This window comes from Sphaerodactylus townsendi, linkage group LG04 (assembly GCF_021028975.2).
Source record: "Sphaerodactylus townsendi isolate TG3544 linkage group LG04, MPM_Stown_v2.3, whole genome shotgun sequence".
Taxonomy (NCBI): domain Eukaryota; kingdom Metazoa; phylum Chordata; class Lepidosauria; order Squamata; family Sphaerodactylidae; genus Sphaerodactylus; species Sphaerodactylus townsendi.
Window position 1 is genome coordinate 100,302,328 of NC_059428.1, and position 72,089 is coordinate 100,374,416.

A 72,089-nucleotide genomic window follows, 5' to 3' on the forward strand; every position below is an offset into this window, starting at 1 on the left:
TGCAGGTGAAACATTAGGAACAAGATCTACCAGACCACAGTCACGCAGCCTGGAAAACACACAACAACCAACATTGAAGGTGATGCTGTTTGTGGGGTGGGTGGGGAATCTACCCTGAAACAGCATCATTTTCAATGTTGTTTAAACTAGGGAGCCCAGATTCTCCCATTAAAGTGAATTTAAAAGGAGAATCTGGGTTCTCTAGTCTAAACAACATTAAAAGTGATGCTGTTTCAGGGTGGATTCCTCCACCACCACCACCACCACCACCCCAACCAGCATCACTTTCAATGTTGCTTCAACTAGGGAGCCCAGATTTGTGAGTTGGGGCATGTGTTCAGATTTGGGAGTTGGGGCATGTTCTATAATGGGCCACTCCCCACTCACCATAAGCCGCGGGGTCACCTCTTTAAAAGACACGGGGATCCTGGACGTTCCCCACGTCACCAGCGCCCACTGTGCAGCTGCCCGGAATTTGCCGCTCTCCCACCTCCTTGCCGTGTGGCAAATTAGGTCCTCAAGAAAGAGCAGCATTTTCAAAAAACCCCAGCAAGTACCACCGGGCGTTGCTGGAGCTGAAGGGGCTGCTGCTGCTGCTGGCCCAGGAGGAGCGCCGCGCCGCCACGGCCAGACTCAGCAACGAGCAGAGGCCGACTGCTACAACAGCCTGGCAGGTCGGTGGGGGCCGCGGTGGGCGCGCGAACAAGAGGGCGGGTGAGGGCCGGGCTGGGGGCACGTGCGCTCGGCCGCAAGAGCAGGTCTGGGGGAGCGCTTCTCCCTCGGCGCCCCTCTCGCCTAAGCCAGGGAGCCTGAACAGTGTGGGAAACAAATGTCTCCGTGGTCAAAAACCATGGAGGCTTTTCTACGCGGGGTCGCTGCGGGGTTGCAATCAGAAGAGGTAAGTGGGGAGTGGCCCAATGTGCTCGTGACTTTGAGATGACATGATGCAAAAATTGTTCTTTGGTCATAGTGGGGGAGGGCAGCCTTTGGCTTTTGTAAAATAAACAAATCTAGTTATAAACAGAGGTTATTCTTTGCTGTGGGTTTTTTTTACTCCACCTCGCCTCCCCAGCTCTTCTTCCACCCTCCCTAATGATCAGGAGGGCTTTGTAAAAGCTTCAAGGATTTGTACCAAATTCAGCTTCAAGCATTTGTACCAAATTCAAGCATTTGTACCAAATTCAGCTTCAAGCATTCAGCTTCAAGCATTTGTACCAAATTAGATTTATTGAAATAATGATAGATCTAATACAGGAATATTGAAATGTCAAGGAATATTGAAATAACAAGCCTATCTCTCCTCCTGCTGCAGCAGCGGCGGCAGAAAGTGTGGGTGGCACGGCAAGGGAGAGAATATCAATTCCAGGACATGGTCCCCTTCTTCAGCAGAGTGTGGTTCAGGGAATTGCTTTGCATCATTCATTTTGGGGGGATTTTTGGGGGAATGAGGCTACAATATTGAGATAACTGCATTAACACCAGTATTAATATAACATCATTTTAAAGGGCTTGCGACTGCTGGGTGTAATGAGATCTGTGCCTTTAAGAATGAGTTGATGGGTGAAGTTAAGAGAACCAGGAAAAGCAGAGACCTGGGAGAGTGCAGCAGGAAGGCTTGCAGCAGGCAGTGGGGTGCCTCCTTGTGTGTAAATGGAGAAATGCAAATAGTCTGAATAGCCCTGTATGTGCTATCCTATTGCCTATCCCGTGGTAGCGAACCTATGGCACTCCAGATGTTCATGGACTACATCATGGACCTGAGCGGCAGCATGTGCAAGTTTGGGGGCATTCGGTCCAGGCGTTTCGGCGTTAGACCGTGAGGAACAAACACACGGTTAGCTTTTTATATAGATAGATATTATGTAATATGTCGTTGAATAAATAAATAATGCTCACCTCTCTTTAAGAGACATGAAATGCATTATTTGATGTGGTAAGGTTGAAGAAGCGAATTGTGGCATATGAGTGATATAAGCCATTCCTTTACATCAGGCCAAATTTCCACCATAAGGTTAAAAATTATCTTGTTTGCTACATTTTTTAAAAAAATTAAGTTGCTGTGAAAACACATTCCTTTGAGGGCCAAACAGAGAGTGTAAAAAATAATTTTCCCCATCTTTGCCCCTTTTTTTAAATGTTGGTCAGCCCAACACTCCCAATGTCACTAACAGTATACAAAAATATACTGCGCAACATTCTTAAACAGCAGATTTGTTTTTGTCACAGAACTCTAGATAAGAATAGATGCCTTTTTAGCAAAGAAAGTGCAACTTATTCTGCCCCCCACCTCCAATTTACTTCCTGTCTTCTACAGTAATAACACTTTGATGTTTGCTGAATCCCAATTCCTTTCAGGCAATATATTTAAAGTCACCTTAATGATATTCATTCTCATTTAAATAGAGTTCAGAGAGGGTAGAAGGTGATAAATGTGAACCCATGTCAAATGGGTCTGGGATGTGTGAATTCCCACAAAATGTTCATCATTAATAACAGCCTCTAGCATTCTAACAGTGCCCTTGAGTCTGATGAGCCATTGTGGTAAAGAGGTTTCAGTTAGCTTCATTTCGTCTTCCTGGAAACATTCCCATTGAATTTAACTCACTGAAAAATCACTCTAATTCCCCCCCCACACACACACATGCACAAAAGATTGATTTAAATCCATTCATGATCTCTTTCTCTCTCCCCACGCTCTTCCTTTTTAAAAAATTTAATTTTGCAGAAGCAAGAAAAATATTCTTAGGACTGTATTTCTCACCTCAAATTGATCCTTTGGGACATTTATTTATTTGAGGTATTTCTCCAGTGTCGAAGTAATGTTGCTCAGAGGTAGATTATGTACTTTGACTGTAGAAAGTTTCAAGTTCAGTGTCCAGTTTAAAGGATAAGGCAGCAGGTGCTGTGAAAGGCCTCTACCTGAGAACTTGGAGAGTCTTATTTTTACCTTATTTATAGTCTACCTTTCTCACAGGGATTCAAGGTGGATTACACATAATGAGTTAGTGTAATTACCAAAATGGGACATTCAATAACCAATACATTATGATTTTAGAAGTGTGGAACTACCAGAAAGAACTGAAGCATAGCATAAGTATTAACATGACACATTGAACAGTAAAAAAATTACATAATAGGATCCCACTTACAATAAACAGTGTTTAGACAATAGTCTCAATCATTTATCCAAGAACATTTGTGAACCAGTTTATAAAGTGCAACCTATTACCTGTGCAGAAAAGTCATATTGAATAATTTTGCACAGATTGTGGAAAGCCAGAGGATTGGGAGCTTTCCTGACCTTCACTGGCATAGTCAGGGGTAGCTTGAGGGGGCTGGACCCCTGGGTGCCCCCCCTGCAGAACCCCAGCCCCATTCCAAGCTGAGGGCACTTAGCCAGTTACTCCCAAATGCCACATGTAGCTTGGGAGGCAGCCAGACCCACCCCACCCTGATCTCCACCTGGAGTTCAAAGCAGCCATTTGCTACTGGCCTCAGCTGGCTGGGAACAGCTTCAAACTTCAGGCTTCCACCCTGTAGTTTCAAGCCTTGTTGAGACCAGCTGCAAACTGAGCACAGCTGTCTTCCTGTACTTTTGTATTGTTGGCTCCAACCCCAAGCTCCACATCCAATTAGGTTGAGCTTGGGGGGCAGAGCCAACAGTATAAATGTAGAGGAGGACCAACTGTGTGCTCAGTTTGAGCCTAGCCCCAGTCAGGCTTGGATCTAGCATTAAGCTACAGGCGTAGCGCTGGATCCAAGCTTGGCTAATGCCAGTCTCGAACAAGCCCTTGCTGCTTTGAACTTTGTATGAAGATTGGGCATGGTTGGCCTCACCCCTGATCTCGACATGAAGGTTTGGGGTGCAGCGAACCCTGCTGTGCTCCCCAATGGTGTAGCACAGTTGTGGGATATCTCCAAGAATTACAAACAACAGATATCTGTTCCCCTGGAGAAAATGGTTGCTTTGGAGGGTTCTATGGCAGTGATGGCGAACCTTTTCGAGACCGAGTGCCCAAATTGCAACCCCAAACCCACTTATTTATCGCAAAGTGCCAACACAGCAATTTAACCTGAATACTGAGGTTTTTGTTTAGAAAAAACAGTTGGCTCAGAGGCGTGCGTTACTCAGGAGTAAGCTTGGTGGTAGTCAGTGGCTTTGCTTTGAAGCAACTGTGCAACTCTTCCAATGGGTGAATCACGACCCTAGGAGGGTTTACTCAGAAGCAAGCCCATTGCCAGCAACCGAGCTTACTCCCAGGTAAAGGATCGCAGTTTAGTTCTTCACATGAAAATCAGTGGGGTTTAACAGCACTTAACAGGGTTACCTACACTGCTTCCCCAAAACTAGGTCTTTAATGCTAGGTCTTTAATGCTAATAATCGAGCCCAGCGGCCCAGGTCAGCCTCGATGTGTGTGGGGGGGAGCGACTCTGTTTGCGTGTGCCCACCCGTGCCATAGGTTCGCCACCACTGCTCTATGGCATTCCGTTCAGTTGAGGCCTCTCTCTCTTCCCCAAACCCTCCTAGATTCTGCCACAAAATCTCCAGGAATTTCCCAACCCGGAGCTGGCAACCCTAGTTATGTCTGACTCCAATGAGTCCTCTTTCATAAGCCTCCCCTGCCTTTTACTGACAGAATCAAGCCTTGGAGCTCCGTGGTTGCCTAGCAACAGTCACTGAGGAAATCAATTGCTTAAAGCCACAAGAGGTCCTTTTACCATTGTTGGCTTTTTAAACACCCCAGTGTGTTTTTTAAATTTTACTTTTTTTCCCCCTATAAACCTGGGACCCTTTGGAGGTTTGTAAAAAATCTGCCTTGGCTGTTTAGAGCTCCAGTCACTGAATCAAAGTATCCAAAGATTCAGTCGAAATACAAAAGAAGCCTGGACAGCCACTGCTTCATTTCTGTAATTTCACAAAATGACCATATCATTTGGTGCCGACTTCATAGTTTATGGTGCAATCACATTTGACAGGGCTATGGTGGTGGTTTCTTCAGTAAATAAGCTGTATCTTGAAAGAATAACAAGAATTCCTTATTGTAGTGGGTGCTCTGCTTTCCCCTTCTCCTGTACTCTAATGACACAAGCTCAGCAATAAAAGCTAACAGAGAAAAACAGGGACTTCTGTGGAATGTCTTAAAAAGAGGTGGCTGATGGTTTGGTTCTGGACAGCAAAGGGATCAGGGGGAAAAGAGACTGTTTACTACCTGCCCATTTTGCTCTCTGGTCAGTTTCACCCTCCTTTTGAGCCTGACACTCTGTGTTGCTGAAGGGACTCTCCCTGCCTCCATTTGCTGAAGGTTGCCCCAGGACATTTGCTCTGCAGGCTCCAATCCTGGGTATCTTTTCAGCACGAAAAGTACATAATTGTATTCATTTTGCCAATTCCAGCAATATATAGTTTTCCTCTCTTTTTATTTTCAAGGAGCTGTCTTCGAAGGTACACAGACATACATAAGAGAACCTTAGTCACTTGGAGGACTGCTTTACCTCACATTGAGAAGCATTGGGTAGCCCTGTCCCCTGTGGACCAACTTGGTAATTTTTTTTTTTTTTACTGCACAGAAAAAATGAAATTGATCTGCGGAGGGCAGGCCTACTCAATCCTTCTCAATGGGATGTAAAGTAGTCCTCTGAGCAGTTAAGATTCTCTCATGCATGTCTGCATATCTTCAAAGATAACTCCTCCATTTAAAAAAAAACCCTATATATTGCGAGAATGAGCAGGACAAGCTGAGTACAACTATTTACTTTTCAAGCTGAAAGGGGGCCCAGGATTGGAGCCTGCAGAGCAAAGTCCTGGGGCAATTTTCAGCAAATGGAGGCAGGAAGAATCCCTTCAGCTGCACATCAAATGTTGGACACAAACTGAGGGTGAAACTGATCAGAGAATGAAACAATTGGGAAAGAAAAATAAGATGCCTCCTGAGCTCTGCATTCCCCACAGCCAGGCAGGTGACATCTTACAGCCAGGCAGGTGACATCTTACAGGCGGCTTAGGGGGAAAGGGTGTATTTTAAAATGTTCTCCAAAAAAAAAGATGCCTTGAGCAGAAATAAGGCATTCTGAGGACATCCTGGGAACAAAGCTGTACAAAAAAACCTTCCCAAGATGCCTTTTTTAGGTCCTCAGGGTGTCTTTTTTGTGCTATTCAGAACAGAACAGTGTTTCAGGCCACTTGTCCTCTTTGTATTCTGTTCTATTTTCACTGCATGGTTATCCAATTATACGGTACTTATTATTTTTAATGCTTTCCCCTCTCTTTTACACTTTACTTTACCTCTAACAAAGGAGGGAGAAAGCCCAGCATACATATTGCTCAGCTTTAAATAAGGAGGAGGTAGCTTTGTGACTGACAAAAGGCTGTGCAGTCAGCAATCTACAAAGGCAGGTTTCTCTTAAACCAGAAAATCAGCTCCCCCAACCACCTCAAAACTGATCCTGCACAGAATTCACATCTACAGCGGAGGATTAACACCTCACATGTTTAGCACCTGAAGCATTGTGGCAAACCCAATTACCACAGAAAGTGTGAAGTGGGCCTCAGTGAGGAAGCTAGCCCATCCTAGCTCCTTAAGAAATAGGTCTGTATGAAACCCATGTTTAGGAGTGTGCAGTTGGATATTGCTGACTTTAAAAATCATCAGATTTACCCAGCATTTGATCTGGTAGGCTATATTGGAGCCATCCCAGAACAACTGTTAGTATATGAGTTCATTGCGGGGAGTTTAATGGAACCTGCCTGCTTTGCCTCTCACTCTTAGGGAAACAGTATTTCTCCCAACCAGTCTTAGCTCCTGAATCCATCAGGAGAGCTGCCTTGGCCAATCACACAGTCTTTCTTGGAGGGAGGGAAATTTGATATGGCAGCTGTACCTGTTGCCTACCACCTCAGAACACCTTTGAATGGTGGTCAAGCCCCTTGGGAATCCTCCCTGGGTTTACCAGTCACTGGATGTCAGTGTTGTCTCCATACTTCCCCACACTGGTCTCCTCACACTTCGGGGATCGGGCGGTATATAAATTGAATAAATAAATAAATAAATAAATAAATAAATAAATAAATAAATAAATAAATATGCATATCAGTGTGGTCACTCCTGGTTAGGGTTGCCATTGAATAGATGAGGTATGAAGATCTCCCAGAACAATAACTGATTCCAGACTACAGGAATCACTATCAAAGGGGGCAAATGCATTGGCACTGCCCTCCACCGCTCCCTGTGAGCATTCAGCCCTCCCCCCCACCGCACCCATCTGGATTGGGCTGCCCAAGTCATTAGTGCTACAAGGCCTGGTTTCTTCACACAGTCTACCTAATGCACAGTCATTTGATTCCTATAAGTCAAATGCTTCTGTTATGCATTCCAGAGATGGCCTTTCCAAGTGACTGTCCTTTTCTCCTTATGGAAAAGCAGCCACAAGTGATAGCAACAACTGCTGAATTACGCAGTGCCCAACAAAAGCTAAATCTTCCAGCGTGTGCATCCTTTCTTCTTTCCCAACCCCACTAGAATCTATGAAGCAGACAATGACAGAGCCTGAATATAGCCCCCAAGATTGTCATACTGAACTGCCCAGTCTCTAAAAGGCAGAAGAGGAGAGAAAGTTTTATCACCTCTTCAACTTTAGCCCCTTGGTATAACCAAGAAGCTGTAGCCCTGTCACAAAGTGGAAATTAGCTACTGCCACAGAGGTGGATGGTTATTGTAAGTGCACCAGTTCTCCATGGCCTCTCCCTGGGTCTTTACCTAATTCTGAACAGGATTTACTCATGTGGGATATAATTTCCACAAAGCCTTCTTACCAGCTTCATGCATTAAATTAATACCTTTTCAAAGTATCACAAGTCTGTGTATTATCTCTGCTGGCAGACAAACTGCTTAATTTTCTATTAGAAATGTGTTTTACTTTAGTAAAGGCTTAGTTCATTTTCATGTTCTGATAATGCATACTCAGTCTTAGTCCCTTTAATTCTTCTGTCACCTTTCGGTAGCTGTATTTTTTTTACCCAGAGGCACTAAAATGAGCACCACTGACACTCACAGAGCCACCCTATACAGAGTTACTCCAATACTTGTCTAGTTAGGGGATTTCACTGAGTTTAGACTAGAACAGTGGTTCTCAACCTGGGGGTCGGGACCCCTTTGGGGGTTGAACGACCCTTTCACAGGGGTCACCTAAGACTCTCTGTATCAGTGTTCTCCATCTGTAAAATGGGGAACTGTACATGAATTGTACATGAGGAACTGTATTAAAGGGTCTTGGCATTAGGAAGGTTGAGAACCACTGGACTAGAGTAACTGCATAGGACTGTACTGTCAGAGAATGTAACTGTGTGATATTCACCCCTTGAAATGCTGAATCCATGAATGAATCTTGCATCCACTGGATTAAGTAGAAAATGTTCCTTATGTGCATTGCTAGCCTTAGGATGCACGTTTGCAAAATACAACTTAGAAGAAATATTTTCAAGTCAAACATTTCCTTTCAATGTATTCACTTCTTCAGAGCTATCAGTACCTTCTTCCATGTATGCAAGCCCTTAAATCAGACCTAGCAGTGATGAATTTCCAGGTTACGGTTCTGGTTTGGATGTTGCGAAGCTGTACATGCATGGAAAATCCAGACTGACCAAAATCACAAGGTGACCACCACATTTATCAGGTGCATTGTGGGGATCACATGTACAGTTGGAGGGCTCCCCTTTCACATAAACATAACTTTTAAAGAGGTCCATGGTGCCAATTCAGTTGTTTGCCATTTTTTCCCTTCATCACATCACCTCTGAACAGTATACCATCTAAAGCAAGGTATACTGTAAACCATAAGGTATAAGGAATTGCAGTAAAAGGAAACTGATACATATAATAAACATTGCAAGAGATTACGATCCTTATAGAAACATCCTCCTGAGTTGTTTCTTTACATAGCAGCAGTAAACCCTTTATAAAAATACTCTGCCGAATATTTCTATTTCACACAGTCTGGAAAATAATAGTGTGAAAGCTTTCCTGATCTCCCCAGGCACCCCATTCCACAGAATGGGAGTCATACAACTGTGAATGCATATGAACAGGCAGCAGCTGATCTTACCCATTTGCAGGTTGGCATCTTTTGAGGCTTTGCTCTGATGAGCAGGAAATAACCAGAACCTTGTAGTTAATGCAGTAACTGCTTGATAATCAATGGAGGGGCTGCTAAGTGGTGTCACGGGTCTGATTCACACACGGGAGCAATGGTTTTGGGGGTGGTGTTGTGAAATCCAAAGCCATCTCACAGGTGTATGTGCTTTTTGATGTCATATTCACAAGGGTGCCAACCTGTCCACAAAATAAATGGTCCCAGACATAGACAGAATATGTAGCAGAAACAGTTTAAACTCATTCAGTTAGCGTACCTGCTCCAGTTAGTGCATTTGCTTGTTCATGGGAATAATAACCGCATATAATGACTATTAGGCATTAATGACACACTTTCCAACTCTGCATTTTAACTGTTGAAGTCTTCCAAGAATGGCAACTGTGATTATACCATAATCTCAATAAATCCCTTGATGTTTTTACTCCTGTAGCTCAATTAATGCAATGAATAGTTAGACTGAATGTAGTCTGCCAAGGGTGAAAAGCAGAAATCCAGGAGCCCAGCCTTTTGGCTAAAACCACACATACAATTTCCAGCACATATGGGGTTAACATATTCATTGATTTACAGAAGAAGGGAGAGCTGTTTCTTCCCTGCAGTGAGTTAATTGGCATTGCAAAAATACATTGCCTTTTTAGCCATTGGCAAAATTTCTGCTATTCAGCCGCTGGCTGCTATACTCTGTTCAGGATAAAGATGGCACAAGTTTTGTAAATTCATCCACCATTGCCTGAACTGTCTTTGTTCTAGAATGCTCCGCTTGGGTCCTACTGCCTACCTAGGTCTGTCTCCAAGGCACTAGGACCCAAGTGGAGCATTCTAGAACAAAGATAGTTCAGGCAATGGTGGATGAATTCACAAATCTCCTGTTAGCTTTATTCTGAACAAGGTATAAAAGCAGTCACCTTGTGAAGAAGGGCACAGTGCTAAATCCAAGGGTGAACATAGACCCTCCAGAGTCAAGAAACAGAAGGAGGATTGAAAAACTGATCATTTTGGCCCAAATGAGTCAGCTGGAAGCTTGCCCCAAATGTTGTTGGTTTCTTGAATTACTAAAAATGAGCAAGTAAAGGAAGATACAGCCATAGGTTCTACAAAAGCTTGAGCCTTTGGAATGGGAGTACTTTACATGTTCCTTGCATTCATACATTAAAACCATTTGTATGTAAAACTTTAACCAAGTAATGAATTCAACTGAGCCAAAGTTTATTTGGAGTTCTGCTTTTCTGCTTTTTTCTGTGTTTTGAATGTTATCTCTGTAATCAGTGCCAATGTTGTATTAACAGTCCAATCCAGAATGCTGCTGAGGCCAAGACTGCTTTGCTGCTGCATTGCCTACAGAGAGGTCTCAAGGTGGTGCAGGGAGGCAGCAAAAAAGCGGGGGACCCAGCCACCTGGAAAGCTCTCTATAGCCCAAGAGTTATGCCACCCTTTCAGGTAAGTCTGAAGGCTATACTGGGGGTTCTGGTGGGTTTTCCGGGCTGTGTGGCCGTGGTCTGGTGGATCTTGTTTCTAACGTTTCGCCTGCATTTGTGGTTGGCATCTTCAGAGGTGTATCACAGAGGGAAGTCTGTTACATACTGTGTCCAGGACACAGTGTGTAACAGACTTCCTTCTGTGATACACCTCTGAAGATGCCAGCCACAGATGCAGGCGAAAAGTTGGTGTATAACAGACTTCCCTCTATGATACACCTCTGAAGATGCCAGCCACAGATGCAGGCGAAACGTCAGGAACAAGATCCACCAGACCACGGCCACACAACCCAGAAAACCCACCAGAACCAGTTGAATCCCGCCGTGAAAGCCTTTGACAATATGCTGGGGGTGTTCCCAGACTAATGTCAGTTCCACTCCTGGGAATGTCCCCCAGCTGCACCAGTAGCCAGGTTTAAGCCAGCACAGCTCTTCAGGGAGTAGGCATTTCTGGGTTGGGCACCGCCGAACTGTGCAGTGCCCACCTGCCTCCCAGTTTGCCCACCCCACCAGTGTAAGTGCCACTAATGCTGGCAGGATGGGCAAATGTGCCAGTGCAGCCTCATGCTGGCCCATATGCTGATCCTCCCCACCCACCATCTTTGGATTGGACTACCCATCTTATTTAATCAGAACACCAATTGCTATCAGTATCAAAGAATACAAATAAATGAAAACTAGTTGAAAAGCAGAATTTCATATCTGCCTTGTAACAGATCTCTCCCAGCAGGAGTTATCTAATGATCAACTTCTTCAGGACCATTTCATCTCTTCAGCAGGCATCTATAATCACCCTTTCTTCTCTGGCTATTTGTAATTAGCCCCCAATAGGACAAGGATTGAGAGAGAAAGTTGTAGATCAGAATTCTCCAGGTACCTTACCCACATCCTGTTTTCAACTGAAATTCATGAAAGTAAATTGCTCCAATGGCTGCCCCTGAGTCTTTTCGATAGAAACAATGTGATCAAAAGTGGGTTACTGCTGACTGTCTGCTAAGTGAGGTAGAGGATTATCACTTAAAGTGGTAGGTTGTGAGGGAAGGCACTGGGTCCAGTGATAGGATTCAGCAGATTCGCACCACTTCTGCAGAACCGGTTGTTCAAATGGTGCTTGTAAACAACCAGTTGTTAAATTATTTGAATCCCATCACTGACTGGGCCCCTTCTCAACCTGCCAACTTCCACATTCACCAAGATATATTTCCTCCAGTGGAATTCATTTTCAGTCCTGGGACCCAGCAAGAAGGTCTGAGATAACCTGATGGTGGGAAAAATTTACCCTATTTTTCACCTACATATTTTCACCTACTGTTTTTCCACCTGTTGCAGCTTTACAGATGTACAGTGGCAATTTGCTTTCAAAGACACCAGCTGGCTATGCTCATGTGCAGTTATGGTCCGAAGCCTTCCCAGACACTTCATAATATTATTAGAATTGAAATGACATTAACTACAGCTGGCTTACTTGATTTGCTTTGTTTCAGTGTAGAATCTTATTTCTTAGAAATCAACCCAATCTTGATCAATTTTGCAAACCAATGCAAACCAATATACTAAAAAATGTCCCACTGATCAACTGCAAAATATACATGCTTTAGATTGCAGCCAAAGCACAGCTACAGCCTCCCAGGCCCTGTAAGTCATTTTAAAAGTATACTTCTGGGTTTTCATCAAATGTCCATCAGATGCAATTGTGTTTGTCAATCAGATGCATTTAGCCCCTTTTAGCAGTTGCTGTATATGCCTCTGCCATATAAAATATTGATAAAATATAATGTAGGTAGATTAATATTGCACAGATTTCCTTTGAAGGTACCAAAGACAGTATAAGCAGGTTTTTTGTTTTGTTTTGTGTGTATGCTTGGAACATAATGAGAATAGAGTTGCATTCCATAGAGGTATGTAGAATTTAATCCAAATTTGTATGCAGAGTATTCCCATGCCTGATTTACCATAGGATTAGACAAGTCAGAAAATAAGTGGCCAGTTTAGCAGCAGTATCCCAACATTATGTGCATTCATGATGCTTTCATTGGGGAGGTGAGTTGTCAAATATGTTCAGTCCAGCAAGGGTAATCTATTCAGAAAAGTAGGGTTCTACAAAAACAATGCCCCTTCTGGTCTGGGTTTGCAGATACAGAAGGCATAAGAATATAAGAAAGAGCCTGATGGATCAGACCAGAGTTCATCTAGTCCAGCACTCTGCTACTCACAGTGGCCCACCAGATGCCTTTGGGAGCTCACATGCAGCTGCTGCTCCCCAGCACCTGGTCTGCTAAGGCAGATCAAGGAGCATCAAGATTGGTAGCCAAATTGGTAGCTTCCATAAATTGGTAACCTCCATAAATCTGTCCAAGCTCCTTTTAAAGCTATCCAGGTTAGTGGCCATCACCACCTCCTGTGGCAGCATATTCCAAACACCAATCATGTGTTGCATGAAGAAATGTTTCCTTTTATTAGTCCTAATTCTTCCCCCCAGCATTTTCAGTGTATGCCCCCTGGTTCTAGTATTGTGAGAAAAAGAGAAAAAATTCTCTGTCGACATTTTCTACCCCATGCATAATTTTATAGACTTCAATCATATCCCCCCTCAGACGTCTCCTCTCCAAACTAACGAGTCTCAAACACTGCAGCCTCTCCTCATAAGGAAGGTACTCCAGTCCCTCAATCAACCTCGATGCCCTTCTCTGCACTTTTTCTATCTCTTCGATATTCATTTTGAGATGTGGTGACCAGAACTGAACACAGTACTTCAAGTGCAGTCACATCACTGCTCTGTATAAGAGTATGACGGTTTCATTATCAATTCCTTTTCTAATTATCCCCAGCATAGAGTTTGCCTTTTTCACAGCTGCCATGCATTGAGTTGACATTCCCATGGAATTATCAATTAAGATGCCCAAATCCCTTTTTGGGTCTGTGACTGATAGCACTGACTCCTGTAGCGTGTATGTGAAGTTTGGATTTTTTTGCCCCTATGTGCATCACTTTACATTTTGCTACATTGAACTGCATTTGCCATTTCTTAGCCCACTCACCTAATTTATAAAGGTCAGCTTGGGGCTCTTCGCAATCCTTTGTGGTTCTCACCACCCTATGTAATTTGGTGCCATCCACAAACTTGGCCACCATGCTACCCACCCCTACTTCCAGGTCATTTATGAATAGGCTAAACAGAACTGATCCCAAAACAGATCCTTGGGAGGCACCACTCCCTATATCTCTCCATTATGAGAACTTCCCATTTACATTGTGAGAACTTCCCATTTACATTGTGAGAACTTCCCACCCTTTGTTTCCTGTTTCTCAACCAGTTTTTAATCCATAGGAGGACTACCTCTCTTATTCCTTGATTGCTGAGTTTTCTCAATAGTCTCTGGTGAGGAACTTTGTCAAAAGCCTTTTGGAAATCCAAGTAGACAATGCCCACTGGTTCCCTCTTGTCCACATGCCTGTTTTACACCCTCAAAGAACTCTAGTAAGTTTGTGAGGCAGGACTTGCCTCTGCAAAAGCCGTGCTGACTCTTTCTCAGCAGTTCTTGCTGTTCTACATGTTTTATAATTTTATCTTTAATGATAGATTCTACTAATTTACCAGGGACAGATGTCAAACTGACCGGCCTGTAATTTCCTGGGTCCTCCCTAGATCCTTTCTTAAAGATTGATGTGGCATTGGCCATCTTCCAGGCATCAGGGATGGAGGCTGATTTTAGGGATCAGTTGCATATTAAAGGCATTTCATATATGGTTCTAGCTAATGGATTCCACACTCAGATTCCAAGCTATCTATACAGTTCCTCTTGCTAGAACTGAGGCTCTATGATGAGCAGAAATGTGTGAATGGATTTGACAAGAATGGTCACTCGTTTGATCATCCATATGGTGAGGCTGAATCTGTTATGATTGGGAACTCTGAAACCATGACAACTGTTTATTTCTCAAGAGCGAAGATTCCAGGAAAATAGGAATTTGGTTTCAGCAGGAAAATCAGCTGTTTGGACTACCTGCCAAAGGAACTAGTGAAAGAGCATCATAAAATAAAACCGAATCAGGGGACAGAACCCTGGGCATGTGCCAAAGGATCTTATTGGGAGAGTTCAAGTATCTTCCACAAGGAGCAGGATTCTTAACTCTAGATTTTGGGGGGTGGGTACTGAAGCAGGCAGAAGTTTTATAAGGTCATTTTTGGCCTGCAGAGGGCGCAGTGTTTAGGCTAGCAGCACCAGAATTTCAGGGATGTTATGGGAGACTCTCCTGATGCTATCACCCAGGTTTGGTGAGGTTTGGTTCAGGGGGTCCAAAGTTATGGACTCCCAAAGGGGGTGCCCCCATCCTCCATTGTTTCCAATGGGAGCTAATAGAAGATGGGGCTACATCTTTGAGGGTCCATAACTTTGGACCCTCTGAACCAAACTTCACCAAACCTGGGTGGTATCATCAGGAGAGTCTCTTATTGATACCAACCAGGTTTTGTGAAGTTTGGTCCAGGGGGTCCAAAGCTATGAACTCCCAAAGGGGTTGCCCCATCCCCCATTGTTTCCAATGGGAGCTAACAGAAGATGGGGCTACACCTTTGAGGGTCCATAACTTTGGACCCCCTGAACCAAACTTCACCAAACCTGGGTGGTATCATTAGGGGAGTCTCTTAAAGATACCCTGAAAGTTTGGTGCTGCTAGCTTAACAATTGCACCCCTGCCAGCAGGCACCTCCCAAATTTCCCCAGATTTTCCTTTTAAATCCCCCCACTGATATGCCACTGGGCATAGCTACAAGGGGGGGGTGCGTGTTGCATTGGGCACGCGCCTGGGGGGGGCATCAAACTCAGGTTTTGCCCAGGGCTCCAGTTTGCCTAGTTACGCCACTGGGGTATCAAGAGGGTCGTTATTGTATTGTTTCTGCAATTAGGGGTATGTTCTTTGTTAAGTAATGGACTGTGTTGATGCTAGTTTTTTCATCAGCCCTCGTTATTTTATTTGTTCTCTTGTAGGCCAAGGACAAGGGCATGTATTTATTATTGTGGGAACAGCATGTCTGCCAAATTTATGGAGGCCATTATTTGAACTAAAGTTTAGTATGCGCCACTGCATTTTAACTGATGGGGGTGGGGGGGTGGGATTATTACAATGGCAGCTCAGAAACAATGCAAGCACCTTTTCATGGTCTGTGTTGATCTTGATTTGGTCAGAATTAGGAAGTAGATCTAAGACTTGTTAACTGTTTAAAAGATAAAGTTTATCAAAAATAAAATTATAGAGGATTCGTGGAATTCAGCAACAAAAGTCCAAGGAAAGGCTACAACCAGGAAAAAAAAATATGAAGAGGTGTTTGGAAACTGGATTGTTTTCAACCATCCTTGCAATCAGCAATGGATAGGAGACTGATAGGAAGGAATTTGCCATTTGCACTAAGGGCCAATGAAGTACACTGAACAAAACATCGTGTTTCAATATGCGAGATGCAGATTTGCAATTTACAGAGGGAGATATGCAGACTGCGCAGAACAAATGAGAAACTAGCATCTTTTTTTTGTAATAAAATCAGCCATGTGATGTACCCATTAATCCAGGACAGCTTTTAGATATGGACAAATAAGCATATTCAACCTTACCCTATAACTAATGACTTCAATAAAGGGAACATGGGCTCTCCCCCCCTCCCCACTGCTAATCTAATGGCCCAACACAAGAGCAGACTTTATGACACCATATTTCAGAGCCTGAGCATTGGTAAAGCCCCAGATCTGGCACAAACATAAACCCAGACTATAAATTAGAAACAAATAGGGCACTGTGCAGTTCAAGATCCCAGGCTCTTTTTTAAATTTACTGGCTGTTTGTGTAGATTTTGAGACTAATGGCGGTATAAAATATTCCAGCCAACTAGTAAAGCAAAGGTTTGGAGTGATTGAGAAGTATAGATCCACTGCTCCTGATTAACGATGGGTAAATTATGGTTAATGCATGCAGTAAATGTCAAGGGTAGTAATTCACCTAGCAGTCTCTGGAGCACCAAAGAGGCTGCTCATTTCAAAGTTGAGTAAGGATCAATGGCTAACAGCAGCCAGGGAAGTGTCAAACTTTGTGTTGCATTTTAAGAAGAAGATTTCTGGAGCCGGGAATGTCCTGAAATGTCAATTAATGTCCCTGGGAAAAGCCTGTTAATTGCAGTAGAATAATGCAGGCTATAGCTTGAATATGCTTCTCTAAATCTCATGATGCCAACGTACGTTTGATGCTGGGGGATCTGAGCAGCCTGTCCATATGATAGCATCCACTGCATCCCTTCTATATTTTTCTATCTGAAATTGTTTTCATTGCATTTATTTTGAGTTTATGAATCACATCAAGAGTGTTTGCTTGCTGAACAGCGCAGGGCAGGGAAAAAAGGATCAATTCTCCTGGTTTTTGTCCTACTAGAAAGGCAATATCTACAGGTCCAGCTGCCATGACCACCAGCCACTTAGTAAAGGCTAAAGATGGCTTTTTACTCATGATTTCAGATCTACTGGGACTGCTTTCATATCTCATTCACTTCCACACCATGACCCTTCTGTAGTGCTAAAGTATACTTTTGTCCACTATCAGCTGCAAATAGAATGGTAATGTTGTTTTCACACAATGTTTAATAAAACTGTGAATTCCTGATAAAATCTGGAAATGGCCATAGCAAGATCTTATGTGAGAAATATCTGTAGTACTTTGTCAACATTTGACAGTCTGGTGCTGTTTTTAAAAAAATAGCCCAAAATCAGATCTAAAAAAGATGGGAGGAAAAACGGGAAAACACTATAATACTTTGGGTTGTCAATGACATCATCTACTGTTTCATTTAAAAATAAGTGATATTGCAATTCCAGACTAAATGGCTAATGTCGGACTGACCTGGGTTGCTGCTTTTAGAATCAAGGTTCCTGTAATTTCTCAATGAGAGGAGACAAACTTTCTTTTCCAGGAAATACATGTAATAGAAGAACAGGCTGTTAAAGTATAAGACCTTTAGCATGGGTCCTCTCTACAGCCAATTTTTCACAGTAAGAATGCCCCGTTGTTAGCATGGAGAATAGTCTGGGGCAGCCAGGAGTTCTTCATGGCTCCCGGTGCTGCAGCACGTCTGCCACATTGTTGCCCTAGTGCCACCCTGTGGCATTCGTTTTGCTTTGTGAATTTCCAAAACTGTCAAAGTTGAGGCTCTTTTGAAATGCCCCTTTATTGCTCTGGTAGCTTCCACTGCCATGCAAAACTCCTCAGCCACAGAACTGGGGCAATTTTTCCCATCTCGCAGCTCTGGCCCGCCCCACCAATAAACAGATGCTGAGAATTGGCACTCTCCCGCAGAGGGAGAAACCTTGGTTGTTAGAAATAAAAACAGTGTGTGCAGGTGCTGCAAACGGGAGGGTGGCGGTTGTCTCACACATGCAAGGATTTTAGATTCAGATTTTAGACAGGGGGTATAGGACAGCGATCCCTTGCACACACAAGGATTTTAGATAGGGGGGTGAGGGCGCTGATTCTCAGTGCCTGTTTTGTGTTCAGAGTCATTTAAAACTAAAATAGTGAAAGTGAGTTGGGGGAACTGGGGGAGATTCAGCCAATCAGAACACAGGAAATGGAGGTTGTCTGCGCATGCAAGGAAGACATTGGCCGTTTCTGCACGGCCCTTTGCTAGCAAACCTAGGGGACTGGGATAAGCGCCGTTCCCAAGGAGCCGACATTAAGCACAGAAGCGGCGCTGCTTCTGCAGCAGCGGCGACCTAACTTCACTCCCCCTCCCCCAGAGGCGGCGTCCAGACGTACAAAAACAACCAACCCTTTAAAGGACGCTAACAACGTGTTCTTGGCGAAGCGGTGCGAGCGGTGCAGCTGGGAACACGCTACCCTCCTTTCCTTCCGCACTCACGAGTCGCCGGTATCGGCCTTCTGGCTTCCGAATTTACTCCCTCACTGTCCTCCGACCCCTGGAGGTCGTCCGCCGGCCTCTCCTGCAGCCGCTCGCACGCTTGCGTGCGAACGGCCTAGCCCGCTGGCCGGCAGGGTTCTTGCCGGCGTGGGAAGGCAAACCTGGGGATCTTGCGGAAAGCGACCATTGTGGAAGAACTCATGGGTGCAAATGGTGAAGCACTTGCCGAAGCGTACTTGCAGAAACAGTTGGGGCATAGCACTTTCTTTCATGCACGAAGCGCGGCCTGGTACTGTGCGGTGCTCATTGATGTGTGCCCACGCATTTTGAAGTGGGGAATAGAAAGGCACACCTCCCGCTGCACATCTGAGTTGGCTGGTCAGCAGTCCTTTACACTGGAATTAAGTTTGGTTGGTGGCAGTAGGTTGGCAAGCTTCTGGGGAAATTTTCCCTCGGAGCGCCACGCACCCATTCAAAGTATGTCATGGTTGCTGCGCGAGCATACAGAGTAATCAGGTGCCTGGTTTTCTTAACTGTAACTGCGGTATTCCGGGAATCCTACTGGGGTGCCCTGGCCCCCTCCCTCCCTGTCCCCGCCGCCTGTAGCCCCTCACGGTCTTCCCTCCCTCGCTTCTCTGCCTTTGCATGCCACCCCTCCCCCCTCCCTCCAGCACTCCAGCTGGGGTGGATGGGTCGCCAGCATGAGATGCTGGGCCCCCTGCCTCCCCTCCCTTGCATGCCACCCCTCACTGTCTCCCCCTCTCACTTCTCTTCCCTTGCATGCCTCCCCCTCCATCCCTTTCCTCTCCCTCCCTCTCTTCCCTTGCATACCACCCCTCCCTTTCCCTCGTGTGTATGTGTGTGTATGTGTTTCACTTCCACTCAAGTTACTGCCTATGTACTGTTTCCACTGCTCATATCTGGCCATCTGAGTGAACATTCTAAGGAGCACGAACATTCTAAGGTGACAGTTACACACAGGCAGCTGCATGTCCTTCACTATGGAGCGCCAGGGAAAAGGTGTTTTACCTGGGCCAGGTGTGAAATTTCAGGTATGTGAACATCTAAAAACACTCTCGCCTGGCTGACTATAGTTGCTGGGAATTCTCAGAGGAATTGGCCCAGCAGTTACTGAGTTATACTATCATCAACAAAAACACTGCTAGCTTTTTATATATATAGACTAGCGGGCCTGGCCACGCGTTGCTTTGGCAATTGTCCGTCTCATCACAGTCCGCAGCCCACACAGATGTCCATGCAGGGCCAATGATCCCCAGCATAGCCTTTTGGGGTGGTCAAATGAATCCCTCTTTCCCTTTTCAATGCACATCGTTATATGGTGGTGTCTTTTTTTTAGTATAAAGTAACCCTTTCCATTTCACAATGGAACTGTCCAGAGTGCGAATCCCGCTGTCCATGAGGCTGGTTGACACCCATAGTCCTAACTTGGGTAAGGCAGAACTGGGGCAAGCAGGCTATGTCAGTCAGGGAGGAGAGGCAGGGTGGTAAGCCACTCAGATCGAGGCCAACTCCCTGGGTTCTTAAAAGGCCATGTGCAAAAGAAGCGGAGCCGGTAGTGTTGGTTCGCCCCCACCCCACTTATTTTCTTAGAAAAAAAGGCAAACTCCAGCTTGCTTTTAGTAAAAGAGAGCTGTGGTGAATATGGGTGAGGAAGTGGGTAAGTGGTGGTTGGATGTGAGGGAGGGCAGAGTGAGGTGTGTGAGGATGAGCTGGATGTGTATTGTGTGGTAGCAGTGGGTGAGGCACAGAGAGTGAAAGTTACCTGCGTGTAAGGGGGGGACCCCACCTGACGTCTCACACAGCAAAGTGTGTATGTGTTTCACTTCCACTCATATTACCTACCAGTATTACCTATTTACTGCTTTCACTGCTCATCTGTGGCCATCAGCACGAACATTCTAAGGGCATACCAAGCCCTCAGGCCACAGACATGCTGCACGAACATTCTAAGGGTGACAGTTAAACACAGCCAGCTTCATGGCCTGGTGTGCCAGGAAAAAGATGTTTTACCTGGCTCAGGTATGGACTTTCGGTGATTTGAAGGTCCAATTACCTGCCCACAACAGGGAGGAACGTCCTGTGAAAATTTGGGAGCGATCTGTCCACAGCTTCTGAGGGAGGCCATCAAGGACAAACACACATTTAGATTTTTATATATATAGATAGGACAATTTTAAGACATTCATTATAGATTCAGAGCAACCGCATATTAAATCCTTATGCATATCATCTTAATGTGCCACTATCAAGAATTTTTTAAGACTGCAGCTATAAGTTTTGTAAAGATAACTTAAACTTCATATTTGAAAAGGTTTTTGCAAATTCATTGTTCACTTTTTGACACCCTTTTAGAAGATGCAACTTGGCATGAAAACTAAATGTTCAGATTAAATGGGGAGAAGGTGAAAATAATTTGTTTCAGCGCCCTTGTTAAATGTCACGCAGCACTCAAGGCTAGATATTTTTAAATTGCATGCCACTGATAGCATCTAAGCAATAAGCACAGAATGCTTCCATTGCAGTCAGGGACAGAAGTGAACTTATGTCTAGTCACTGAAGTACATGCCTACAAGAGTGACTTCTAAAGTATTGGTCACACCCTGATTTATTTACAAAGCAACCAATTACTGTCCCTGCCAGACCATGAGGATATCTGGCAGAAGATTGGCACTTAAGACTGTATATGACCTTGTCATATATATTTATTATGTATGTTTAAAGCAGTTGTTTGTGTTCATGGAGGCTAACTTCCTGGCAAATGTATTTTGGAATGCAATTTTTGCCTGTAATGTTTTCATGGAAGAAAGTGCAAAGCAATGGAAATTTAGTTGACATTAGATGGGCCATGCTAAAAGCGGGAAAGGCCAGCAGGTGACAGGAGAAGGCTTTTCAGACATCTGGGCTCCAGACCATGAAGGACTGTAAAAGTCACAACAAACACCTGGCCTTGGATTAAGAAACAAACTGGCCACCAATGTCACAGTTTCAAAATGGGCAAATTGTTCAGCATTTCCAGGGTTCCAAACAGTTCTACAGAGATTATCACAATAATTCTCATAGTACCCTTATAAGGTAGACTGATATTATTATCCTCCTGACAAAGATTTTTTTAAAAAAAAATCAAATTAAGCATGCGTTAAATATTTGCAAGTTATTGGATGGTTATAAGCTTGTGTGTGCGAGGAATATAGTAACACAATGGCCCTTTTCAGTCATTTTGGTATTGTTGCTTGTGTACCGTATTGACTTTTAAGATATTCTCCTGGTATGTGAGGTAGGAGTGTCAAAGTCATAAGTACTGAAGAAGGCTAATATCAAAATATGTGACCTGTCAACATTCATTATGCATCAACATATCTTCTGCTGCATTTTTAAATTGTTGTATGGGTAGGAGTGAATAGTTAATATAAGTACATCAATCTGTACTCATACATGCAATTACATTTTTGCTATTTCATTTTGAAAAGTCTCCAATGCTTGAGAATTAAATGATTGGGAATAATTGTTATTTATTTCTCATGCTGTGGAACTTTTCTGTATCCCTATAAATGTGTACCATAAATGTTTCATAAGCAGTTTTCATAAGCATTCATAAGTAATGGCTGAATTTTCACTAAAAGCACATAAGTTTGAGTAAGAACTCTTATGAAATGTCTTACTTAAAAAGTCCATGATTTATAAATAAATCATACTTTTTCCTGAGATACATGATGTTAGCTACAATAACTGCAATATAAGAAAGGAAGATATTTACTGAGACTCTGAGGGCTCCTTTTGTGTGTTTAGTAGGATTCTACTCTTGTAGGGGGTCGTTTAAACACTGCCCCATCCAAAGGGGGGAGCTGAAAGGGCTTGAGGAAAGAGTGCAGTTTTGCACCGGCACATTTGCCCTTCCTGGGGCACTTACCCTGATGGAGGGGGCAGATGTACTAGTGGACATGCATCTCGCAGTCCTGCTGCTGCACTTTGGGCCTCAGCAGGAAGTTCAGGCTGTGGTGGGTCTGCACTGGCATCTTGCTTGCACACCACCCTGGAGGATGGCGGGGCAATTCCAGAGGCAGAGCCATTGTTAGCTCCCTCCTGGGATTTAGGGCTAGTTGTGCGGTGCACCAGCCCTCAGACATACAGCACTCTTTTGATGGTATATGCCCTTTAAATCCTATTTGACTTTCCAGTGGCGGAGGAGTTTCAAAGCTTTTCCAAGCTTCCTGCATCTCCAGAAAACCCTATTGGGGGTTGCGGGGCAGCGCCCCAGCAGCACCAGGTCCTGAAACCTCCAGATTTAGACATGACTTTAAAAAGAAACATATAAAGACCAAACATGTAAAGACCAAAAAAGACCATCCAGGACTTGAGTGACAGTTTGGATCTAATGGTCTGGATCTAAATAGAGTTAATTAGGATCCAATATAGCTGCCTGCATAATTTCTGATCACATATAGCAATGTTTTATGGAACCCAGTTCAAAATATGAGAAGTAATTCTTAAAGTTTAAACTCAAATTGTGGGTATATTTAAAAATAACCCCATTAGCATGAACTTCATTTCACAGAAAAACTGCTGAATAACCATATGCAATTTTTTCATTAACTGAGACTTAAGTCAGCCTTAGAGTCTATTCTCTGTTTCAAGAACTGGGCAGTAATGAACAGCTAATTGCTGCTGATGACAAAATGGATAAAATTGAAACATCAGGAAATTAAGTTTTGAATATTAGATCTTGAAATATACTTTAAAAACATCATGGTCACAGTCCAAGAGGAAATTAGGCAGCTTAAACCCATACTAAATCAAGCTTCGATTTCAGCAGGCTTAAGAGCACCTTAGATGAGCCCCATGGCACAGAGAGGTAAGTCAAAGCTCTGCTCATGGCGTGAGTTAGAGCTCAATGGAAGTCAGCTTCAGATAGCCAACTCAGGTTGACCCAGCCTTCCATTTTTCTGAAGTTGGTAAAACCCAGCTTGCTCGAGTAAAGTGTAGATGACTGAGGAAGGCAATGACAAACCAACCCATAAGCATAGTCTGCCTGGTAAACGTCATGATGTGACATCACCCCATGGGGTCAGTAATGACCTGGTGCTTGCACAGGGGAGTGCCTTTACCTTTTAAAAAAACACCTTACACATCTAGTTCTATGCTGGGCTGTTTCCAATGTATTCCTGGAAAGTGTCTTAAAATTCTATTAGAAGTTTGGACAGTGTTTCAAGTATTCTTAACACATCGATTTGAAAGCCATCTTGAATTCTTCTATTTAAAAAAGAGGTAGTTATTTTTTGATGTAGTACCTAATTCAAACTAAATTCCATAATATAATGGAATTATACTGGCAACTACAAAAGAACCATGGCTGATCAGAGAAAAGATCCAACTGCTTCATTATCCTGCTTGCTCTGCAATGGCTCATCAGCTCTTTTTGGGAAATTCACTGTAGGCTAGGAATACAACAAGCCTAACATCCATTTAATATAGGCATTTAGCATGAATAAATAACTGGACATGTCTTGGAATATGGGTGGTCCATTCAGCTAACTTAGCTAGTAGCCATTGATAAACCTAGTATCTATGCCTTTGTTTCAAATAAAGGTAAAAATTAGTTGCATGAATCCAAAGTGTTTTTTTAGACTTCTTTCTTAAACAGCTCTTCACCACCACCCATGCTGCATGGCAAAAGTATTTCTGAAACTGTTCAACACTTTATTTAAAAAAAATCCACTGGGTAGCAGCCTTTGTGGATCCCAGCCAATATTTCCATCATGATATGCTTGACAAATGAGACAGAAAAGTTAACAAGGTACATAGTTGATCAGAGGTGTCATTAAATTACATACATGCTGGAAATATTAAGAATAAATCTTCTGTACTCTGTCTTTTAAGTTATGGCAAGTGCTTGACTTTTTAATGTCTGTCCTTACCCCCCCCCCAAAGGTAATAATAAAATTATATTTTATAAGGGTTACAGCCAACTCATCTGTAATCTTTAGCTTTGGTATGAGAGAAGTACTTTGTTTGGGATCCAAAAATAGCAAGGGATGTATATGAATGATATAGCCGCTGATCAAATTAACTAGTCATCTGGCAAAGACGTTATTGTTTCCTTTAGCCATTCACATTGCTCTTACTAGCTGCAGATAAAATGACTCTTCCAACAAATTTTTATAGTCCATCAAGCATTGGAGGCTAATCAGAATAGCAAGGCTACTCCTGAACATAGAATGAAACACTGGACATTCTTAATAGTACTAAACTTTTGCATTCTCTATTGCATTGTGCTTGTGGCAGTAAAGCCTCTAGTTTTGATTGGCTGAGCTGCTACAAAGACTTGGGATGGTTACGTATTTAGGACTTTGCAGTTTACGTTCATGAGGAAACCCCATAACAAAAAGGTAGGAATTATTTGGAAAGTTTGAAGGAATAATTTGGAAAGGGAATAGAGTCATGTATAGAACAAAGAAACTTCTCTTCAAAAGTGTTAATAGTTCAAAGAGGCAGAGGTTCTAAGGAAAGTCATACAGATTAGAAAAGAAATGTAACTAGTTTCTGGTGCTGTTGTACACAGGAGTACATGAGGAAAATAATGAGATGCACTTTTTTAAAAGAGAGCTTTATAATATGGAGGAAGAGTTGGTTGCCTTAGAAGACAGAAAGTTAGACCATGTTTAAAAATACAGCCAATCAGCACATATTCCATCATGACCTATCACAAGCAATTTAAGAGACACTTTTACTAATTCCTTGAAAAAAACATAAATAATCACTCTACATATGAGGAAATATATCTTCATTTCCATATCTTGTGGGTGGATTCCACACAGGCCAAATATAACAGGTGTAGGATGATATATAAACCTTTGGGGGAGACTTCGCACAGGTCCCATTCCCAAAATGAGTTTTGTCCATTTTATTCCCCTCAACATGGGATTTTTGAAGGTGGCCAAACCAGTGGTCCTTTTGCACAATCCTGGGTTGAAGGTGCTTCTGCACAAACACAACAGGCAGGAAATACTTTTCCCCCTCCCTTCCACACATTCACTTTAAGTTTCATGCCGACCACTGTCAAGGAGAATCCTCCCTCCTGCGATTCTGTGCAGGTTGCCCAGCAGGTTGTGGCCAGATTCTCTGAGTGCCTGACAGGGTACAAAGTCCCCCAAGCACATTTTCTCCCTGTGGCAGCAATCTACAGTAACACATTCATTATTGTCCAGCTGTTGCAGGAGAGTTCCTTTTTTTCTTTTGTGTGTTGCACATAGCAGCTATGCAGGTACAGCTGGCCACATTGTGAGACAATCGGCATGGCTGCAGGGGTTCATTTCTGTGTGCCTGTACAACTACACATGTGCTGCAGGAAATTTAAAAAGCGAGAGAGAAGTGTCTCCATGAGAAGGCACAAAAGCAACCTGGATTGTTTCCATAGGGCTCCAATCGCTGCCTGAACGAGTGAATGGGAGAAAGGAAATGGGAGAAAGGAATGGGAGAAACGGGTGATTGGGAGAAAGGAAAACAGGTTCCTTTATAACAACTGCAACCCATTATACACATGCTGTGAGGAATCCACTGTGGCTAACATCTTAGTAGCATTTCCCAAAGAGACAGACCCATCTATAGATGAAAAATATGTGTATTATGCATGCATACAGATATAGCATGGCTTGCAATGCTCCAACACAAAAGGGGAATAATCTAGGACCCACTGTGCTAGGTTTCCAAGCAGGTAATAGTAAATTTGCTTAGACTCAGTCTATCTCACATGTTTAATCTGAATGCAGAGTCTAAGTAAGGAATGTCAGTATAAATCTCTGCATAGTTCATGAAGCCAGGAATGTCAGTATGCATCTCTGTATAGTTTATGAAGAATATTTAAATAAGTTTAAATCACTAGTGGCCATCAATGTTACAAAAGGTGCTTGGAGGACAATCTGTTGCTAATGGGGTAGTTTCCCTGCTTGGTCAGCACAAGTCAGCCAACAGAGATTTCGTACTTTCTTGCAAAGATTGTCAGTACCTGCTTGCAGCAGACCCTGCCAACATCAAAATACAAGTTGCCAAGTTGCAGCTGGACAAAAAAAAACTACTACACTGGTGACTTTATCTGGCATCATCATGGTTTCCTTACAACTACTGCTAATCTGAGATTTCAGGGCTGTGCCAGAAGGGTTTCCAGACAAAGTTACAGAGCAAAGGCAAAGTTACTTAGGTGGTCTTCTGGTAGATTATATTTATAAAGAAAAATCCCTATGCTTGAACTTCCAGCAGAATTTTGTCAATCAATCAATCAATAAGCCTTTATTGGCATACAGAACATACAATATAAATACAGTTAAAATTACTAGATAAAACTTCACACTGGATCATAAGTTCAGCTCGCAAACCTCAGCCAGAAACTTTGCCACTGCGAGACAACAATCAAGGTCATTGCAGTTTAAGAGCATATTTACTTTATGAAGCTCTGTCAGGGTTTTCATAGAGTCAATGATTTGTACTAATAAGCTGGATCTTGGTTTCTGGTAAAGTGGGCAGTGGAGGAGAATGTGCGCAGTGGAATCCAACTGCCCTGGGCTGCAGGGGCAAAGCCTCTTATCGTTTGGTAGACCTTTGAGTCTTCCTCTATGGAACGGGGATGGCATAATATTAAACCTAGCCAGCATGTAGGCTCTCCTATATATAGGGTTGGTAAGCGCTGCGATATAGTAGGCTGGGTTTCCCCGCACAAATGGAATTGCCACGTTCATTGGTCAGCAGGATTTGTTGGCCAAGCTCTGCAGTTGTTGATAATCCATTGCTAGTAGCCGCTCTTTGATGAGGGCAAATGTCTCAGTACTGGTTAGCATGTTCAGAGAGTCACTATCATAGCCCAATTCCGCAATCTTTGTTATAACTGTTGTGCACCATTTAGAGTGATGGAGTTCTCTCAAGGTGAGTTGCGTCAGTGAGTTGTCGGAGCTTTGATAGTGAATTTGCAGCCAAAATTTTATGATGTTTAACCAGATAGTGGCCTCTATAGAGTATTGGCCAGATTCTAGACATAGGACTGCATATGGGACGCAGTTTGGCACGCCAAATAATTTATGCAGAAATTTAGAATGGAATGTTCTAATGGCACTGTTGCTGGGTGTTAGCCAAATGGGCGCTCCATAAAGCAGTTGTGCTCTCGCCCTTGATTTGAAAACTTGCAGAGCTGGTTGGAATATATTGGTTGCCCCTAGAATGATAAAACCTCCTAGTGGCATTTGCGTTTGACTGGGCCCGAGCCAATATATATTTTTGATGAGTGGACCACGACAAGTTATTGCTAAACCAGAGTCCTAGATATTTGAAATTTTTAACTTGCTCAATGTAGTGGCCCTTTATCTTCCAGACTTGTTTTTTACTGCTTTTTCCAAAAACCAGGATCTTAGTTTTGTCATAATTCACCTGCAGATCATTTGTCTCACAAAAGTCAATGAATCCATGCAGGAGTCTTGTTAGACCCACACGAGAAAGGGATAATAGGGCTGCATCGTCCGCAAATAACAGGAGAGGGACATGCTTTGGGCCGATCTTAGGGCTGTGCCCATCCACTCGGGCCAGGGCTATGGGGAGGTCATGTAAGAAGATGTTAAATAATAAGGGGGCTAGTACACAGCCTTGTTTGACTCCCTTTTTTACCTGGACCGGGTTCGACAAAAATCCCCTGTGGTCTTTTACGTGGCATGAGTTTTGGGTGTGCAGTTGTTTTATCAGAAAAAGAAGTCTTGAATTGATATTGAGGGCAGCAAGTTTTCCCCAGAGCTTTTCTCTGTTCACAGAGTCAAATGCCCCCTTAAGATCCAAAAAGGCCACACTTAATTAAGTAGAACTGCTTTTGGAGTATTTGTTGGCTAAGTGGGCCAGGACATGAACTTGGTCTAGTGTTGATTTCCCCTTGGAGAAACCCACTTGTTCGGGACCAATAATATTGTTTTGCTTTACCCATGTCTCTAGTCTGATTTGGAGAAGTTTGGCATAAATCTTCCCAATGATAGAAAGCAGGCTAATGGGTCGATAATTTCCTGGTTCACTTTGGTCTCCTTTTTTTAATATTGGGACCAGCACGGAGGAAGTCCATGCCTTCGGCATTATCCCCTTTTCATTGATCCTTGTAAAAAGATTGGCTAGTAAATTTGCCCACCATAGAGGGTTTGCTTTCAGAATTTCGGGGATGATGGCATCGCTGCCTGGGGCCTTATTTGACTTCAGGTTTTGTATCAAGGGGATGATCTCTTGGTAAGTCACCGGATCCCAGCTTGGTCCCACTGGGCTTTCGCTATCACCATTTGCTTGGGTGGGATTTGTTTCGGCAAACACTTTCGAAAAGTACTCGCCCCATCTCTCTAGGGTGATATCTACCCTGGATGGTCCCTGGGGGTAGTTTGTCCTGTTTACTATTGACCAGAATTTCCTTGCATCATTTGTTTGGGATGCCTCTAGCAGCAGTTCCCAGTCGGCTATGATGCGGGATTTATGTTTTTGGCCCATAAGTAATTGGAGTTGTTGTTTGGATTCTCCAATTTTTATGAGGAAGAGGTCGTTATGTGTGTAGCGATAGTCCTTGTAGAGAGAGCGGATCTGCTTGTTTATTATTATGCACTCTTTATCGAACCAGCTTTTGGGCCTGGCACTGGATTTTCTCGTCATTCTTTGCCAATCATGCAGTATTGAGAAAATAGATTGTACAAGAGATTCAAACCCAGTGATCGCCTCCTCCAGGACTGAGTTCTCAATTATCTTATCTTTCAAAGTCAAAGCTTCTTGAGAGCCAAGTATATCTAGGCACACCCCCTCCATCCTTGCACTCCACTTCAGTCTAATGTATTGTGGGTAGATTTGTTCAAGTGAGGACGTGTTGCTTCTATCCAGATCCAGGGTAAGGAGAAGGGGTAGATGATCGCTCAGCAAGTAATTGTCTACAACAAATAAATCGATGCAGCTTGCTGTGAGGGGTGAGATCAAAATGTAGTCTATTACACTGGATCCCCTTGATGAAGCGAAGGTGTATTCTCCGGAGTTTGGAAACTGAATGAGCCCATTTAGCCAGAACAGGTTAAGCTGTGTGGCCATCCTGATCAAGCATTTCCCAGCTTGGTTGCATATTTGATCCTTGGAGTGACGGGCTTCTGGTGTCAATAAGGAATAGAAGGGATCTTCGTCCAGACCCTCTTCTCTCATCAAGTTCGTCAAGCTAGTACCTACCCTAGCATTGAAGTCACCCACTAAAATAAAATCACAGGAGGGGTACTCAGCCTTAAGATCTAGTATATAGGATGTTAGTTTATCCCAATGATCAGCTGTTGCATTTTTCCCAGGCTGCTTGGGATATAGGTGTTGACAAACACTATTTTCCTATTTGCAAAGGTTAGCAGGACAGCCTGTGCCAGTGGCAGAAGGTTGAATAGACTAGAGACAGCTATATTGGGAGAAACAGCGATGGCCAACCCACCCACCCACCCACCCACCCCCGGGGCGACCCAAGGTCTTAGGTTTGGTTGCTAATAGGTTAAATGTACAGTACCCAGGAATGTCAACACCCTTTAAGGCCCAAGTTTCTTGGAGAGCAATGACCGATGCACTTTTAAGGTATTTTAAAAAGTAACAGTTTGATGCTTTCCCCCCAACCCCCAACCAGCTATGTTCCATGATATGAACAGAGTTTTTGCACTTGTATTTAGTCATTTAGCTTTTGGTAGCTGTATTCCAAGTGCAGTTTGTACCGGGCTAGGGGCTATGGCGATTTGCTCAGATGGAGATGATTGGTGAGAGCTAACCCCTATTTGGTTAAGCAGACCTTGGGAGTCTGTAAATATGCAGCCGTTTGAGCACTTATCAGCACTGATAAGCACTGATAAGAATTTTGTAAGGTGTTAGTGGCCCAGGCAGTGTGATTGGTTTGGGGAGGCCTGAAGATATCTAAGCAGCCATGATTAAGTTTCCTTGGAACGGCTCCAGTCATGGCTGATAGAAGGGAACTAATTGATTGTTATGGATGAGTTCATGCTGTGAGACCTGCCCTGCTCTGCTTTGACATGTTCACATTATGTCATCCTGGCTAGGATCAGGCAGGTATCTCAAACAGCCTCAGAATGGGAAGTTGAAGGAGGTGACAACACCCTGTCTTTCTTCCTTTCCTTGACTGACTCATTTGCTCTTCTTTCTTGGGAGACTCACTCTCAGCCTTTTCCTCCCTGACCTGGAAGCCTCTCTTTTATTTGACCATGGGCCCTGCTCAGTGGTGGGATTCAAATAATGTAACAACTGGTTGTTTACAAGCACCATTTTAACAACCGGTTCTGCCAAAGTGGTGCGAACCTGCTGAATCCCACCACTGGCCCTGCTCCTCCTCTTTTCTGGGCCCATTCTGGTTTTGGTTCTACCTCCCTCTGGAAATGATAAAGAAAGATGGTCAATTTCTTGCTCCTTAGGCTGCTAATCTTACATCTCCCTTCCCTTCTTCCTATTATTCAGGATGGGAAGCCATCTTTCAATTTCTCAGCCAGGTTCAGCCTGGTCACTGTCTCTTGTTCCCCTGGGGCCGTGTTTGGGGTGCTGGATTTCTCTTCTCTCCCTTCTTACTATTGCTTTGGCTGATAATGGATAGGTTGGAGCCCTTGCTGTTCTTTCTGCTACTGTTATTCTCCTGCTTAACTGGTCCAGGCAAAGTCCCTCAATGGTCCTTCCTGACTGCAGCTTACTCAATGCTTCTCACTATGTATGGAACACTTACCTCAGGAGTCTTCTCTACACAGTAGGCTTGCAGTGGGCTCTCATTGTATTTCTCTGTTTGCACATGAGGAGGCACACTCTTCTGGGTGCATAGTTTTTCTGCATAGAACTCTCCCAGCCTAATTTTCTTAATTCTGGCCATCAATTTATTCTTAAAGGCACAGATCTCATCACACTCAGTTGTCAAGATTGCTGGATTCATCTGTATACTGCACTTTTATCAATTTTACTGTTCCGAAAAATAATCCCCCCCCCCCACAAACACAAATGAAAGAGTAAAGCAATTCCCTGGACCACATGCTGCTAAAGAAGGAAACATTGTTCTATAGTTGATAGTTGTTATTTCCAAACATGCTCTGTCAATATCTTGATATATCAATAGAATGCAGAGGTTGATGTGTTTTGGCTAAGCCTGTGTGAACCTCTTTTCTTTCACTTGAAGTAGTGGGCAGCATGGAAGAGGGGCACGGTGGAAGGTGTGGATGGCAGTGGGAGGCAGTGGGAAGGTTGCTATGGGTAGGGGGAAGATGGCTGTGCTCACTGCCAAATCTGATCACTCTGGCCATGAAAAAAAATTAAAATCATTGTAGAAGTGGTCTCACTTGCTGCAGAGAGAATTAAAAGTGAAAGTGGGGCTTGAAGAAATACATCCATACAACAAATATTGCTGTGACATTCGCCCCCACCACGCCACAAAAACGGGCTTAATCAGCCACTATTTCCTCTCCTCCTGTCAGCCCCCATAACAACTTTCCCACTTTCCTTTTCTCCTTTCTACCAATCCACCTATGAGCCTTTTATGTTCCCCATCTTCAGCTATTTTTTTCTTATTTACTTCATTTATATCCTGTTTCTTCTCAATGAAAATCTAAAGCAGCTTACATGTTTCCTCCACTTTATCCTTATAACATACCTGTGGTAGGTTAGGCTAAAGCTGCCAATACCAGGTTGGGAAATTCCTGGAGATGTGGAAGGTAGTCTGAGGAGGGCAGTTTTCAGGAAGGGACATCAGCAGGAGTGTACTCTCCAAACTAGCTGTTTTCTCCAGGGGAACTGATGTCTGTTATCTGGAGATCAATTGTCATTTCCTGAGATCTTCAGGCCCCGCTGGAGGTTGGCAATCCTAGGTTAGGATAAGAATATAAACCAGTGAGCTTCCATAGCAGAGGGGATTCAAACCTGGGTCATTTAGATCCTAGTCTGAAACTCCAATCCTACACCCCATTGGCTTTATTGGGGTAGCTACCATTGAACAGTAGCAAGAAGCCTGATTTGGGTAAGTCATGCACACTGCACAGCAGCAAATCATCCAATGCTTGCTGCCAGGCATTGTTCAGAATAATCTTTCCTCAAGGCCCAAACAACACTGGATAGGGCCCTGTCCCTGCCTTTTACTGACAGAAACCAAGGCTTGAAGACTAGCAATACTATGTAGTTGCCTAGCAATAATAATTTCTTAAAGCTGTAGGTGTTCGTTATTGGTGAGGATTAACCCCTCCTCCCAGTATTGTTATTTATTTCAGATTTTTCTGCAAACCTTGGGAATGTTTTCATGTTCTTAGACCTATTTTGTCTGTTCATGGCTCCTGTCTCTGGATTTAAGTGTCCACAGATTTGGCAATGTTCAGAATTTGATATATTGATGATTGATCAACTAAATCTATTGAGTGTGTGTGTGTGTGGTGTCATCAGCATACAGGTGACATCCAGTCAGATGTTTCTTTTTCTTCAGAGGTAGGCTCAGAAGTCTCAGTTTTGAATGCACACTGAGTCTTGTGTACATAAAACACTGTCTTGGGAGTAAGCACCACTGATGATGCCTTAGTAGGTCAGTTCTACTTACAACGGCATTTTAACAGTCCCTTCCTCAGAAGAATGACCCTTGTATGCCCATTGCCTATGGTAGATTTAGCAGGGTGTACTTCTGCCTCGGAAATAAGGCTTAGTCAACTGATATTAAATCTGTATAAATATTTATAAGAGCAGTAGCTAGGCCTAATTGCTTAGAAGAGGAGGGGAATTTCATATTAGTTTCAGTTACTATTGGTCACTTAAGTGACATACACCAAACACGTGTGCCAGCTAAAGAGAAAAGCAATATAACAACAAACTAAGCTAGCATCTTTTGGAATTTTTGGTACCCCCAATGTTAAAGGAATACTTCAGTCATTGATGTAGCATGCAAATGTTCTCATGGTTATTCCTATGGTGATACCTTGAGAAGTTTTGCTTTTCATTTGATCTTTCAGTCAAACAATGGCTTTGAAAAGAAAATTGGATTCAGTGTCATTGAAGGTTCTTGGTACAGAACAAAGCAACATAATGCAAAAAAAAGTTTAAATTATGACTAACATAATATTATTCATGAGCAATCCAAACAACCTAACTTTGAACACATGAAAGTATTTTCTAGGTTGCTCTATATTAATATTCCTTACAACCCTATGAAATGTAGCACTGAGCAGCTATCTTCATTCTCATATTAGTTTCCTATGTCTGCCATAACTTTGACATCATTTATTACAATGTGTATTTTATAAAACTTGTATGGAGAATGTAATGAAAATAGTAGACGTGCTGATTTAATCAGCTTCCAGAAACTGCAATCTGCGCGTTTGCAATATGAAAAACCCTACCGTGAAATGCTCCTGTTTATTTACAGTCTTATACTCAGAGACAGGCAGGAAGGAAGCTCTCTGTTGGTTTTCAAATTCTCTATAACATTTTCTCCATAGTTTTATGAAGATTTCAGTATACACAGTTTCAGAGGGTAGCCAAGTAGGTCTGCAGTGGAAGAGCTGGATTTGAGTCCAATAGCACTTTAGAGACCAAAAAGATTTTGAGGGGTGTGAGCATTAGAAAGCCAAAGCTCCCTTCACTGGGTAGCTTTGGCCCCTTCCGCACATGCAGAATAATGCACTTTCAGTCCACTTTCGAAATTGTTTGCAAGTGGATTTTGCTCTTCCGCACAGTAAAATCCAGATGCAAAGTGCATTGAAGGTGGATTGCAAGTGCATTATTCTACATGTGCGGAAAGGGCCTCAGTTTCTGGAAAGCTCATACCCCCAAAGTCTTGTTGGTCTCTAAGATGCCACTGGACTTAAATCTAAGTGTATACTTACGACTCATAGACCGATTATGGACAGGGGAGCTTACCTCCTCTCTGCCCCACCGCAGCATCAGGCATATGCCTGAAGTGGTCTTGCTTTCCATTGGAAAAGCCAAGACCAACAGCATTAGGCAGATGGCAACTTCCTTGTATGGTGGTAGAAGGAAGTTTTTTGAATGCCACTTCTGCTTCCCAAGAGCATTAGGCACATGGCAACTTCCTTGCATGGAAGTAGCAGGAAGTTTGCCGCATGCCACTTTTGCTCCCCACACTCAGCAATTTCCTTGTACATCGGTACAAGGAAGTTTGCCACATCGAGGGTTCAGTTGCCAGTGCACTGCGGGGGCCTCCTGCATAATCAGCCATAAATCTACAGGGTTGAATTCCTTGATCCATGTTTGGAGCTCCACAAGAGATTGGAGTCTTCCCATTTTCCCCATCCCATAACCCCCCATGATCCCTTTTGTGGGGAGATGCATATAAATGATGGAGGACTCCATAGTAGCCTCACAAACTACTTGATATGATATTATTGAAGTCTGCAAAATTATGCATGGGGTAGAAAATGTTGACAGAGAGAAATTTTTCTCTCTTTCTCACAATACTAGAACCAGGGGGCATACATTGAAAATGCTGGGGGGAAGAATTAGAACTAATAAAAGGAAACACTTCTTCACGCAACGTGTGATTGGTGTTTGGAATATGCTGCCACAGGAGATGGTGATGGCCACTAACCTGGATAGCTTTAAAAGGGGCTTGGACAGATTTATGGAGGAGAAGTCGATTTATGGCTACCAATCTTGATCCTCCTTGATCTGAGATTGCAAATGCCTTAACAGACCAGGTGATCGGGAGCAACAGCCGCAGAAGGCCATTGCGTTCACATCCTACATGTGAGCTCCCAAAGGCACCTGGTGGGCCACTGCGAGTAGCAGAGAGCTGGACTAGATGGACTTTGGTCTGATCCAGCTGGCTTGTTCTTATGTTCTTATGTTCTTAAACACATTGACTCCACCACGCTGTTAAACAACCTTTATTTTTGAAAGACTTAACAGCAACTTATGATACATCTGAGTGCTTCCTTTCCCAGGACTCCTAGCCGGAATGCTTGCTGAAGTGGCTGCCTCCTGTCAACTTTATTCTCCTCCTTCTTAGCCTAGCATTGTTATATCTTGGGGCAACAAAATTCAGCTTTAGAATACTGGTGGGCATTCCTGAGATTTACTGAATTCATCTGAGTCAAACTTCTCCCATTCCCTTCACCATGCATAGTCAACCTCCTCTTTTTCAGAGGTCCCCCATTTCTTTGACCAGCTCCTTTAAAACAAGAGCCCTCCGCTCTCAGCTGGAGCTGCTTTCCCAATCAGCACAGGCCAAAATGTGGGTTGGCTGTGTAACCCTTGTTGGTGTAAAATGGTTACCACACCCTGGCTCCAAGTGCACCTTTCATTCCAAACCCAAGTGTTACAATGCTCTTGTCCTGCAAGGGAGCCCACAATGGGGAAGTGACCTGAACCTTGACTCTAATAGGCCAGTTCTGGCAGTGGGATTGGATCTGTGCCTCAAACTCCTAACATTCTGCTCCAGGGTTCAGGAGATTCTCTCTCTTAACACCACAAACAATACTGAGCATCATTCGAGTGTATACTGGGAGAAGAGAATCAATGACAGCCATTCTAACAGCACAGTCCTATGCAGAGTTACTTTAGACTAAGCTTACTGAAATGAATGGGTTTACTTTAGACTCAGCTTACTGAAATGAAGGGACTCTCTTTAGGATTGCAATATAAGTCTGTTAGCCACAAAGGAAGTCTGTACATGAAAATATTTATTCAGGATTAAAGTTCAATGACTATCCATGAAAAAACATAAAGGAATTCTCCATTCAGGTATTACAAAATATTATCATTTCCATGTTGGTTCTGGTGGGTTTTCTGGACTGTGTGGCCGTGGATTTTGTTCCTGGTGGATTTTGTTCCTAACGTTTCGCCTGCATCTGTGGCTGGCATCTTCAGAGGTGTATCACAGAGAAAAGTTTGTTTCACACTGTGTCTAAGTGAGAAGGGAAAGTTTAGTGTGGTATATTGTCCATGTCCCAGGGTGTTGATTATAGGCTGAATAACAACAAAATTTCCATGTTGTTGATTATAGGCTGAATAACAGCAGCTTAAGACCACCTGATGAGTTTCTGTCCAAGATCTCAAGCCAGGACTTTCCAGTCTTTCAGCTCCCACTGTTAAATTAACTTTCTAAATATCAGCTCCTTTGGAAACTCACTTACTGCTGTTAGACTGCTCTTGTAGTAAGTACTAAGGCCTTCCTAATCCTAACTTAAATCTGTTGAAAGTGAAGGATTTTGTCTTTTAACCTCAGACTTCAGAGGAAGACTTGATCAGAGAGTCAGAGAGATAGAGGGGTCGAGGCACTGGGCATTCCTGCTCTACTGCTTGACACATTCCCTTTGATGTGCAGATTGCTACTCTCAGGAAACTTCCTTCCTCCTTGCCCTGCCTCCTTTCGCACATACAGCCTTTTTCTCCATTTTGCAATCGTGAAGGCAGGTCACAGTTCCTACATCGCCTTCCATCCTAGTAAGATTAGATTAAAATATTTGCTCTAACCTATCCAGAAGTGAAGTTCCTGTAATAAATCAAGTATTATTAGTTTGAATAGATAAAAGACTCCCAAGTAATCTTGTTCCTGGCACACATACAAACTATATGGGCTTTGAGCACTCTACTAAATTACTATTTACGTGTGTGTATATATATATAATGGTAATGAGATTAGTGTATGTGCTGTTTGCTAGATATGGAGAAAAGATAGAGGAAAACCCGTAGTATTTTGCAGTATAGTTGGTGCTAACATCAGTTTTTATGCTAAACATGTGTTCTTTCTTTCATCTTCATAGTTCCTTTAATTTTCTCATGAATGCTGCATTGGTAGTGATTGGGTCTGATTTGTTTTTCTGTAATATTTTATTTGAATAATTTCCAAGTCCCCAAATAACTGGTAAAACTGTGAGATTTACATGGGACTTTTTGCATTCTGCTCTGTGAGAAGCATTCTTGAAATGTGCACCTGAGAATCTTAGGAAAAGTCTTTCACACATGGAGCATGCGCCCCTAGATAATCCAGCATATAAACAAGAATGCAGCCTTCACTCAACTTGCAGCCTCCAGTCCATCTTAAATGGCTGCTCTGGATGGGCATTTCATGCCAAAGGACACGGTATCCATTTCAGTAAAAACCAGATGTGTATCATGTTGCAGACAGAAATGCCCATACAGATGTCTGTTTCTATTTATATTGACCATGCCTTAAAAATATCTTTTACTAGATCATGGCCAGATAACATGCATAGGTTTTTCTTTCCTTTTCAGCTATCATCTTTTCTACCACAGGTATTTTATGAAACCTGAACCTGATCTACTTGCAGGTAGACTCTCCAATAATGACATTCGATGAAGAGACAGCAAAGCACAGTATGTATTTTTAACACATCATTTTCTTTAATTGCATGAGGGCATTAAGGAAAATGTCTGTTGAGGGACTCTTTTCTTAGGTCCGTTACAAAAGAACTCAGTTGTTATAAGATGAGCTAATTATAAAATGAACCACGGTGCATGAACTTCATTACCTGATTTGCTGAATTTCACAAGACATTGACTTATTTATAGCATTGTGCTCAATTTTATCTACTAGCTACATGCACTCTTCTAAGATTATTACATTGCATCAAAGGAAAGAATACATTTGCAACTCATCTAGCAACCTTCCATTTATTTGCAGATTTCAGAACTGGCTCCACTGCAGTAGGATTTTCCATGCCAAGGAAGACCTGTTTGTTGCTTCACTTATTCATATGGAATGGGGGTTATCAACTGTGTATCTTACCAGTGAATTTCAAGTAGCAATTCATAGAATCCATAAGACATTTAACACCTGCCACAATTAAAGTCAACTCACCCCCAGGAAATGTCGTAAGATACCTCATTTCCAAAGACCACAGAAAGGAAATAATGCAAAGAAAGACAAATAGGTATTTAATCTGATGCAACCAACCTATATGATTGACTATCAAGAAATTCTCAAGTAGCTCAGCAAACAGTCGTCATTGTAAGTTTTTATTGTCCTGCCATTAAGTTGTTATAATTATCCAATATTAGGCCAGATGGCAAGTAATTTCTGAAGTCACACCAGGTGTTCTGAAATGCAAAGCTAATCATGAAGCTGATGAGTGTGGTGAAACTAATTAAAAACATGTCACAACGGCAGCACAGGGCTGGGCGGAGGAGACTGACCAAATAATAACAAGATAGCAGGGAAGATGTCTGACAGGCACTAGCTGCACTGTTTTAAAAATAGAAAGCAAAAACAGACAGAATTGAATTAATTTAACTCATCAGAAATACAAGAGCATCTCACTCAACCACTCCAGATTGTAATCTGGCATGGATTTATTTATTTTAAACTGACCTAATCAAAGTCATTTGCATGGAGATAATCACCCAGGCAAGAAATAATGAACTAAAAGGGGGTTCTTCATTCAGAATCAGTATTGAAAGTGGCTGGGTTAAACTGGCCAAATTGCTGTGCTTGCGTTGCCATGGCAGGAACAGGAAGGATCTATGACCTATTTGACTTGACTGGAGGGATATTTATTCTCCACTAAGGAGTATAATCAAGCCTTGAGCACAACCACGGGGAAAGCAATATAGATCCAGGGTTGGTAGGGCAAGAAACGCTACCTAATTAAAGCAGTTATTATTTGCTGCACACCCAGGCATTTAAATCTGCTACCTGCCCTGCCTTCATTCTTCTGCTTTGAAACGTCAACATTTTTTCCCTCAGTGGGTGTAGATGGGCTACTATTGTTTTAAATAGAATTGTTTGAAGGCATCTCCCAAACATATTTCTGTTACCAGTCCACAACATAAAATGGAAGTTTATCAAATGTTGCTATTTTATATAGGACTAGCAGGGCCCGTCCATGCGTTGCTGTGGCAATTGTCCTTCTCATCACAGTTCGCAACCCACAAGTCCAATGATCCCCAGCATAGCCTTTTGCGGTGGTCAAATGGTCTTTCCCTTTTCAATTCACATTGTTATATGGTGGTGTCTCTTTTTTTTAGTATAATATAACCCTTTCCATTCCACAATGGAACTGTCCAGAGTGCAAATCCTGCTGTCCATGAGGCTGGTTGACACTCACAGTCCTGGCTTGAATAAGGCAGAACTGGGGCAAGGAGGTTATCCCAGTCAGGCAGCAGGGTGGTGAGGCGCTCAGATCGAGGCCAGCTCTCTTGGCCATGTGCAAAAGAAGTGGAGCCAGTCGTGTTGGTTCGCCCCCACCCTGCGGATTTTCTTAGAAGAAAAAGGCAAACTCCAGCTCGCTTTTAGTAAAAGAGAGCTGTGGTGAATATGGGTGAGGAAGTGGGTAAGTGGTGGTTGGATGTGAGGAAGGGCAGAGTGAGGTGTGTGAGGATGAGCTGGATGTGTATTGTGTGGTAGCAGTGGGTGAGGCACAGAGAGTGAAAGTTACCTGCGTGTGAGGGGGGGAACCCCACCTGATGTCTCACACAGCAAAGTGTGTATGTGTTTCACTTCCACTCATATTACCAACCAGTATTACTTATTTAGTGTTTTAACTGCTCATCTCTGCCCATCTGCACGAACATTCTAAGCCCTCATACCAAGCCCTCAGGCCACAGACAGACAGGCTGCACGAACATTCTAAGGGTGATAGTTAAACAGAGCCAGCTTCATGGTACCACTTTTTAATTGTTTTTTAAAGGCTGTCTGTTTTTGTGCAACTCAGTTACAGCAGTACTGCATTCACTTATGTTTAATTGCATTCCATTTATTTTCAAATTAAACCCCCCCCCTCCTTTCCATTTACACTGCACAGTATGGCACTGTGGCGGAAGGGGGGAGTGCAATGGACCAACCAGCTCGATAGGCAAGAACGTCCATTGGTCCTTCAGCACCCTGACCAGTTTTTTTGATCTGTCCAAGTCACAATGCACTCCAGAAAATGACATTCCCAAAATTCACAGAGGTTCCATGGGTGAGAAACCCAATGACCCTTTACTATCATGCTACCAGACTTGCTGCTGTATTACAAGTATCAACAACAACAACCACAGCCATCTGAAATGTCAGGCTGGGAAAAAGAGGGGAGAAGAGAGAAAAGGAAAGAAGAGGACGATTCTGAGAGAAGGTAAAGAATGAACAAATGTTGTTCATTGATTCATTGCATTTGCCATTATTTTTGAGTCTTAGATAAATTAGGCTAAGGAGGGGGTGGGGCTATCTTTTTCATTTCATGTGGAATCACCAACTGAAAATCTTGCTGTATTTATTAGTAGTTCTTCAGCAAATCCCTTTTACCAACTGTAGCACAATTCATGGAGCTCAGATAATCAATAGCAATTATTTATTCAATCCATAAGGTATGGATAACAAAAGCTGAATAATATGTACAAAGAAAAAGAAATAAACCTGTTTTTCAGTCACGCCTAACAAATTTTTTGCCCTACCACTCTCCTTTTTTCTGTCTCATATCCAGCCTGTAGAAGCATTTCTTCTTGATCACTAGTGTTGCTTCTGAATTTTTTTCCTAGTGGTCTGATCAACTAATTGCAATTTCTGCAATTTTCTCATTAAAGGAGATCCTTGAAATAGGGGGAAACAACCTTATCATGATGTACTATTGCCTACAGGTAAATCTCCTTACCTTTAAACCATTCAGTAACACCTCCCAATTTGGTTTTATTTGTTTTCTTGAAAAAAATTATCTCCAAAAATTAATCCCCCACTTTTAAAATCAAATTACTACCAAGTTTTTCTTTTGTTTCCCACTCTTCCTTGCAATAAAACTTGCTGGTTCTGATTAGGGCTGGTGAGAGGTCCAAGTAACTTCTGGCTTTTTATCTTCAAAGTCCAGTAGACTTTGAAGAGCCTCCTGGATAATTAATTCTTCATCAGACATTCTTTGCTCTGTATTGTCGAAGGCTTTCACAGCCGGAATCACTGGGGTGTTGTGTGGTTTCTGGGCTGTATAGCCATGTTCTAGTAGCATTCTCTCCTGACATTTCGCCTGCATCTGTGGCTGGCATCTTCAGAGGATCTGTCTTGAGACAGGCAGGCTCTAGAGCCTTGGACTTTCATTCATGTCCAGCAAAATATTTTTTCTTTCCTCTTTTTGTTTTGCTTAAGATCCAGCCTGAATAAGAGATCTGGTGAACTCAAAAATTCACTTTCTACTTTGTTTTGTTTTAGTTCGCCATTACAGTTTGCTTCCTTTATTGCACCAATAAGGCACTTGCATTTTGTATCCAGAATCCTGATATTTCTAGTTGAGCAGCAACCTATTTTCCAGGATTCAATGAGCGAGATTCTAATAGTGTCAGAATCACATTTTGACAGCCACCTTATTGAAATTCTGAAAGCATCCACTTGAGGACAATTGTCCAGCAAAAAACTAGGAGCATTGAGACATGATTCAGCCCATAGGAAACAATTTAGTTGACCCAACCTAGATGCATTAAGTGGAACTGTTCACTTTCCTCCAGCCTTTCTATATTGCAGATATTGGAACCTTTTAAGAAACTAGTTATAAAATGTCCCCAGGTCCTTATAGAAGTTCCATCTTTCACAGAATTCAGAAGACTTTTCCCCATCTCTTCAAGAGACAATAGTTGTCTAACCTTGACTCAAGGACTTTTTATCCTTGCTACTGCTAATACTTAAACTTCTTCTGGAAAAATACTGTATCATCCTCTCCTTCTAATTGTTCTTCTACCATTTAGGCAGGGAAGCTTGGCACAGGATTCATTTCCAATTGTTTTTGAAACCTGAAAGCTTTTCGTACACTTACATTAATGTCTAAAATGTTTTGCGTCTAAAGAGATCTTGCAATACCATACCTTTGAATTTTACTAAGTTGATGTTCAGTCAGTTGCTCAGAGAGCAACAGAGCTATACAAGCTATACTTGGTAATCAGATGCAATGCTGTTTGTTTTCTGCTCATTCAGGTACTTAGGAAGCAGATGTTGTTTGCATTCTCCCTTCTGCGTAAATGATCAGCCAGTGTTTACTTCAGTAGGTTTTTGTTCTTTTTCACATGTAAATACTAAAAGGTGAGAGTGGTATTCCTTTATCGAAAAGTGCTACATAGAAATTCAGAAAGGTTCAAAATGCAAATGTAACCAGGCAAGGAAGTGCAAATTTGCATTCCCTTTAGTCTTCATGAAAATTACCACAGATTATTAACAAATGTTAGCAACCTTTTGTAGTCTGTAGGTGGTGTAAATCAGGAAATAAAACAGCTGAAAAAGGATAATATTAATTAGTTGTAATAGCAAAAGGTCATTTGGTAATATTATCACTCCTTTATGTCTGTGCTTGTAAAATAATTATTATAAAATGCCACTTACACACTTCCTGTGCTCAGTAGCTATGAGTTAGCACTGCACTTCTTCTGTGGCATCCCACAGATAACTAACAAAATGGTATTGTTATGAGAGGGGACCACTGAGTCCTTTACTTTTCTGTCACTGGAGTGAAGGATATATGTTCATTTAAATAAAAGAAGGTAAGAGAAAACAATGTGTGTGCATGCAGATGAACCAAAGCTGTCTAGTCCTGTCCTTTTTGTTTCTTGGGTATTTAAGAAGGCGATAACTCAGAGTGCATCATGCCCCTCAGTTATCTGGGTCCAGGATACTTAAAGGACCATCTTTGCCAATACTTTAAGGCATTACGCGGCCTGGGACCGTCGTACCTTCAGGACCGCATTACCCCATATGTCCCTACTCGGCCTCTGCGGTCAGCAGAGGCCAATTTGCTGGTGGTCCCCAGCCCCTCAATGATGCGGCTGGCCTCCACACGGGCCAGGACTTTCACAGCACTGGCCCCGGCCTGGTGGAACACCCTTCCTCCAGCTGACCGGGCCCTGCGGGACCTTGGTGAGTTCCGCAGGGCCTGTAAGACTGTGTTGTTCCACCGGGCCTTTGGGGTGTCCAGCCGCTGATACGGTGCTCCTCTTTGCTCTTTGCCTTGGCACTGGTACATCAGAGCCCCTCATATTGAGGGGCCTGCCGTCCCCCCCTCTTTTGGGGTGGGTTGAAATTGAGGCTGGACGCCTTTGTTTAAATGTTTAAATGTTAATTATTAACCGCTGGTTTTAGGTATTTTAAGACGTTTTATTGGTGGAGCCTGTGTATTGTGTGCTGGATTTGCTCCTGTTCCATGTTTTATGTTTTATATTATGTTGTTCACTGCCCGGAGCCCTTCGGGGATCGGGCGGTATAGAAATTGAATGAATGAATGAATGAATGAATGAATGAATGAATGAATAAATAAATAAATAAATAAATAACTTATTAGAAGATATCCAGGACAAGCCCACCTTCATGTTCATCTTCTTAAGTAAGGTAGATGGTACCAAAGGAGAGCTTTCTTTATGAAAATAAATAAATTATGCAGCCTAGAATCTCTGGAAAGGGTAGAAGTTCTCTTGTGGAAATCATCACCCCAGAGATTCATCTTGCACCTGGGCTGTACAGTTCCAATAACAGGAGAATGCAAAAGAGGTCTGGAAAGCAAAAATACTCCTGGAAAGGGCTCCACCCCATGCCCCCCCCCCCAGTGGAGAAAAGGAAAGGAGTAAAAACTGGCTGTCTCATTATGGCTGCTTGTCAACCCCCACCCCCCCTCCACACACACACACACACAGAGCCCAGGCAGCCAAAGCACTCATCATCAGCTACTCATCCAGCCCACATGGGATGAAATGGTTGGCTCACAACTGGTGACTATTAGGACTGTACTTTGCTTGGGACTGAGATGGCCACAGTGAAGGAAAGGAGGCAGCCCCAAGACCCACAGCCTTCCTGGACTGTTTCAGTCACTCTGGGTAAAAATATTCCTTTCTGCTCAAGCCTTGATGGTGGTTATTAGTTTGTGTGCTAACATGTGAACCGCCTAGAGCAGTGGTGGCAAACCTATACACTCCAGATGTTCATGGACTACAATTCCCATCAGCCATGCTGGCAGTGGCTGATGGGAATTGTAGTCCATGAACATCTGGAGTGCCATAGGTTCGCCACCACTGGCCTAAAGCAATTTGGGGATGAGTCGGTCTACAAAATCTAAATGATGATGAGGATGAGGATGAGGATGAGGATGAGGATGAGGATGATGTTACCTGCTTTCTGATATTTTATTGGACTTTATGACTAGTTTATCTGATTTCAAAACAGTTCTGAATCATTATATGGCTGTTTCTGTTATATTGTGGATTTTATTTATTCTCCATTGTGTTTGCAAGAAGTTATCTTGAGAAGAAATTTGGGTTAAGATGGTGTAGAACACATTTAAACCAATCAGATGGGATATCAGTAGAGTTATTCGAAGCAACAGAAATGGAGTCCATCCAAATCTTAACAAGAATATGCCAACAAATATAGAAAACAAAACAATAGCCTATAGACTGGAAATGGTGACTTTACATTCCAATTCTGAAAAAGGAGATATCAAAGACTGCAGCAACTATTGGACCATCACGTTAATTTCTCATGTGAATAAAGTAATACTCAAAATTTTACAACAAAGACTGTTACCACATATGGAACAAGCCAGATGTTCAAGCTGAATTCAGAAAAGAACATATTGAAAATCTACAGTGGCTACTGGAACATAAGGGATAATCAACTTGTGTTCCATAGATTACAGCAAAGCTTTTGACAGTGTGGATCATGAAAAGCTATAGTTGATTTCAAAATAAATAAGTGTATCACAGCATTTGATTATTTTGATGTACAATTTGCTATTCAGACAAGAGGCTACTGATCTCTAAAAGGACTTTTCAGAACAGTATTATCCCTAAGGCTACTGAAGAATTACACAACTTTAAGGTTGATGATGAGAGAATTCAAATGGTTAAAGATTTTCTATTCCTTGGCTTCCATTGTTACCAGATGGACCTGTGGTAGAATAGGAGGCCTGTTTCTAGGTCATCCTGCTCCTGGGAATTACTGAAACCCCACTTTGAACTGAAATAGCCCAGAATTGTGATTTCATCAATTCCAACCCAAATCTAATCAACTGCTGAGCATTCCCTGGCTTTGACTCATCATGCCATCATTCACTGCATTGTTTTTCTTGGAAAACAGGAACTCTCCTTTGTTTAGTAAGATTAGCCCTCATAACGTAGCTGGAGGGCCACATTTTCCTGAATCTAGGCTGCCCAAACAGCAGACTTTGCTCAGTGTTTTCTGGATTAAACTCTGGTCTAGTTGCACTGTGCCCAGTGCTGTTCTACCCTTCTTCTTTGAATGGGTGTTGGATTCTGCCCCTTTGGAACCTATCCTCTTTAAAACAGGTAGCTATAACCCTCCCCACAACAACCTATTCTATTCCAATTCTATCCTTTCTCTCTGTCTAAATGCTAGGTCTCTTTAAGAACTCTGCGCATGTACGTTCTACTATTTGCATGTGTGTGTTTATTATTTTACTTTTCCAGTAAAAATTGTTAAACTTTATTTCTGGTTCCCTGCAGTTTTCTAAAGGAGGAAGATCCCCATAAACTTTGGTGGGAGATCTCGTAAACCTGACCTTTCACATTGTTAGGTCTGCCCCTTGCTAATTCCCCATCCAAAAAAGGGAGACTCTACCATTTCGGGTAACACCATCATCAACCAAAAAGGAGTTAGCAACCAAGAAATCAGAGTAAATTGAAACTTGAAGATCAGCTGTGAAGGAGCTAGAAGAGATTCTTAAATGCAAAGATGGGTTGCTGGCAACCAAGATCACGTTAATTCATGCCATAGTATTCCCCATTACTATATATGGGTGTGAAAGTTTGACAGTGAAGAAAGCTAACAGGAAGAACATAGATTCATTTGGAATGTGGTATTAAAGGAGAGTTTTTCAGATACCATGGACCACTAAAACGACAAATCAGTGGGTTCTAGATCAAATTAAGCCTGAATATTCTCTAGAAGTTAAAATGATTAAACTGAGGCTACCATACATTAGTCACATTATGAGAAGACAGAAGTCAATGGAAAAAACAATAATGCTAGGAAAAGTTGAAAGCAGTAGGAAAAGAGGAGGACCCAACATGAAATGGATTGACTCTATGAAGGAAGCCACATCACTTAGTTTACAAGGCCTGAGAAAGGTTATTAGTGATAGGACATCTTGGAGGACATGAATTCATGGTATCACTGTAAGTCAGAAATGACTTGATAGCACTTAACATACACACAGTTATGAGAGAGAGAGAGAGAGAGAGAGAGAGAGAGAGAGAGAGAGAGAGAGCTGTTAATAAGGAACAAGCCACCCAGCATCAAAGTTGGAGGGCAGATTATGTTCCCATTACAACAATGCTCCATTTCTTTCCCTTTCAACCATGAATAGTGACAACTCATTTGCAAGGGAGAAAGTCAAGGTGCATGCCGTGAGATACCCTTGGCCATAATTTGTTTACTAGCCTCTGATTTTAGCCTGCTGATATATGGACAGGCTTTCTTTTCATCCCATAGCCCATATTCACTAGTTATACCTGTTCCTTTTAAATGTTGTGTTCAGCAGTTGGTAGGCTCCCTGTACTGATATCTAGCCTCATTCCAACCATGCTATGTATTCTTAAGATGGTTTGACCCAACTCTACAAACAAACAGTTTGACCAAGCCTTGGGAGAATTCATCATACAAATGAAGAAATTTTTATGCAATCAAGAGTGACAACAACAGCTGGTGCAGCCATATTTTACTAATCCCTAGCTACTGCACGTAAAAAAAACATGTTGGCAATAGCAATAAAAATCAGAGTTCATGGTACTTATATAAACATCCTTATATAAAGGATCAACCTGTTACCTATGCACTAACGTAGCCACAGGAATCAGCTGAGATTTAGAGTGGCCAGATGTTATGGAACAGAAGATGCCTTCATTTAACAGTTGTATAGAAACATGAATTTTGACAGATGACATGTTTTTCACCTCTGTAGCATCACGGTAGTGATGATATTCTGAGTGATAAAAAAGATGCTCTTGTGTGGATGATAACCCACTTTGCATCACATTCAGTAATGTTTAATAATGGCTTGGATCCACTGGGATCCACAGGCACAAGGATTTCCACTCACAGAGTGCAATGTTCTCATCTCCCTCTTCCCTTGGCCACTCAAAATGCCTCCTGAAATGCTGTGGGAGGAGAAATAGGGTCCCCCAAGAATAGGGGCAGAAAATCCTGGGTTTACAAAAAACCTCTGGTTGATCCAAGCCATTATTAGGCTACAACTGAATTTAGAGCAATTCCAACTAGTGCTGGATTTATTTAATTTTTTTTAAAAAAAATTAGAACATTTATATCTTGCATTTCTTCCTAAAAGCCTAAGACAGTAAAGGGGAGAGGGCACCAAATCTAACTAAAACTCATTAATGCACCAAACAGCCAACAATGAGATTTTTATTCATTTATTCATTTATTCATTTATTCATTTATTCATTTATTTATTTATTTATTTATTTATTTATTTATTTATTTATTTATTTATTTATTTATTTATTTATTTATTTATTTATATACCGCCTTCCCCCGAAGGGCTCAGGGCGGTGTACATGAATATACAAATAGAGCACAAATAAAATCAATAAATCTCAAATCGTTAAATAAATCATAATAAATGGCTCTATAGTCTTTGAATCATTAAAACCCCATTAAAAGCAGCGTGTTAATATCAAATACAATAAATAATACAAGAGGCGACCTACTAACCAATCCCCTAAAAGAGGGGAGGGACGGCAGGATCCACAGATGTTAACGGGGGGGCATCAGCGGCCAGCCTCCCCAAAGGCCTGGCGGAACAGCTCAGTCTTGCAGGCCCTGCGGGACTCATTGAGATCCCGCAGGGCCCGCACAGCTGGAGGGAGAGCGTTCCACCAGGCGGGGGCCAGAGCTGTAAAGGGTAGAGGCTAGCCGCATCATGGAGGGGCCAGGGATCACCAGCAAATTGGCCTCTGCAGAGCGCAGAGGCCGGTTCGGGACATATGGGGCAAGACGGTCCCGCAGGTACGGAGGTCCCAGGCCGCGCAAGGCCTTAAAGGTTATCACCAACACCTTGAAAATGATTCAGAATTCTATTGGTAACCAATGCAGACGGCATAACACAGGTGAGATGTGGTCTCTAGCGGCACCCCCTGTGAGCAGACGGGCCGCCGCATTCTGGACCAATTTTAACTTCTGGATCAGACGCAAGGGCAGGCCCGCGTAGAGCGAGTTGCAATAGTCTAACCTGGAGGTGACTGTTGCATGGATCACAGTAACTATGTCTGCTTGGGAGAGGAAAGGGGCCAGCCGCCGGGCTTGTCAAAAATGGAAAAACGCAACCTGGGTTACATGGGCCACCTGGGTCTCCATTGAAAGAGACGAATCCAGGTGGACCCCCAGGCTGCGGACGGAGGAGGCCGGTGCCAATGTAGCCCCCTCCCACACCGGCGGCTGAAAATCCCCAGCCCCCCCTTTGCGCCCCAGCCAAAGGATCTCCGTCTTCGATGGATTCAGTTTTAACCTGCTCTGTTGCAACCAACCAGCAACCGCCTCCAAACAATGCTGGAGAGCCTCAGGGGCGGCGACCGCTCCCCCCTCCATCAACAGAATGAGCTGAGTGTCATCGGCATATTGATGACAAGTCAGCCCAAAGCTCCGTACCAACTGAGCAAGGGGTCGCATATAGATATTAAATAACAGTACTAGTACAAAGGATCAGGTAATAAAAACTAATATTATCAGAAAACAACATTGAAGGAAAATGTTGCAGTTAAGCCTAAAGTAGGCATCAATCCAGGGAAGACCACAGTATCAATAGTGATGATTTTCTACAGCCACAAAAATAATCCATCAGCCAATAGCAACTTTAATAAAGCTCTTGCAATGAAATTTAGGACCCTCTTATGAACATTAGATCAAATGTTCCTATAGGGTAGAAAAGACAAAACTTATGAGAATGACAGTATCATCACCATTAGATGTTATCATTCACAATAAGATGGATATATAGCATACTGGCAAACAGGAAAAAAAAGAAAAGGCATTGATATAGAAATGCTGAAGATAAAACAACCATTAAAATACAGAATTAGCCCATGAAACTGAAGCTATGTAGCAGGAGAAAAGCAGCAAGCACTGTCAATAATTATATTTTAACTACTTGACTAGAAATGGTCTTCTTATTATTACTGGCCATTTGGAAAGTTCTGTTTCATAGAAAATCTGCTCCCACCAAAGAGTAATTCTTGACATATGAAAAGATCCTGAGAAGTTTGGTCTAGATGTGAGCTCACTGTGGTGAAAAGAGACCTCTAAACAGAAATAATAAAAGAAAATAGTATAGGTCCACAGCAGAGGCCAGGTGGATTGGGATTGGTCCAGGATTTAATAGGGCAAGTCAAGCACCATGTTCACTCTCCAAGTCAGGATTTTGCATCAGATAACCTGGTCCTCATGATTCTGCAGATGTCTCCCAGTACACACAGAAGGCCCTTCTGGGGTCAAAATAGACTTTCCAACTTGTTTGAGTTCTCTGGTGCCTTTGACACATTTCTATGTAGGTATTATTTTGTGTTATTATTCTTTATTGATATGATATGAAAAGCACTGTCTAATATGCAGGTGTAGGAGCAGCTTGGGCTATATTTTCTAGTCAATTGGCAAGTCCTGGGGTACTTACCCCAGGCATGAACATCAACCAATTGAAAGAAGTTGTGGCAAACAGGGAAGCATGGAGGGGACTAGTTTACAGAGTATCCAAGAGATGGACACAACTACATGGATAAAGAAGAGAGAAGAGAAGAGGGGTTCTTACAACCATGTAATGTGTTCAGCACCCACCCCCAACTTGGACCATCACTGTGCCAGAGAAAGAGAGCTATAATAAATGAAGCCCTACCTATCAGCCCAATAAAAGGTGGCAATTAAGAACCTGTAACTAATTTAGAATTGATCTGCTGAAGATGTTTGAAGAAGTAAAAGCTCCCATGTGTCTACAGAAAGCAAAAGGCGATGATTTATTGAGCACTAAGAATAACAAGTATGTTTACAAGCCTGCTATTATGTTTTTAACTGCCGATTTCTCTTTTCCCAACTAAAGCAGTTTATTTTTTACTATTATCTGAGCTAATTGGTACTTTAGTTGGGGTGGTGAATTGGAAGCACTTTTTCTCAGGAGATTCATTTGCTGACTGGCAGGACTGGCCTTAGACATTTCCACACCTGAAATGAAAAGGCGAAAAAATTAACTTTCACCGATTCCTTTCAACTAGAGTTCAGTTCTTTACAGTGCAGTCCTAAATCCCTGTAGGATTTAGGGTTTCTCAGCAGTGTTACACCTTTCCAAGTCCACTAAATGGGGCTTAGAAAGGTGTAATTCTGCTGAGAACCATTTTATGGAAGGCCCTTCCTCTCCTTGCCTGTCTCCAAGAGTATACAGTTTATTTATTTGATTTACTTCATTTATATCACATCTTTCTCTTGGATGGAAACCCAAAGCAGTTTATATCATTCTTCTCTTTTCCATTTTATCAGTCCTGTCAGATTGAGGTTCAGTTGAGGGTGTGTGACAGGCTCACAGTCACCCAGTTCGTTTTTGAGTAGGGTTTTGAACCTGGTTCTCCCAGATCCTAGCCCAACACTCTAACCACTTCACCACACTGGCTCTCAATATTGTCTGCCATTCAAAGATGATAGCCTATGTACTGCTGCAGAGTACAACTAGATCGGCCATTCATTCATTTAAAGGAATTACAGGTCTATCTTTCTCTCAAACCCCAAGGCAGCTAATATAACAAAACATTTCAATTTTAAAAAATCAAATTGTTTAAAAACAGCCAGGAGGTGCAAGCACTATTCAATCACTCTAGTTCTGATTTTGATGTTACAGACCTGCTTTCTAAGGGTAGTACACTGATTGTTCTTCTCATTGAGGCTTGCCAGAATCAATGGAAAAGCCTGTACTCATCACTACAAAATGAATTCACCCCTGATTATAATAGCCTCAGCTTATGAGAGTCTTGTGTTCAATTAAGATGGAAGAGGAACATGCTGTATCTCAACCTTACTCTATACTGGGCTTATAAAAAGGCCCTATATTTACCTCCCTGTTCCCTTCTTCCCTTCATTCTATAGCATCTTGCAACCATGTTGTAGAGTCACTATCATTATGACTCACTTTCCAGTGTGAGCTAGTGATAGTTAAACAAACTGGGAAGACAGAAAAGGGAGATGATTGCTCCATTGACTGCTATGATGTCCCAAAAGTCCTCAACTCTCCACTGAGTGACCCTTTTTCTACCAGCTGTTCTTGGGAGAATGTTGCATTTGAAGGTCTGTATTCCAGGGGAATGGCTGACAGTTAACTATATACTCTGCCTATCACCTTTCCTGTCCATCTCATCTTTCAGACAATACTTCTGTTGCTTAGGGTGTTGGGTGGCTTCTGGGCTGTATGGCCATGTTCTAGTAGCATTGCTACTAGAAAACGGCCATACAGCCTGGAAACCCACATCCCAGTGATTCTGGCTGTGAAAGCCTTTGACAATATTTCTGTTGCTTAATTGGATAAATTAGTTCTGAAATAATCAATTCACTTGTATTCTAAAACATATGGGTTTGTGGCATCTATAGAAGGTTTGCAACAAAGTGAATTAGGAAACATATTATGCAGCTGATGTTCAGACTAGTTTGGAATGGAATGTGCTCACAAAAGTTTAATATGGTTTAGGGATAATGTGCATGTCTAAAAGTGCCACTAAGTTACTTCTAACCTATGGTAACCCTATGAATTAATGACCTCCAGAATGTCCTATTGTTAACAGCCTTGCTCAGATCTTGCAAACTAAGGACTGTGGCTTCCTTGATTGCACCAATCCATCTAATATTTAGACTTCCTCTTTTCCTGTTGCCTTCGATGCTTCCTAGCAGTATTGCCTTTCCCAGTGACTCTTGTTTTCTCATAGCATGACAAAGTACAATAGCCTCAGTTCAGTCATTTTGGTTTCTAGGGAGAGTTCAAGCTTGATTTAATCTAGAACTCAGTTGTTCTGGGGGGGGCGTTCATGGTATCTGTAAAACTCTCTTTCAACAGCACAATTCAAAGGAATCTACTTTTCCCCCCATCAGCTTTCTTCATTGTCCAACTTTAACACCCATGAGGAATTTGAGGGGGGGGGTATCAAGTCATAACTGATTTATGAAGACCCTATATGATTTTCAAAGCAAGAAACATTCAGAGTAGTTTGCCATTGCCTGCCTCCATGTCGCAACTCTGGTGTTCTTTGGATGTTGCCCATTAAATACTAATCAGGGCTGACCCTGCTTAGCTTCTGAAATCTGAGAAGATCAGGCTAGCCTGGGGCTGTCCAGTCGTCAGGGAAAATGGGAAATACGATCTTGATCTTGTCCACCACTGGCACATTTTTACACTTAAGAATCTTTTCTGGCTCATTCATGGCTACATTTCCCAGTCTTAATCTCTTTCCTAATTTCTTGATTGCAGACTTTTGGTTGATGATGGAGCCAAAGAGTAGGAAATCTCTAACAATTTCAAGCTCTTCATTGCCAACCTTAAAGTTGCATAATTCCTTAGTAGTCTTAGGGATAATGCTCTTTTGGAAAATCCATCTAGAGAAAATTTCTTCTCCATGGAAAGACCCACATAGATCTGATTTACAGGGTAATTATATTCATTAGATTAATGGAAGAAAGCAAAAGTGCTCCTCCTAACTTAGTGTTCCTATAAATTATAAATAACCTTCAATTTGCTGTAACTCCATAGAGGAGACAGTGCCCTTAATCTTCAGATGGATTTCAAGCTTGAGTTTTCATTAATCAGATCTGGGGTGGCGGGCAGATGAGGGTGGAAAGAAATCTTTTCAATACATTTTGTACTTTACCATGGAATAGCAAGGGTGACAGCAAGCCTTAGGTTGGGAAATAAAAATAAAGTCTTGCTGAGAAGAAGCTACTACAGATTACTCTAGAGAACACTCAGTAATGTAATAATATTCTGTTTCAAGCACAGCCATAAGCCAAGAGTTCACATCTCATTAGTTTAGAAGACAGGCAGCCGGGGGGACTTACTTGGGGATTCAAAATTTAAGGGCAAGACAGTTCAGTTTCAGTGGGGTGATACAGGGCTTCACTCTCAGGAGCAACTTCATTCTGAAAAGGTAAGCTGTGTACAGCATGGCACGTGGCTAGAGACATTAGGACATGATTGTTCATGGGCTACTTCCATCATTTAAGCTTTATCTTCCTCTCTTTGAAGCTCATCACAGAGTAATGGGAGATAAATATCTACAGCTAAGATGATTAGCCAGGAAATAGAATGTGCTGGGAGAATTGGAAGGGAATAGAATAGCACTACGAGGCTTATTTCTGATTCTTCACAGTTTGGGCTATCTTTTGCCCTATGCTTCTGAAGCCCAATGGGATCAATCCAGAACCTGTTTCCCAGATTCTGGCAAGAGAAAGAAAAAGAAAAAGGCTAGAAGTCAGGGGTAATAAAGTGTCAGTACAATCCTCAAACATCGAAATAAATGGATTAAGAAGGGTGTGATTCTGCTTAGGATGGCAGGCAATGGGGGGATCCAAAAATCTTAATAACATGTTCTGATGGTGGTGGGATTCAAACAGTGGCACCACCGCACACATGCACCTCCAGTCCCTATTGGGCAGGGAGGTTGCTTTAGTAACCCCTTCTTGGTACTCAGAAAAAATTAGTAACCACTTCTAGAGAAGTGGTGAGAACTGGTTGGATCCCACCTCTGATGGCAGGGTAAATCATTTCCTATAAAGAAACAATAATGATGAACAGCTCTGGTACAATTCAGAAGCCAGTTCTTAGCAGTAGAGTACAAAAAAAATCAAATTTAGATTGTTTCATTCATTATTATCTCCATGTTCATTATGTTCATTATTACCCATTCAAATTCATTTATTACTGTCTGCCTTTGTTCCCACTGATTTCATTGGAACCTTCTTTTGTTGTTGTTGTTTCCCATCTTGAAATTTCCTAAGTTTGTGGAAGCAGCCCTATGCAGGGTTGCTCAGTAGTAAATCCTACATTGTTCAATAGGAGTTACTCCCAAAAAAGTGTACTTAGAATCACCATGTGTACCCCTAACATATATGTATTGTTACTGCCCAGTTTCCAGTATGTAAGAGAAAGCATCTTCATTTTTACAAACCAGTGAAGACAAATTACATTTCTGAATATAACATGCTGGGAGAGGGGGGTTCCTATTGGAAAGAGATCATCTCTGAGAAAATTCCAGGTACATAGGAAGACAAGACCTTCATAGATCACTAATTTTCTCTCTTGCGTGGCAAGTCCTAGAAAGCATTTGGAAAACCCAGAAAATATTTACCATGGCAGAATGGGCTATAAAGGCATAGATGTTGATTGAGAGTCCCAAGATAGCCAGGCAGAAGTATATAGAACAGAGGCAAAAATTTTGTTTGCACAGATATATAAACACTCTATGAATTATGGTGATGAATCAAGAGGAACAACTCACACTAAAATAATGTGTGCAATGGAAGACATAAACCAATACTGCAGAGATACACAAAGCAACAGAAGCAATTAAGAATGGACACATGGGAGGGAGAAAATAACACACGAAATAATGAATTTAAAAGTCTGTTCTGGTTTACAAAGGGCCAGACAACTTCCAAAGTTCTCCCAAAGTCTTTAAGAAATAGCAATAATCGGTGAGAAGCGGGGAACTTTAAACCCAAAAATACAAACTGGGAGGATCAAGTCCAGGCAGTTCATCTAACGTATCCATTAGACATTCCTGTCACACAAATTATGTTACTGGCATTCATAGATGTACTGAACCACCCTCTTCCCTTGTTTCTTTTTTCACGAAATTGAAACCAGACAGCAAGACAACATCAAATCTGGATAGTGTCCAATCATTCTCAAGCCAAGTACTGACTGACTGACTGACTGACTGACTGACTGGTTGGTTAGTTGATTGATTGATTGATTGATTGATTGATTGATTGATTGATTGATTGATTGATTGATTGATTGATTGATTGATTGATTGATTGATTGATTGATTGATTTCATTCAATCCAGTGGGGACCCAGAGCAGTTTACATCATTGTCCTCTCTCCACTTTAGCCTCTCAAAACCATGTGAGGTAGATTAGGCCAAGAGACCAAGGTCACCCCGCAAACCTCCATGGCACAAGTGGGGATTTGAACCTGGGTTTTCTAGATAATAATCCAACACTCTTAACCACTACACCACACTGGCTTACACAGAGTAAAATGTGGAGTTGTTCAGGTGCAATATGACCCCTTTATTAATAAAGTTCTGACTGCCACATTCTTTGCCCTCAAAACAAGTCGTCTCCCTACACTGAAACCTGGGGGAGAAATTAAAAGTTATTAAAGGTTCTTATCTCACAGAATATGATGGATTGCTGAATAAATGGTTAATTTTAAAAGGTGCAGTTCAAAAAGAACAGGAGCACAATGAGTTAACCAGAGCTCCACCTGAATGGCCAGCTGAGCTGCAGTTAGCCAAAAATACAGAGAGGGTGTGTGCTCGCCTGAGGGAGAAAGATCGAGTCTGAGTCAAGAGGCAGTGAGAGCCAGAGACAGATTGAGAGCAGCAGAGTGCCAGGGTTCTCAAATAAATCTCAAAAGCTGAGAGAAAAGGATCAGTATTTCACCAGAGGCTAGGTGACCAGTTGTTGGTGAAATACCAGAGGGAAATCTATTCACAGAGACAATTCTAAAACCACATGAAGGGCTTGGTTATAGTCTCAAAGGAGACCACACCTAGATATGGGACCAGAGAGTTCCTGAGGGTATGTTTTGTATAACTGGCAGAGTCAAGAAAGGGTTTCGAGAAACCTCAGAGTTTGCTCTGTCCCAGCCCAGTGTGAAACCCTGAGGAGTAAAGGGTGGGTGGTTTAGGAACTTGTTCAGGATCCGTGTAGGAAGGTTTACCAGGAAGGATAACTGAGTATGTGAAGCTATATTTTGGAACTGAAACATCCTTTTATTTCAAACAGCTAAAATTTGCGCACGCACACACACACCCCAAACCAGACTCTGCTGCTCCATCACAGCCTCCATACCCTTCCTGGGGAAGCATTAACTTAAAGGACTCAGCATGGCTCCTGAGGAATCCTCAGCAAAATCCTTTTAGTGAAGTCCAGGTGGGACAGGGGTGAGCAGCATGGCAAGTGGCTGGGGGAGACAGGGGCAAAGACAAGACAAGGGTGGGCCTTGTCCCTGCCCCCAGTCTCTTACCTGCCACATGCCCTGCACTAAATTAAAGGAAATTAGAGCAGCCCTCAGGTGGCAGCATGGTGGTGGGGAGTCAACTAGCACCCAGGGTAAGAGCCCTGACCTGTCCCACCCCTGTTACCCCCCTGGCGACAGAGCTGAAAAAACAGTGCCCTTGGTTTTATGTCATATGTTTAAATATTTTTATCACATGAGAGTGTAAAATATAAAGTAAATTTAAAAAAGAAAACTAGTTTCCTTTAATGAATTCCACTGCTTAAACTAGTAAAGCATGTTCATTTGCCACAAGCATATGGAACTGGGACAGCTATTGCGGGGGAGGTTCTGAGTTAAGGCAACACTGAAAGCAACAGGGATTTGTTGCCCTATATTAAACCAGCTCTTATTCTGAAGCATTTGCACAGGCGGAGAAAAATCAGCATAGGCAGAACAGACCTTCAAATGCAGTTGTGCAAATAATCCATTAGGAAATATGAAAATGAAACATATTGAAGATTGCCAGTCCTGAACCACAGAAGCCTCCTACCTAATATCCCACTGCCAACTGAGACTATGTCCTGATGGGTTTCAAAGCTACACCCTGATGGCCTTTAAAGCTTAGAACCCTTATCTGACAGCAAGTCCATTTGAATTCTCTCACAACAAATTCAAAGTATATACTAACTTGGACTGAGACATTAGGCAAAAATATGTTCTAGAACGTGAAAACTTTGGAGAAATTGCAGTTGACATTACCTTGTTCAAAATACCAGTTTTCTGTTCAGTTGAGCCATCTTTTGATTGCCTTGAAGCTTTTCTGGCAAGTAATCCTGAAAGCAGATTTGCATCCATGTGGCAGCAATATGTGGTGAATGCTGATCACAAATGCTTGATTACTGTACCCCGGATAATTGTGATACATGTCTTTTAAAAGCAGCTCAGTTAGGTTGGAAATGTTGCTTTGTAGTTCCTCAATTGGCAACATTCTTCCCCAGTGGTGTAGCACCAATGGGGCAGGGGGGCGTGATGTCCTGGGCAGAACCACAGCGGAGGCGTGGCTGGGCCATGGAGGGGGTGTGGCGGGGGTGCTCCAGGAATTCTGGGACAGGGCAGGGGCAGGTGGCACCACGGCAGGGGCACAGGATGCATGCGTGCCCCAGGCGCAGTTTCCCCTCACTCTGCCTCTGTTCTTCCCTGTCATCTTATTCCCTTGACCTTCACAGCCAGAAACCAGTTTTTCTATGTATCTTCAAGTTGTGCATTTCCACAGCTAAGAAAGCAACTTTAGTTCAGGTTCTCCCAAACTGCACTGTTCCAACCAAATACAAAAAGAGCCAACCTAGATGTAGTGTTTGCTGCATTTGCAGATGTTTTGAGCCATGAAAACATGATGAGGGAAAGACAGAAAGCACTGCACCATGTCCTATTCCAAATCAGGCCACAGTAGCACTTGGAAACTAACTGAAAATGTTTGTCTGTCAAGTCAGGGAACCTAGACCCAATTTGTGCAAAAAAACCCCATCACATCTAGTCCAGCTGGCTTACTCAGTGTACCAAAGAAAACTTGATCACAACTGTAGAAGCCTTGGTCAATACCATGTAAATTTCCTAGGCTCCCAGCTTCTTTCCTCAACAAATATACTTGAGAGTATTTGCCCCATTACGCTGAAAATGAAACTGTCCAGGGGCTGCAAAACCTGAATACAGAAGGTTGGGCTTAGACTAGTGTAGTAACTCTGCACAGGAATGCAACTTGTTCATTTGCAGGAGCACAGCTCCAACCCAGGAGCTATGGAACAGACCAACATTTTCTTAGCCATGGAGGTATATACATTCAAGAAATACTGAAACCTGACTCCCCACAAAAGAGAGGAATGTCCCTGACTCATTTTATGAATGAACGTGTTTCTCCTTGGGCAACAAAATGGGGCTGGACATGGGCATCAATCTAGAGACTGCACATGCCCAATTTGTAACCCATGTGATTTGCCTACTGTTCCTATTAACAAGAGAGATGTAGCAGCAGTAGATGAGGGGAGCCACAGGAAATGTGTATGAGAATGCACTTGTATGTGTTTTTGCACAACCTAAGGTAGTATGCATCTTCAGAGAGAGAAACACATCTTACCATAACATGCCTCTAAGTGAAAACTACCAGACCATGGCCAACAAACCAGAAATCGCATAACAACCAGTTGATTCCAGTCTTGAAAACCTTCAACAGTACAATTAGTGCTTTTCTTCATATATATGTCATTAGTAATTTCAAAGGAAAGCTTTTTATTTTCCCCAGCTCCTCTTCAAACTATTTCACAATATCAATATTCTGATCCCCAGCTTCAATCGTTATTAGACAGGCAACTATCAGTTACTTTTGTATCTATGGAATTATTTGTCCTAAGCTAGTGGTTCTCAGATTGAGGTCACAGGTTCCCTGGAGATCTGTGAAGGAGCTCTGGGTTCCACAAGTCCTTTGCAAAGACAGAGGGCAGCTCCTCTCAGGCTAGCGAGCTAAAGCAAAAACAAAGTCTTCCTCATGGAATCAGCTTCTATGTCTTTTGAAAGGCACATACCATCCACTGTCACTTTGCTTCTAAGTTACCTCAAAGCACTGGCCATAAAACATGTTGACTGGTTACCAGGATCCAGTAGCTTGCCTCTAGACACCAAAACAGCGCAGTCTGATCTAACTACACATTTTAATTCTCCTGTATGTAATGTCTTAGTCGCAGCAAACACAGCAATCCTCAGACATGCTCACAGGACAGCAGTAGAGTTTAATGAAGAGAGAAGCCTGGATACATGAAGTCTCTGAACATAGACAGAGAACAAGAACTACAACAGAGCAACATCTGGCTCATGATAAAACACCAGGCTTAATAAACATCAGGTATGCTAGGGGAACAGTCCTACTTAAAGGAACATACATCACACTGTATACATTTCTGAGTTGGGTCACAGGCATGCTCTAGAAGCTCTATGCTTTCCAGGTGTATGGGAGCATGATTCAGACTAGGTCACTGGTGCATGGGAACATGTCAGAGCCTTTAGAATTGCAACCCAATAGGTTCAACTACCTACTGAAACCAGACTTTCCACATGAGATGCACAGTACCAATATCTCAAATAAACTTGCTCCCATTAAATCATTTTGAAAATATGAAATGATGGAGGCCTCCAGAGAGACGCACACTTTCTGAAATATGGCCAGGTGCAGTGTGGGATGGTTTGTGGCTATGCACCAAAAACTATTTTATGGGATTCACCAAAAAAAATAAGGGAAGAACCCATAAGATATACTGTACAAAGTCATATAAAACATACACACTCTGATCAACAGAATAGAACACACCAGTGTGGTGGTGAGTAGAATGTCAGACTAGGATATGGGAGAAACAGATTCAAATCCCCCTCCTGCTATGGCATCTTGCTGGGCAATCTTGGGCCAGTTGTATACTCTCAGCCTAATCTACCTCATATGGTTATTATGAGGATAAAATAGAGGAAAGAAGAGGGATAGAAGCCATTGGGAAGAAAGGCAGAGTAAAAATGAAGTAAATTAATAAATGAAGCGCATCTTGGGCATCTATGTAAAGTGTTAATTTTTAGCAATTTGGAACCATTACTGATCATTTGGAAGAATTTTCTGTTTCCATAACTTGGCATAGACTGATCTTGTAGCAGTTAAAACATTTAAAACAATTACTCAGAACCTTTTGGAGATTAACAGCCCAATCATATGGGGCGGCCATATTGCATTGTGGAGCCAGCATGGACCTGCATTGACATGTTTGCCCCCTACACCAACACAAGGGTCATCCCTGCTGGCAGAGGGGGCTAAGGCACCAGTGGCCTATTGCCCCTCAAGTCCATGGCAGCAACACCAAGAAGTCAAGACCACTGCAAAGCTGCACTGGTGTCCAATCAGATGCCAGCATTGGGGGGGTTGAGCCTTGGAGTTCCTGTGGGTGGAGCCAATATTAGTCAGCTTCCACCCTGGGTTGGCAGGTAGTTGTGATATAGCCCAGATCTTGGACCTCCACTACCTTTTTGGGAGGTGAAAGTCCATTTAGTCCTATGGAGGGCTTTCCAGTGGGGGGTTGCTTTTTTGCCTCCCTGCATTGCTTCACAGTGGTGGGGTGATGCAGCAGCAGCAGTGGCTCCAACCTCAGGCTGCCTGGGACTATAGATTGGGCTCTAAAACAACATAATTTAACAGAATGTAATGATGAGAGGCCCTGACCTGGATGGTCCCGTCTAGCCTCATCTTGTGAGATTTCAGAAGCGAAGTAAGATTGGTGTTGGTGAATACTTGGATGGGAGACCACCGGGATATACCAGGGTTGCTATGAAGAGGGAGGCAATGGTAAGCCACCTCTGTCAGTCTCTTGCCTTGAAAACCCTACACAATTGCCATAAGTCAGCTGTGACTTGACAGCACTTTAGACACACAGTGAGGGGAGTCTGATTTCCATTAAGGATTTGTAAAAACAAACAAAAATTACATAAAACTAGATGTTCCCAGGTTGCTAACATTTGAGAAACCACCGGCCATTTACACATGTGGTCTTTTTTGCTTTGAATTAACATTCCCTTTCGGTTCGATTCTCAGTTATGCACATGTTTTCCCCCTTTAGCACTCATCCCACTATCAGATCAGAAAATCCCCACACTGTGGCCCCTTCCGCACATGCAGAATAATGCACTGTCAATTCACTTTAAATGCACTTTGCAGCTGGATTTTACTGTGCGGAATAGCAAAATCCACTTGAAAACAATTGTGAAAGTGGATTGAAAGTGCATTATTCTGCATGTGCGAAAAGGGCCACAGTTTCCAAAATCTCTTCAAGGGCAACTTTTGCCCTGTCTTTGCAGGGAAAGCAAAGGAGATCATCATGCACTTAGTTTTCCTCAGGTTTCCCCACTCCTCCCTGTCATCCCCCACCCAAACCACTCTTTCAGTAGTTCCTCCCACTCTCAGGGCCACTATTTCAGAATAATTAACAGGGCTTCAGTTTTCATTTTTAATTGAACAGTGAAGATCTATGCTGAAGCAATGAACCTAGTGAAATTGGCAAGTCTGATTTAGCAAAATACCTAAGATGGCAAATGCTAGACCAAAGACGGCAACAACAAACAAAACAGCAACAACAATATAAGTGGCAGACAGACTGGCTCAGATAGGGACACTTCGCAAGAGAGTATCCTGTGTAAACAAAAAACTGCAGTGAAACCCCAGTGTGAAGTAAAGTTAGAGAATCGGCAATGGGGTAAATAGTTCATACGCTGATTGCCCCTGTCTTTAAGAACTCCCTCCATCTTTCATGTTAATACATCTACATGGAGTGACTGGACTCCTTACGTGCCAAAGGTTATGCTCTCCTCCCAACCTACAAGATTTCAACCAATCAGTCCCATGCAGTGTTTTGCTGTCTTCTGAAATACTCAATATAAACTATTCATACTGGGACTATCACACAGTTGGATCTCCTCCCCGTCAGGTTGCCTGACTAGACTGCTGCACTCTGGAGCTGAATTGCCACAACTCTTAAAACTCCCAGAAAGACACTTTGGAATATGTGCTTCTTCTTTTCCAGATCATAAAACCCAACACAAATAATTTATCTTGAATTGGTAAGGCTGAACCTCTCTGCTCACCAGAAGGGCCTGCTACTGATCCATATTTTATGGAGCTTACATTTTTAATGAACTAAAGAGCAACTTCCTACTCCAGAATGAAAAAAAATGAAGGTGGACTGTAATTTATTTCTTAAATTTGGAATCTGTAGCTTCTGCATTTGACACCTTTACAGTTCTGTAACTTTGACCTCTGTATAAAACCCTTCCATGTTCCCAAAGACATTAGGTGAGAAAGCCTGACATCCTTTTATTCACGCGTTGCTGTGGCTGAGTCTGGTGAAGTGGAAAAGAAAGAAAAGGGGAAGCGAACGGTTCGAACATGTGGCATTGCACAATGCTTGCAAGGGAGGGGAGAGGCAAGGGGCCCCTCGCTCCCCTCCCTCTCTCCCGTTCCCTTGCATGGCACCCTGCCCCATCCCTCCCTAACGTTCCCCTTCCTCTGCTAGGGTGGGTGGGCCATGTCCAGGTGGCTGAGCCTATCCCTTTCACTCCCTTCCCTTGCAGGCGAATTACCTAGCTGAAAACACATGGGGAGGCATGAGCTACATTGTGTTCAAATTTCAGAGCGTTTGGTCCAGCAAACCCCCGGACCCTCCCTCACCTTCCCCTTCCTCCGCTAGGGTGGGTGGGCCATGGCCAGATGGCAGAGCCCATTCCTTTCACTCCAGATGGCAGAGGATTTTCAAGGAAGGCATGGTTGTTTCCCTTGTATCAGAGGGTGTTGCTTTGACGGCCAGCAGATGGCGCTGTTGCGGAACAGAACTGTGGTCCCAACTGTCACAGGTGTGGCATGTACACAATAACAGGCAGAGTTGTGACATGTACACAACAGGAGGTATGGAAACAGTATGGAAACCTGGCCGCACGCGAATGCGACGTTGTATGAAAATTTCAAAGCAATCGATCCAGTAGTTTGGGAGATTACCTGTCAGCAGAAAAACGCACTGATAGATTTTTTTATATATAGATAGCTATTAGTCAGAGCTGCTGTTAACTAAATGGTGTGAGTCCTAATTCTGCCTTCCCCAAGCTATGTTCCCCCTAGAAATTTCCCTACCTGGAGTTGAGAGCAATAGTTTTGATCCAACAAGGATCAGGTATTTGCAGTGTCTATTTGCAAAGAAAAGCCTGGCCACTTCAGAGAATAAATTTTTCTGGCTAATCTAACTAATAATCTGCAAAGGATGGAACGTCATGACAATGAACACGCAGCCAGTGGGCGAGCTGGATTTATGAAGTGTGTCCTGCCCACTCATTGGCTGCAAGTTCACCTCCCCGCATTCCATCTCTCAGCAGCCCCAATCCTGGGCACTGGACTCAGCTTGCCTCCCTTCCTCAGCCTCAGCTGGGTCACGGTGGCAAACCACAATGCCTTTGAAGGCCTCACCCATCCCTAAAGAAACCCTCCCAGCCAGACATCAGCAGCGACTGACTGACTGCTGCCTCACTACCCCCACCTTTTCCATAGCAACCTCCCCACCCTCCATAACAAACCCACCCCAAAGCAGTCAGCCTCCCACCACCACGGCTTAACTGATCCTTCTGCCATCCCAACAGCCAGCAGCCACAACTTCCAACACCTACTTTAATCCTGCACCCACACTGGCCTCTGAAAAATTAAGTGCTATGGAAGGGCACCAACAGTTCAGACCAATTTGAGGGGAGAATGCTTGCTAGAGCCCATTGCATCCCCACCCCGGGAATGGGCTTTTGCTGCTAGCGGTACATATGGTTGAGGCAAGAACTTGTGTATCTGCATGTAGAAGATCAGGCAGGGTTTTGATGGATTACAGACAGCAAGGCTTGCCATATTCCAGAATAGATATTTTTCATAAAGAGAGGGCACCCTCTCTGTGAATATAAGTAGTTTTTTGTTTACAGCTTTTTACAATTAGGAGAAGAGAGGATATTATCACCCTTGAAGCCTGAACAAATAAGTTTTGTGAAAAGAATGAAACCGGTCGTTGTTTGTTTGTTTTCTAATTAAGGTTGTCATTCTTCTGTTCCCAGACTGCCTTCCCCACTTTGGAAAGGAGCTTTGTATATACACGGCATTGGCAAGGTAATCTGAGGAAATGTGAACTGCAGAGTGCATTGGGAAACCTCTCTGGAGGAGAAAAATTCCGTCCTTTCATAAGAGTTATACAAATATGCAGTCAGGAATAAGGTGGGAATTATCTGAAAAGCTGGCAGGCTGCCCAGTTGCTAGAAGGATTAATATGCTATATGTGGAGATACTGTATTCATATTTTGACTCCCAAACAGTTCCTCTCTTTCCCCGCCCCCTTACAGCAGCCAAAGTCAAGCCTCATTAAAAGGAAAAGACCAAGGTCTCACTGTTTAAAGAGAGGCAAATTATGGAAATCACCCAAAGAAGAAAGACAAATTGCAGAAGCCACCCACCCCCCCTTGCAAATGGGGGCCCAGCCCATTGAAAGGAAAATGTTTGTGTAAACTTTTTAATTGGCTTGGCCTATTAAACAGTCTAAACATTTTGTTTCTTATGATCGATGAGCTTGGCAAACCAACAGGAGAAGGTTTATTCTCCAGACAGGGCAGGGGGCACTGGAAACAAATAGCTTGGCTCGCTTCAGGGCTGATTCACCATTTGAGTCTCAACACTTGTTCTCGGCAACTGATCAGATTCTACGGAAAGATGCCTTGTACTGTAATTCTTTTCCTGCAGTGCCCTCTACTGAAGTGAAAGACAAATTCAAAGAATTCCCAGAGTATCCCCAAAGCATGCTGAAAATAGACACCAGGTTTGAAAAGGAGCTTTATTGCTCAGGATTCAGATTAGATTCAGTCATATCCTGTCAGTGGGGATCCGGGACTTACAATGTAGCCAAATCAAAGTTGGCAATTTAGGCATGAAATGAAGACATGAGAAAATATACATATATATGAATAAAAATAGATTTTATTGAGAATGGATTTACAGCAACTTCTAGGTGATCGGTTCACTTCAATTCTCCTTCCAATAAGTGTGAGTTAAAATCTAATAACAATCAACTGATTTTAGTCACAGGCAACTCCATCCTGGGTCAAAATCCTAACCCTAATTTGGAATATAGGTAAGCTTCTATCACCATTAACATTAGTAACATGTACATAACATCACATTTCAATAGTATATGTAACAAATAGATTAAATTCCATCAGGAATAAGTATTCCTTCCTATCACATGAAAATGTGTGACAGGAAAAAAGTTTTGTGTAAAGTCAACGTACGACTTGTGTTCCAGGTATCCACAGTTAATGGAATGCTTCCAGCTCCACAGCTGCAGAAGTAATTAGCCGCACCTGGATGTCGAGATCCATGTAAAATACTTCACACATCGTCATTCTGGAGCTGCAAGGTCTCACCGCTGTAACGGGAATATACAGAATGCGACACATGTTTATGTTTTTGACTCTTTTTCGTCAGTGAGAGACTCCTCTATTTATCATATATATTTAGCCATCATAGGGATTCTATTACGTGAATGTATATAAAATATGATGAGTATGATAAACAGGATGTTGCCATTTTCATAATTCCTATGTCAATTGGTCCTATATTATATAAGCAATTTTCTATTGTCCCAATCCATTTGTATGTATTACTTGGTATATTTCATGATCTTCAATAAATATGTTTAAAATGTTAATAAATATTTTTGATAAATATACTTATATTAAATAATAAACAATAAATATTATTTATTAATCCATATAAATATTTTGTGTAAAAATTTTACATCAATATCTATATATATATAAATCTAACAGTGTGTTTGTCCCTGATGTTCTCCCTCAGAAGCTGCTGGACGGATCGCCCCCAATTTTTCACATGGCGTCCCTCCCTGTTGCTGGCAGGTAATCGGACCTTCAAACCGCCGAAAGTCCATACCTGAGCCAGGTAAAACATCTTTTTCCTGGCGCACCAGGCCATGAAGCTGGCTGTGTTTAACTGTCACCCTTAGAATGTTCGTGCAGCCTGTCTGTCTGTGGCCTGAGAGCTTGGTATGAGGGCTTAGAGATGTTACCCGGTGGCAGATGGGCAGGAGATGAGCAGTGAAAACAGTAAAATAGAGTAATACTGCAGGTAGGTAATGAATGAAAGTGGAAGTGAAACACATACACACTTTGCCGTGGTCAGCAGGAGACGCCAGGTGGGTTCCCCTCACTGCATCGCGAGGTAACTTCTCTTACTCTCTGTGCCTCACCCACTGGGCTACCACACAATACACATCCAGCTCTATCCTCACACACCTCACTCTGCCCTCCCTCACATCCAACGATCACTTACCCACTTCCTCACTCCTATATTCACCACAGCTCTCTTTTACTAAAAGCAAGCTGGAGTTTGCCTTTTTCTTCTAAGAAAATCCACGGGGTGGGGGCCAACCAACACTACCGGCTCCGCTTCTTTTGCGGTATTGATCGGCCCTTTAAGAACCCAGGGAGCTGGCCTGCGATCCTGAGCGCCTCACCACCCTGCACTCTAAGCTGCCTGGACTGGGATAGCCTGCTTGCCCCAGTTCTGCCTTACCCAAGCCAGGACTGTGTGTGTCAACCAGCCTCATGGACAGCGGGATTCACACTCTGGACAGTTCCGTTGTGGAATGGGAAGGGTTACCTTATACTAAAAAAACAAGACAGCACCATATAACGATGTGCATTGAAAAGGGAAAGAGGGATTCCATTTGATCACCCCAAAAGGCTATGCTGGGGGTCATTGGACCTGCATGGACATCTGTGTGGTTTGCGGACTGTGATGAGAAGGACAGTTGCCACAGCAACGCGTGGCTGGGCCCGCTAGTTAAAGTCTAAATTCCCAATTCACGGTCTAAATATATGTATTTTGTAAGTATTTTATCAAATGATATAAATTCAACTTTATATTATAAATAAAATGTACTCATCCATATACAATCAAATAGGCAAGTTCAATTCTCCACTCTTCCACATGAGTGGTGGATATAATCTGGAGAACTGGATTTTTTCCCGCTCCTACACATGAGGCCTGCAATGTGGTCTTGGGCTAATCATAGTTCATTCAGAACTCTCTCAGCCTCACCTATCTCTGTATCTGTTATGGGGAGAGTCTGTAGGCTGTCTTGAGTCTTCTTACAGAGAGAAAGGTAAGGTATAAACACAAACTAGTACTACTCCTCCTCTTCTGCAGGAAAATGTTCTGACCAGCTATAGTCTTAGCAGTTTACATAAAACTCAAATAGTAGCTTGACCAAGACAGGAGAGCAGCAGTGGCATAGTGGCTAAGAGCAGGTGCATTCTGATCTGGAGGAACCAGATTTGATTCCCAGCTCTGCTGCTTGAGTTGTGGAGACTTATCTGGGGAATTCAGATTAGCCTATGCACTCCCACACATGCCAGCTGGGTGACCTTGGGCTAGTCACAGCTTTCCTGAGCTCTCTCAGCCCCACCCACCTCACAGGGTGTTTTCTTGCTTTAGAACACTCTTGTGGATACAGAAGCCAATAACAGATTGAGCCAATAATATAAATCTGAAGTTATCCGACTTCATCCATCTATAGAGCCTGGTTGCCCTCATTACAAACTACGTCATACCCTTTTATTTCTCTTTAAATGAAATTAATTTTTCACAAAAGAAGAAAAAGGAAACTTAGAAAGGATATCAATGCCAGACCTAATAGAAATTGATATATAAATGGCATATGGTTATTCAGTTTTAAAAATCTATCAGAGCCGCTCTTGTGCCAGGTTTCAGGATCAGTTACATCTCTATTAATTTGTACCACAGAAAGTAACAATGCAGGCCAGCAGCCAAGCCAATTAGTTACAGCAGGCTGACAAAGATCTCCTGTGCAAAGGCATGCAGGAAAACAGACATTTACAGTAGGCAAATCACAAGCCCTTTCCTGTAAACTGCCAGCTTACTGTGCAGAACCTTCAAAAGGCCATGGTAGCCCTTACTGATCTAAGGCCAGAAATACATATTGGGTGAAGTCATTTAAAGGCTGTTAGCTGACTATCAAATATTGCACAAGAGAGTATCTTATTACCCTGCTAATGAAACACACATGTTAGTTAATGCCTCTTAAAAGCACAATTTTCAGTGTTATGCAAGACATGCAAACAAATCTCCTTGGGGACTGAATTCTACTCCCAAACCAATATGTACAATTTCTGTTTGCTACAAAGAGGAGTTTGTAGAGATTATAATCCTCCACAGACTTGCTTCATTTCTGTTTAAAACTGTCGTTGGAAAATTTAGTTTGCAACAAATAAGTAATTCTGCCTGTACTCCCTCCTTCACCCCCAGCCCAATGCCAGATTCAGGGTGAGAGAGCTCCCTGACCTTACATTGGTCAGAAAATGCTGTAATATCTTACTATAAAAATAGTTATGCTTGTTCTTAATATGAAAGGTTGTTTTATTCTTGAGAATGATCAGTCTGTGACGTATTGCCTGTGACGTATTGCCTGCAAAAAAAATTGTTTAATGCAGTTCTATGTGAGTAAGAATTGTTTACCTTCAGAGTGAAGCAGAAAGGCCTAAGAACAGAAGAAGCCACCTGATTGGCTTCTTTAGCACTCTGAACTTGATTGGTTTCTTTTGTACCTTTTGCACTCTGATTGGGCAAGTCACTGCACGATGCAGAGGCGGGAGGAGGAGATCTCCCTTCTTTCAAGTTTCTGATAATTTTGGAATTTTGAGTTCCTGACGTGAACATCTATCTGTCCTTTCTATGACAGTGCATTACATCTCTGAGGAAAGAAGTGGCATATAGTGTGAAATTCTGTCTGGCACTTCTGTTGTGATAGCTCTGAGGGCTGTAGTTAAAGCATACACACACGGGCGCACACACACACACCAGGTGATCTGGGTGGTTTTGGGTAGGGTTGGAGATTCGGACAGTCCAAATCCAGATTTTGACCGAATCTGTACTGATTCGTACAGATTCGGACGAGCAGGGTCTGAATCTGAGCTGTCCGAATCCCATCAGATTCAAATCCATGGGATTCGAATCACCAGCCGAATTGAGTGGGTTTTTTGCTGTTTTTTCACATTTTGGCCTGCAGAGGGTGCATTTTTAAACATATCAGCACCACAATTTCAGGGTATCATCAGGGGACGGTCTTGATGATACCCCCAAGTTTTGTGAAGTTTGGCTCAGGGGGGCCAAAGTTATGGACTCTTAAAAGGGGTGCCCCTATCCCCCATTCTTTCTAATGGGAGCTAAGGAGATGAGGGCTACCCTTTTGAGGGTCTATAACTTTGGCCCCCCTGAACCAAACTGCACCAAACTTGGGGGGTATCATCAGGACAGTCTCCTGATGATACCCTGAAATTATGGTACCGGTACATCTACAAATGCATCCCCTGCAGGCACCCCCAGAAATTTGCACAAGATTCTTTGTTCTGCAGTGACTTAGTTGCATTGCTGTCAATGGGGAATTTCTGATAGTGGGCTGTGGAGTGCATATTTCTCATGGTAAACCCACAAAACTTTCAGGGTATCTTCAGGAAAGTCTCTGGATGACACCATCCAGGTTTGGGGAACTTTGCTTCAGGGGGCAGTGGGAGATGGGCCCTACCCTTTTTGGGTCCCATAGAATTGAACCCCCTGAAGCAAAGTTCCCCAAACCTGGGTGGTGTCATTCAGAGACTCTCCTGAAGATACCCTGAAAGTTTTGTGACCATACCTTCAGAAATGTGCACCTCATAGCCCTCTACCAGAAGTTCCCTATTGACAGCAATACAGCTAAGTCACTGCAGAACAAAGAATCTTGGACAAATTTCTGGGGGTGCTTGCAGGGGATGCAGTCTCCTGATGATACCCTGAAATTGTGGTGCCAATATGTCAAAAATGCGCCCCTGAAGGCACCCCCAGAAATGTGTCCAAGATTCTTTGTTCTACATCTACACAATCCATTGCTGTCAATGGGGAATTTCTGGGGGTGCCTGCAGGGGGCGCATTCTTAAGGCTAGCAGCACCAAGACTTCAGGGTATCATCTGGAGACTGTCCTGATGATACCCCCAAAGTTTGGTGAAGTTTGGTTTGGGGGGGCAAAGTTATGGACCCTCAGAAGAGTAGCCCCCATCTCCTTAGCTCCCATTAGAAAAAATGGGGAATAGGGGCACCCCCTTTGAGGTCCATAACTTTGCCCCCCCCTGAACCAAACTTCACCAAACATCGGGGGTACCATAAGAACAATCTCCTGATGATGCCCTGAAATTTTGGTGCTGATATGTCAAACAATGCGCCCCCTGCAGGTCGAAACGTGAATAAACACCAAAAAATAAAAACGCACCCAAAATTCCCGGATTTTCCCACAGATTTGGGCCAGTCTGAATCTGCAAGGTTCAGAATTTGGCCAATCCGAATCCATTGATCCGAATCTGGGCCGAATCCGAATTGGAACGAATCTGGCTGGTATTGACCAACCCTAGTTTGGGTTATTGAGAGGCTCAGGTTGAGAGCTATATATATAAAATCAGTGTCCAGAGAGATCTTCCAGAAACCAGATAGTCTGCTGTATGTTTTTTTTTAATTTCCTCTGAAGAGAGTGTATTATGCTGGGTTTTCTGGGCTGTGTGGCTGTGGTCTGGTGGATCTTGTTCCTAACGTTTCGCCTGCATCTGTGGCTGGCATCTTCAGAGGTGTATCAAAGAGGGAAGTCTGTTACACACTGTCTGTTACACAGAGGGAAGTCTGTTACAGTCATTGTGTAAAAGACTTCCCTCTGTGATACACCTCTGAAGATTCCAGCCACAGATGTAGGTGATACATTAGGAACAAGATCCAACAGACCACAGCTACACAGTCCAGAAAACCCACCACAACCAGTTGAATCTGGCCATGAAAGCCTTCGACAATACAGAGTGAGTTATGTTCATTTTGAGGGTTATCTAACTGTGCAAGCTTGTGAAGGTACTTTGAATTGTATCAGCCTCCATCAGACCCCAGGTGATATCCATTAGCCAGAACATCTGAATTACATGAAACTGTAGCATCTAGAAACATCTAAACTATAACTGAAATATAAATAACATCTTATCAATCTGAAACTGAACTGAAATATATTGAGCTATGCTAAAGAAACCAAAAATGTATACGCTGTCTTGTGTAATTAGTGTAAATATATATTCTGTTTTGTTTGCTTCAACGATTCATCTCTAAGTTTAAAAATCTTTCCTGTCACCATCTCCTCTGCCTGTTTAATAAATCTGTGTTTTAGTTTCAGTTTAAATCTGCCTCATGGTATTTATTTTTACTGTGCCAAGTGTGGGGATTGTCTGGGAGGAAAAAAAGGAAAATAAAAGTCAACAGGCATCCCTTTACTTTCTGGTGTGTGTGATAATAGGATTGCGAGAAACTGCTTTCTACCTTCATTATTAGAAGTACCTCAGACACTGAAGTGAAAAGACGGGAAAAATCTGAGTGAGTGGTTTCCTTGCCTTGATGTTATAGAAGGGGGAGGAAGGGGGGAGGAGCAAGCCGATGCAAGCCAAATGCAATCTGTCCCCATTACCATACCACTCTGGCATAGTGAGGGGAGGGTGCTTTTCAGGTCTCCCTGCCCATGTGCTAGCTTAGAAAGATAATATTGGCTCTGCAGAGAGGCCTAAGGTATGGTTTCCGGGTTCTCATGCTCTCAGCCTGCAAGTCATGTCAGAATATTTTCACAGCTTCCCAGCTCCACCAAAGAAAGTGTTCCCAAAAAGATACAGTATCCTAGCCGAATACAAGACCAATTTCATCCACAAGA